Raw genomic sequence first — 72089 nt, 5'->3', positions numbered from 1 at the left:
TCACAAGATGTAACAAAATAGATCTAATTTCTAATAATTTATTACCAAACAGAAAACAATAAACTTGCGGAAAAGATGAAATACCGCAAACATGAGGTGCAAAAATTTGTACACCATATCCGGATTTCGACAATTAATGTCTCTTCAGTGATGTTAGGAATCGAAACGGTATTTGGAAGGCCATATAATTTACCTCAATTTAGGATAGACTCTTGAATTTTGGCAGAGTCCAAATAGGATGAACAGATCATATAAACCCGAAGGCAAATATAATACAAGCCCAAACGAAAAAAAATAAACAAGTCTAAATTGAAAACAACGTTCAAACCTATGATTGCGTTGGATAAAAACCGCAATTTTTATACGTGTGCATGCAAAACAAATTTCGTGGTAGAGGGGTCTAAATACAGCACAAACAACATTTTCCAAAAGACCAAATGAGTGTAAAAGTATATTTTAACAAAACGCATTTGACTAGCAGGTCGAACAACTGATGTTCTTAAACCCTGCTGACTGCCATTGGCGATTGCCAAATAAACGGATCACAAGATGTAACAAAATAGATCTTATTTTTAATAATTTATTACCAGACAGAAAACAATAAACTTGCTAAAAAGATGGTATACCACAAACATGAGGTGCAAAAATTTGTACACCATATCCGGATTTCGACAATTAATGTCTGATCAGTGATGTTAGGAATCGAAACGGTATTTGGAAGGCCATATAATTTACCTCAATTTAGGATAGACTCTTGAATTTTGAAAGAGTCAAAATAGGATGAACGGATCATATAAACCCGAAGGCAAATATAATACAAGCCCAAACGAAAAAATATAAACAAGTCTAAATTGAAAACAACGTTCAAACCTATGATTGCGTTGGATAAAAACCGCAATTTTTATACGTGTGCATGCAAAACAAATTTCTTGGTAGAGGGGTCTAAATACAGCACAAACAACATTTTCCAAAAGACCAAATGAGTGAAAAAGAATATTTTAACAAAAAGCATTTGACTAGCAGGTCGAACAACTGATGTTCTTAAACCCTGCTGACTGCCATTGGCGATTGCCAAATAAACGGCTTGCAAGATGTAACAAAATAGATCTTATTTTTAATTATTTATTACCAAACAGAAAACAATAAACTTGCAGAAAAGATGGTATACCGCAAACATGAGGTGCAAACATTTGTACACCATATCCGGATTCCGACAATTAATGTCTCTTCAGTGATGTTAGGAATCGAAACGGTATTTAGAAGGCCATATAATTTACCTCAATTTAGGATAGACTCTTGAAAGAGTCAAAATAGGATGAACGGATCATATAAACCCGAAGGCAAATATAATACGAGCCCAAACGAAAAAAATAAGGCGGAGGAAGCTGGCAATGCCATGGCAAAAAACAAAACAAAAAACAATCACAAGACAAGCAACAGGATACAAAACACAACACAGAAAACCAACAACAGAGCAACACGAATACACCAAAAAGGGGGGGGAGGAGGGTTGGAGGGATTTGCTGTGGTTTAGAAGGGTAAGGAGATCATTCACCACATGTGACACCCGTCGTATTGTTCATGTGAGTACAAATCCGGTGATAAAACTGTACTTTATTGTAGACAAAATGTCCGTACATCATTTTTTTTTTAAAATTAGTATGTTTAACCGATTTAAAAACATTTGTCTATTTTTTAATTTTTGTTTAGATGTTTTACTGGAGTTTCTTTTATGGTAAAGGGTTAGAATTGAAGGATTAAATGTTTATTTGAAAAGAACAAACAAAAGAAAAATATATTCCAACAAAGCTGTTCTAAAAACCTTGGGAAGAGATATTGATTTGAAAATAATCGAATTGTTTTCAAACAGTTGTAACGATGTTGAACAACAAACATATAAAGCTTCTGCTCCTTTGTGTCGTATAATCTTATTACAAAAAATAAATCCGGACTTAGACTATTCATTGTTGAGTTGAAAACAACCATAGAATTGACCATATAACCCTGTTGTCTTCTACTTAAAACAGTGTTGGTTTTATTGTTGAATACAGTGAAATGTGTGATATACATACATGAGACAGCAGCTAACGACAGACTATTCAAACGACATCTACATTGAATATGAGGCATATGAGGTTCTTTTTTCGTCAAATACCTCCTTACGTTGGTACGCAGTTATACATTCCTGGCTTTTAAATATTTTATTGAAGTTATTCCTGAACAGTTCTTTGGACGCAAGAAATGTATATGGTTCTGATATTATCAAGTACATGGAAACCAGTCTATAATCATCAACATTACGCAAGTTTATGTTCACTATGTCTAGCTCCAAATGGCTACGCTACAATATATTGCATTCGCATGTTTAGGTTATGGGTTAACTTTTTGTGTTATCTGTTTCTTTCGTGCATTGCTCTAATTCCTTTACGAGATTAGTCTTACAGTAGGTCTTTTTTTTAAATTATTTTATAAAATCTTAAACGTTTGTTAATGGATTCTCATATATTGTGGTGACGTCTACCATAACTGTAGAGACATTACTTGTCGAAATACGCATCTAGTTCAGTTATATTTCATACCGTTAATGTAAATATATCTTGGCTCTATTAAATAAGCAGTTATACAAACGATGCATTTACTTTAGGAGCTCTTTCATTTCTATATGATTGACAATCACAAACACAATGGCAAATATCCCCAATATGCGACTCTAATTAGCAACACTAATCTCATATATCCACAAATGAGTCATAATTTACGAACGTCATTAAATATTCTACTGAAGTTAAAAATAATTATAGAATTCAGCAACTTAACGTCAAAACTGTCGATAGGTTTCTACCAATTTAGAAATTTGAACTTTGATATCGAGTCTTATTTTCGACTTGTCCATTGAAAAATATTTCGACTTGTCCAGTGAAAAAGTAGAATAACAAAAATACTCCAAGTAAAAAATAAAAAACGGAAAATCCCTTATCAAATGGCAGAATCAAAAGCTCGAACACATCAAACAACTGTCATATTCCTGATTTGGTACAGGCATTTCCTTATATAGAAAATTGTGGATAAAACCTGGTTTTATAGCTAGCTAAACCTCTCACTTGTATGACAGTCATACATCATTCCATTATACTGACACCAATTGTGTGTGCAAAGCAAACAGACCTAATAGGTAAAAATGTCAAAAATTGGGCTACAACAGTCAACATTATGTTGTAATCTTTATCACTATAAAAACAAAGAACTATTTAAACAAAGAACAACAAAATGGCATATAGACACTCTATAGCCAAATTACATAAGCAAAAATGAAAGACAAGAATTAAAAAATGTATTTCATCTTTTACCTGTTGATTGAATAATCGAACAACAGACATATAGGATATAGCAAATGCATAATGTCAATAAATTCAGACAAAACCTTTGACCAAACTAAACGACGAAAAGACTAAAAGGCAAACATTACTAAAAAGCATCACACGAACCTCAATAGAATGAGTAACATGCACCAAACAAATACATAGTTATACCTTCTTGTAGGGTTAGCAAATATTGCCTGTCTTGTTTACATGTAATAAGTCGCATTTAGGAATGTCATAATCTAGTAAAAGAGGATTGGAATAAATATCTTAGTAGTATAAAAACATCATGGCTATGCATATAACTACATTGTAAAACACAAAATGTGAGCATTCCGATTGATTATTGTACGCAATACATGCCGGGTTGTACTGTTTTTAAATACTGATTTATAATAAAACTTTACATATATCAAACATGTATATACAGTAGATCATTATGTGTCTCAAACAAAACAGTTTAATTCCCTGTCATAGATATACATAGCTTGTAACGTTTCAGTATATTTACGCATCCCTGTATTTCAAATCTTAAGATTGAAGCGTCCATTAGGAGTTAAATTCCAGGAATTGTAAGCGCTACGGACACACAGCTTCATAAAGTATAAGGCAGAAATAAGACGCACGATTTTTTCTTGAAGTTGATATACCAAAATTTCTGTCATGATGTTTATTCGTACTTTAACTTTTTTAATTGATTAGGTTCAGTCGCATGCCTTTACGATGTTTATTTTATATTCTATATTTTTCTTCCTCTCAACTTGTTTTTATTTTAAACTTTTACAAAACAAAAACATGAAAAATGTATTGTTTCAATTGATATTTACTATAGTGTGAATTGATAACAGCTTTTTAAATTATCAACTGTGGACAAAAGAGCACATGTATTTGAATCAACATAAACAAGTAAACACCGTAAACGCAACCGATTTTTACTTCAAGTTTTGTTATCATGGTGATTACCTTAATTGTAATTTTTTAGCGAATGTAGAAGACTTGATTAAGTAAACTACTGTTGATAACATTTTACCAAAAACTGGATTAAAAGAGAGGCGAAAGATACCAAAGGGACATTCAAACTCGTAAGTCGAAAATAAACCGACAATGCCATGGCTAAAAAAGAAAAAGACAGACAAACAACAATACACAAAACAACATAGAAAAAACAAAGACTGAGAAACACGAATCCCAAACAAAACTGGAGGGTGATTTCAGGTGCTGCAGAAAGGTTAGCAGATCCTAATAGCGATATCTTAACAAGTTGCCGAGAGAGTACACAAAGAAGATGGTAAATTAATTATTTAGCATCGTCTAGACAAATAGAAAAACATTTTTTATTCAAACTTATCCAGCGAATATCGTTAATAAACACGAGAAATCCTAAAATTGATCGCATGATAAAATTATACAAATATTTTTAGTGATTCAAGGCTTACACTCATCTTTTATTTCATATTTTCCATCACAGATATCCACCCGGAGCACATGAGATCACCCGCGGTTTCTGGATGGGTTCGTATTGCTCAGTCTTTAGTATTCTATGTTGTGTTTTGTATACTGTTGTCTTTGGGTCTTTTGGTCTTTTTTCGTGTTTTTGACATTACGTTTTTAGTTAAAATTTCGACTTATGAGTGTGAATGTCCATTTGGTATTTTTCGTCTATCATTGGAACGAAACGTTTGTACAATGAGTCCATTTACTTTTATTAAGAATACTTACATGCAAAAAGTGTAAGTGTTTAGTATATTATTGAATAAATCACATATCGCCGTTACAATTGAAAAACTGTTCATCGTTTTGAAAGTCATCATTGACTTTACGCTGATCCAATACAAATGTTGCAAAATCGTTTCGTGATGCTGGATAAGCTAATTAACACAGTTTTCATATTACACTCTGTGCAGTGTGATACTAGCAACTTCTCTTCACTCGAGCAATAGATTACCGGCCACAATGATGAGAGAATGAGACTATTTCATTAACAAGTATGATGAATATTGAAATGAGCGTATTACGTGTTTATCACTACGATTTGATAGGTACAATACATAGTAAACAGTTTTCTCTTCTTGTAGGCAAACCCTAATAAAATTGAGAATGGAAATGGTGAATGTGTCAAAAAGACAACAACCCGACCAAAGAGCAGAAAACAGTCGAAGGCCACCAATGGGTCTTCAACACAGCGACAAAATTCCGCACTCGGAGGCGTGCTTCAGCGGGCTCCTAAACAAAAATATGTACTAGTTCAGTGATAATGGACGTTATACTAAACTCCAAAACATATAAATGAACTTAAATAAAATTCATACAAGACTACCATAGGCCAGCGGCTCCTGGCTTGGGAATGGCGCAAAAATGCGGCGGGGTTAAACATGTTTTGTGAGATCTCAACCCTTCCCGTATACCTCTATGTTAAGTTCTGATCCGTTTTAAAATGTATCAGTACGTGTAAATTTTTAAGATTAAAAACTGGCTTTGTTTAAGAACGGCAAACACGAAGGGTACGTTGATTGTAAAAAATAAACATGATAAATGAATATGGTGAACAGTTTCTAAAATGCATGGTCGACTTTATTTCAGAGTGCTCACATTCCTACTATCTGTATTTCTAAATAAATGTTGAGAGCCGGGATGTCCTTTTTTAATTCAAAATACTGAACCGTCACAAAAAATCAATAATTTCATATCTCAGGCTGGTTTGTATGCCAAAATTCTTCGACCCCATCAACCAAAACTGACCATATTTGCACTTTCTTAAAAATTAGATAGTCGTATCATAAATCAGTAAATGTGTTATAGATTGTGTAATACAATTGACAGCTATATTGGAACACAATGACTCCAGAACTGTGTCCGCATTAATCCAGAGTGTCAGCATGTTTTCCTTTTTTTCCCTCAAAATACCTAACCTTCACCACAAAATCAGTAGTTGTCCTCTCACGAGCTGGTTAGTGTAACAAAAATAATTGACTGCAAAATGACATCAAAATTGGTCCATAATGACGACGCAATTTTGAGCGCATTAATATAGAATGCCAGCATGTTCCCTTTTATCTAAAATACAGAATCGTCACCAATAATAAGTTATTTTAATATCCGAGGCCGCTTCATATAACGCAGATATTTATCGCGTCAACCAAAACTGGTACAGGTAAGTACTGCACACAACTGTATGGTAAAATATGTTATGCATGTATTTTAAGTCTTAGATAAATATTATATTTTCAAACACCTGATTCCAGTAACTGTTCCACAAGTTATCGTTCTATCCCTTTATGATGTTCAGTGTAAACTATAAATTTTTGTTTTATTTATCGCAATCTATGTATTATTATATTTAAATTTAACTGTGTACGTTACTTTTTTTTAACGCCATTTGGTCCTAGTTTAAAGTAATCTTTTTGACATTGAAACATTATTTTTATTGATATTGTGTCATAGATCAAACGTATTCGTTCAGTGTATATTTTCTAGTGTTTGAGTATTGTCTTTTTGATCGAGTTAAGCCATTTCAATTGATATTTTATTGTGTGTTTTCTTTATGTTGTAATTATATACCACTGTTTCAGGTTAGGGTGAAGGTTGGCGCCTGTTAAAACGTTTAAACCTGTTCTAAGTTAAGAGCCTGTTGTTCAGTGGTTGTCGTTTGTTGGTGTGGTTCATAAGTGTTTCTTTTTTCTCGTTTTTTAAATAGATAAGACTTTTGTTTTTTTCTGTATGAATTGTTTTTTACAAGTCTTTTTGGGGCCCAATATGGCTTGCTGTTCGGTGTGAGCCAAGGCTCCGTGTTGAAGGCCGTACTTTGGCCTATAATAGTTTACTTTTTATTACACGTTGTGACTTGGATGGATAGTTGTCTCAGTGGCACTCATACCACATATTCTTATTTATATGAGTTCATCAATGATATCTGGCTAATAATCAAGTGAGATGCACTATTTGTTGGAAAAAAACATTCCATACTTAATGGTAGCCATCCAACAATTAATAAAACAGGACAAAATAATAAAACAAAAATGTAAGATAAAACAAACATTTCAAAAAGTTAGGCCAAAACAGATTTAAGACATCTTATTCTGGCGATGGAAAAACCGAGTGTTTAAGTCTGAATTGTTTTCATTAAGTTTATTAGCTTTGATAGATGTTTGATGTTGCAATTTATATAAGTTTGGTATACAATGAATATGCTTGTTTAACCGAACCCTGTGTCTTGCCTACGATTGCTGTTGTCAGTGTAAAAGTGTAATATTGACTGTAAAAATTAAGTCCATTATCAGTAAAATACAAAATAAAAAAAAAAAATAAAACTATTTCTTGAGATGCTATTGGTTTTTTTTTAAGATTATCTTCTGTCCGAGTTTCATAACAAGCTATGAAGGTAAAGAAAAATTATTATGTTCAGAAAAAATTTAATCACAGACTGTCGGTTAATGTGAAATGAAAACGATTTTAGTCCATCTATCAGAAAAATACTGAAATGAAAAAAAAAATAAAACATTTTTCGAAAGTTTGCTTCAGACATTATCTCTAACCTCGTTTGAGGTGTAAGCAAAAAAATGTTCATTTCGGACCCCAAACAGTTTTGGTGCCCTAGGTCGATAATAGTTGGACAAATCATTTTGGACTCACATAACAAATGCAGATCTCAATAAGACACACTTCTCCATTACATTTTATCGGTCATCTTTTACGGTTATTGAGTAAATCCGATAACAAGCTAAGGTCAAAATCTAGGTCATGACCCTGACCTTTGACCTTGAGGCATTTTCATGGTCACATGAATTGATGATCATTGGTGAAGATCATAGGTAGCTACGACTTTTAGTGGCCAACCGACATCGGTTTATTTTCAAAGGGGCATAACCCTACCAATGAGTTGTTGAATCTTTTCGATCCAAATGTAACGAAGAACCATTGTCTGGTCTTGATCAAATTCCAACCTTCGTTTTTTTTTCAACCTATTATGGTTACGGTGATTGAATGATAACAAGGTTTTCGGTGTTAGGGGAGATAACCGCTATACAGGAAATGTTACGGCGTGGTGCCCTAATCATAAGATAGCTTTGGGTCAACCGATACTTGATACCTTATATTTTTTCAACATGTCGCATACTTTTTTTTGGAAATGTCGTTAAAGTTTGGCGGAAATAATAATAATAATAATACTAATAATAATAATTAAAATGTCAATAGTTCTTGAACAATTGAGAGGTCTTTCCTTTTCATAATGTAAAATATATGTTACAATAGGCGTAGAATCCATTGAAAAGCTCTTTAACACACTTAAAATCCTTAAAATATGACAAAAAACACATAATCAGCTATTTGGGACATGATTTTGACTTTGACTTTATGACCTTTGTCAAGGTCATTGGTCCAGAATGTCATTACAAAAGACCCAATGGGTCTAGGACCTTTGGTTCAAGAGTGAAAGCTAATTTTGTCTTTTCAAAAACAGTTAATTGGGGTTATGCCGCTTACAAATAGGTCAAATGTAAAAAAGTTGCGCCTTTATGACCCATACATTTTTCACTATTTACGATTTCTGTAAGATTAACCGTTTTTGAGATATCCAATAAAAAGTTGTAAGATCAAAGGTCAAGGTAAACCTTAAAAGGCTTTAAAACACACTAAAAATCCTTTAAATAAGGTCAAATACACATAAATCGCTATCTGGGACATGACCTTGACCTTTGACCTTGTGACCTTTGTCAAGGTCAATGGAACCCTATGTCATTGCTGAAGACCCCATGGATCTGGGACCTTTGGTTTTATAGTAAAAGCAGATTTTGTCTTTTCAGAAACCTAAAATAGGGGTTATGCCTCTTACAGAAAGGTCAAATCTCCTCGGTTAAAATGTAACAAAGTTGCGCCTTAATGACCTAAACATTTTCCACTATTCAAAACTACTGTAAGTATAATGGTTTCTGAGATTATCCCATAACAAGGTGTAAGGTCAAAGGTCAAGGTCAACATACAAATTTGACCTTGAGGCATTTTCAAAGTCACATGAATTGATGATGATTGGTGAAGATCCTAGGTGTTTACGACTTACGGTTTCTGAGTTTTGGTGGCCAACCGACACCGGTTAATTTTCAAAGGGGCATAACCCTACCAATGAGTCGCTGAATCTTTTCGATCCAAATGTAACGAAGAACCGGGGTCTGGTCCTGAAGAAATTTCACCCTTTGCTTTTTTTCTACCTATTATGGTTACGGTGTTTGAATGATAACAAGGTTTTTAGGTTTCGGAGGGATAACTCAAGGCCGACAAAATTTTACGACTCACAGGGTGAGTTCCGGATAGGTATTCATGACACCGATACAAAGTGTGAATCTGAAAGCGACATGGCTTACGGTTACGGAGGGAAATTTTGTCAAAGTTTGGCGGAACAAAAAGAATAATAATAATAATAATAATAATAATCAGAAGAAATACAGTAAGGTCTTTCCCTTTTGGAAAAGGAAAGACCTTAATAATAATAATAATAATAATAATAATAATCAGAAGAAATACAGGAAGGTCTTTCCCTTTTAGAAAAGGAAAGACCTTAATAATAATAATGATAATAATAATCAGAAGAAATACAGTAAGGTCTTTCCTTATAGTGAAAGGAAAGACATTAATAATCAGAAGAAATACAATAAGGTCTTTCCTTATAGTGAAAGGAAAGACCTTAATAAAGAAATTCAAAATGGTTATGTTTGAACTATTTTTTTATGAACCATTTCTTATTACGCTTTACCAGAGAATCGTGTTTTTTTTGTGTTTTTTGTTGTTTCCTCTAAATTTTTCAATAAATAGTGATTTCAATATTGATTGCAAGTAACGATGCACTTTAAAACTGTTCCATATATATCCATTTAATTATTAAATTTCGTTTTGTTTTCTAATATTCTTACTGTTGTGAAGGAAGACATACAATCTTAAATACTGTAGCCATTCGTACGTTGTTGCATTAAGCACAGTGTAAAAGTAAAGTCTACTTACTTTCTGTGTAACAGGAATACTTTTTTTGTAAACTTCCTTGTAAACTAATTAGTTTTTAATGTATTCTACATGAAGGAAGTGAAAGATTTTTGTACGTACGGGTAAGTGTTTACAACTAAATATAAAATATAATTTGTTAATCGAATTTGTATGTATATATTTTGACATCTTTCAAGTATCAATCGAGATTAGGAAATACATGTAGTGTTTGTTGAGCATAAATGTGAGAAATTTGTTATGCAAAAGTTATTCATTTTCAAATAGTTTAAAGAAAAGAAAACAAAATCACTGACCTAATTTTGTTTTAAAGAGGTTTAGAAAAAAACAATGTCTATATTGTACAATGGTTTAATTATTTATCATTTAAAATGAAACATTCCAAAACACTTCTAAGGAATTTGAGGAATACATAGTAGTAATGACTCTATCTTGCGTTATCTGTTTAATTTTATAAGATAATAAATGACAACAAATTCCTGTTTTCCATAGCAGTTTTTATTCCGTTTTTTGGCCATATATTGAAACTTCCATATTCCAATTTCTCTTAAGGGTCGCTTACCTGTCAATATGTAGATTTGAGTTTTAACTATTCCAACTCACCAAGTCCATATTAGTTATTCTCACCTTATCGATTGTCTACATGAATGCAGCAGCTGATGTTAGTTTTAGACTTTTAAAACAAATATTTGTTTTAAATGATCAAATGCATGAGCTTTGAAAAATTTGTATAAACATCTACTAAAACTATATAGTACCATTGTGTTTGGGACTTTTTAAGTCTTTTAACATTTACATTATTTACTAAAGTCAAAATTGGCTATAATGTGTCAAAAAATACTGCAAAAAATTATCAATACTCGCTAAAACAATTCCAATTCCTAATTTTATTACGTAATTTTAAAATAATAAAAACGAAGTAAATGAAACTATAATCATAAAATACATAATGTGTGATAACCTATTTTTAGGAAATGACCACTAGTTTATGCCTGTGTGTCGATAAAGCCATATTGTGAAAGAACAAATTGTCTTAGCTTCAATTTCTTACATACAAGGATGCATAAGTACTTGAATACGTCATGACCATTATCACCAAGAGCGACCTTAACAGAATAGTAAAAGTGATAGAAGAATTTAGAGCTTTGGTGTTTACAAATTATAAACTCATCAACATAGAAATAACAAGGGTTTACACATATTATGAACATTAAATTCCGATTCGGATTCATTGGCTACTCAGGTGATGATGTCCTCAAGGACGAGAAGTCAACCAGCAGCGAAGTTAACATCTTGTAATATGTATGCATCCGAAGTGCTTTGAATGTGAAACCGTATATATGTAATATTTGTCCTTTAAATGATGTACAGAGAACTTTTTGTCTACTTTAAGTACGGTTTGTGGGGCCTTGATGATGATTGGAAAATAACCATTCGAACTATATTTCCAATTTATAACTTAATTTCTGAAGCAGTTTTCTTTTTCATTAAATTTGTTTTTAGCATATTTTATTCAGCAATAATTTCAACAAGGTGCACTTAGTTTTTTTTGTAGTTCCAAACCATATTTCCCAATAACGTATTTATCTTTTAGCCACTGTAAAGTATTAACCTATTAATTAAAAAAGTGAAAATGTGAAAGATTGTTAATTAGAATTGGTTGACGCATTCAGTAAAGTTGACAGGTGATACATGTGATATTTGTAAAGGTATATTGTTTATATTAATCATAGTGTTAATATGTTCAAAGTGAAAAAAAATATGTATTACTTCTCAGTGTAATATTGTTCACACGTTCTTTTTGTTTAGTTTAGGTAGATACATATATTAAACCAGGTTTAATCAACAATTTTCTACATAAGAAAATGGGTGTACCAATTCAGCAGTATGACAGTTGTTTTCCATTCGTTTGATTTGTTTGAGCTTTTAATTCTGCCATTTGATAATCGACTTTCCATTCTAAATTCCTTGAAGTTCGTTTTTTTTTGTTATTTTACTTTTGAACAAATATACTTTCTCAACATTTCACTCATAGTTAAAATCGAGAATGAAAACGGGGAATGTGTCAAAGAGACAACAATGTTAACCCGACCAAAGAGCAGAAAACCAATTTCGCACATTAATATTTGAAAATAAAAATAAATACGGTATTAAATTGAGAATCGATAATTTATCAGTTTATTCACAGAATTAATACATGCTTATGGGTTGTATCAAATTTGACAGTCACTGTACAGGGGAAAATCTAGTGTCAAAATATTACCACCCCTTGATTTGTTCATGTTTGTGTCGTTTCAGCAAGGACGCTTTTACTTATAAATTTGCAAGAAAACGTCCTGATAAATAGTAAATTTCCATTTAATGTTATAATTTCCCGGCTAAAATAATAAAGTACGAGTAAAGCAGGCTATATGAGGTTTTTGTAAAATTTGTTTAAAATATTGATACTAGAATAAATTTCAGGAGAACCAACTTCAACACCCCAACCCACCCCAAGATAAATATCGAACACATAGTAAGTTACTTTCAAAAAATTGAACACAGTAACAAAATTCAATTTATCTTTCTGATAAATTTATTTTCAAATATGAATATAGTTTATGAACTATTACACATTTTTGTTTAGGGACCAGCTGAAGCCCACCTCCAGTTACGGGATTTTCTCGCTGTGTGGAGGACCCATTGGTCGCCTTGGGCTGTTTTCTGCTCTTTGGTCGGGTTGTTGTCTGTTGACACATTCCCCTTTTTTATTCTCAATTTTATTAAAGTTTATGTTAGGTCTTATTTTCACTAGTACCGCACTATATAGTCAAGCAGAACTTTCCCGAGCATCAAGTGAATAGGTGCCTATTGAAATTTCACAGGAGAGCTTCAAATCAGTCGACACATGGCCATTGAGTTAAGTACACGCTTGAAATTTGATAATAGCATTTAGGTATTATAATTGTCAATACAGGACATAGATAACCCAAGGCGTATTATTACAACAATCAGAAAAGACATTTATACCGAAAAGTATATAAATAGTATAGTGTGGTCTTGTTTTGTGTCGAGATGATATTTCTTACTCACTGTCTAGAATGTCCAAATAATTGCTATATTATACAAATGTATAGATAAAGTAAGTAATTTTTGGGTTCAATATTTATTTTGGAGGGATGTTTATGCCCTGTTCTGTTGTGCGTATGGTCGATGATAAATGATGTCAGAGATATAATGGCGTCGGTGATACTCGAATTATGAAATGTAAAGTCCTCAACAGAAATTGTGAAAAAATATTTATATGTGTTCATTTTATGTTGAAAAGATACTATTTCATTTAATTTTATAAAATTGAAATAAAACAGTCTTTAAATTGAATTTACAGATGGGTACAGTCGTAATCTGGACAGCAGGTTAACTTGATAACCAGTCGATTTGACTAGTCAACGTTAACCTGCGACAGGTTCAAGGACTTCTTCGAATTGTCATAGGACCAAAATCAAGCAACATTTAAAAGCAGACGTGTTTATAGGACTGTTTTTATTACTGAAGAAAAAGTTAACTTCAGACAGGTCCGTTACTGAAGTTAACATTCAACCCAGTCCTGCAATAAGTTTATTTCGATATTGACAACTCCAATTGAACCATAACTGATCTAAAGTATGAGATTTAAAATTATGTTTGGCTTGTATGCTCAACACTAATTTAACTTGTGATCAGAACCGCTTTACATCGATTGATAGAATATTTTGAAATGTCTTTGTTTCTTGATTTAAACAATACAAATAAAAAAAAATCATTTAAAAAGTGTTTGAAAGAAACATTTCTCTTTGATTTGCCTTTCAACACATCGAAAACGAATTTGGTTATTCAGTTAAAAACAAACGGCTAACGTACATATTTCAATAAAGATTAAATTCTTAAAGACATTTATATTTTGAAATTTAAAGTTCTGATTCGTTTTAAGATGTTGAGTTATGATCCGTTTTAAAATGTAGCAGTACATGTACATTTGTAAGAATAGAAACTTTTAGATCGCTTTGATCGACACGGGCAAAAACGAATGGTACGTAGATTGTATAAAATAAACATGGTAAGTGAATATTGGTGTATAGTTACTAAAATTGATGATACCCCGATGTATATACCTATATGGAGTTATATTCTTTCAGAACGATATGTAATTCTTTCGAAGAATCAACCCGGACGATACCAGGTTTCAATTAAATATGATTCAAGGCATAAAATATGCTTCAAGGCATACACTAATGACCTGTGTAATGTCATTATTTTCCCTGATTGCAAACTATAATTTACTTAAACATTTTATTCGTATGATAGTTATCGTGCGTTGTTGCCAATTGGAGTTTATCTTTTTAATGTTCCATCTTTAATAAACTTAAGGCAAAAACAATTATTTCCTCCCTTTATTAGACTGAAAAACCAAAAATCGTCGTTGACGTACATTTTAACTTTCGATAAAAATACTGTAAAGTTTTTTTAATGTATCTCTACATAAATGGACATTTTGTGAGATGAATTTGATAATGCACATCTTTTCATAGCACTTTTAAAACAATCCAGATTTAACACATTCGTGTATAAGATTTTGAAAATCTTATTGATCCACACTGTATTGAAAATCTTACTTTTTTGCGATAAAAATGTCATGAAAAAAAGAAGGGAAAAAAAAACCCAAAAAAAACCCCCAAAACATAGCATTCCCCCTTTAATAATCTAAGATGATACAACAAATTACTTACAAAGTGACTTGTATTTTTCAAACAACGTCATTCATGTGTGTCTTGCTTCATGCAGTTACAGTAATATTTTAAATGTGCCTGGATAATGATCTCTAAAGTTTATATATATATTAATTTGTGAGTGTTATTTTACATTACAGATGAGCCGTAGGGCGTATTAAAACTTGAACGCATCAGAAAAGAATATCCCACTTTAATGTGGTCGGTAAAATAGGATGCTAATCCTGCAAATCTTTAGTATATAGGTCAGATAATGCATATTGTAAGGGTTGTATTGTCGTATAACACACCTCGGGGTGTCAGGCTTGCCCAAAGAAAGATCTCCATAAGGTCGGTCTTTCATTTGATGAATTCTGACACCCCTCGGTTCGTTATACGACAAGAAACACCTTAAAACATGCATTATCTATCACATAATTTTCATAATAAAGTACAAATATAGTCAATATTAGTTGATGAGGACACAAATGTGTTATACAAACCATCCGGAGATAAAAAAAAAACTACTGATGTAAGTGTCGGTTCAATATGTTGAGTAACAAGACGAAATTTTGGCACTTTGATTTGTGATTCTGACATCTGATTTTGATTATAAAAAATACATATTTGAAATGTGTCGTTTTATGCTGGTAAACAAATGTGTTATGCAAACCATCTTTAGATATGTGTTTCAAAACTTCTAATTTATAGTGGCGTTTAAAGTTTGTTTATTTGTTTATTCACTAATTATTGCATTATACAATGACCATAAGCTGATTGTTTTTAACCGTGTTTTTTTTTAAATGCAAATGAGAGAGCTATTTTTATTATAGTCAAAGTTTAATGTGTACTGTATTTATTACAATTGTATTTTTTTTTATATCAAGACACGAAGACATTTTAAAAGACTTTATCAATCGATATGAAGGAGTTGAAGTCACAAATTAACTTAGTGTTGATCTGAGCAGACCAGAAAAAATTAACTATAGAAAAAGTTTGGTTCGATCGGAGATGCCAAGGGCAACGTTAATGAATGGCAGGATTGGTTTCGAAGATAACTTCGGTAGCGGACTTGTCTAAAGTTTACTCTTTCTACATTCATTAAAACAGTTCGGGGACTAAATCTATTTTTTAAGTTATTTTAATTTTGGTCCTATGACCGATTAGGCAGTCCTTAAATCAGTTGCAAGTTAACTTTGACCAGTGAAAATGACTAGTTATCAAGTTAAATTGCTGTACACATTAGTATTGCATACATCTATATGGTATAAGTGTGTCATATATGTTTTTAAGAATGACTAGAGAAATATAGTATTTACAGTAACTGTTCCACAAGTAATCGTACTGTCCTTTTAATATGTTCAATGACTACAATTAACATTTTTTTTATAGTTAAGTGAGCCAGACGCACTATTTGTTGGAAAAAAAACATTTTGTACTCAATAGTCACCCCGAAACAATTAAGGTGGTACATAACACTACAGGGAGATAACTCTGTAAAAATCAGCTAAACGTTTTAATCACGTTGTATTATAAAGGGAATATTAAGCTTTTCAATGATCAAAATCAGTGTTTGTCAAACTGCTATATATCCAATCAAATATTTCCGAGAAAATGTGTGGTTCAAAATTTTTGAAATTTTTATATTTTTGTCAAAGGGTCAAAGTAAGTATTTTGTAAAATTTTTATGAAAATTCAACGAGCCAAATGTATTTTAGTCAAGGTGTTAGGTACCACCTTAATAAGATAGGACAAATTCATTTTTTTTTAAACTGAGTTTTTAACAGGCCTGTTGTTTCTTTTTGGCATTTTGTTAGATACCAACATTCTTGGAAATGTATTTCCGTGGATATTTGATTTCTTTGTTTTACCAAACTTTGCATAATAATCTATAGGAATTCTGTAAATATGTATATTGTTGAATAAGTCAATTCTTGGTACACCTTTATCCAGAAAAACTACTAAAATTGATAATAATGAATCCCCAGACCTGCATTTCTAGAGATTTGAGATTTTTGAGATTTCTTTACTTTATTTAAGCTTTCAGAAATGAGATATGTACATACACTATTTATCAACAAATAAATATGAACAATAAAAATATTTACATTGATGGAATGTCACATAAATTATGATACACAGTGCTTTAATATAACATTCATTGAGTGCCACTTGTAAAGAAATTGTAGTCTGAAACAGTCATGTTGAACTTAACATTATTGAAATAGACAGATATTAAAGACGGTAATTCGTGTTATTAAATCATTACTGTATATATATTGTGTTTGCAGTAAATCCAGTACTGTTCAGTACCTTATCAGACAATTATGTTTGATGTTGTATTGTACAGGGAAATGCAGTTACCGAATATTATGAACATAAACTAAACAGATCTAGCGTAGCCGCAGTAATAGGTTTTGAAAATTAACGGAAAGACGGAACAAAACTTAAAAACGTATTGCTTGTCTTTTTATTGCTGTTAGAATCGAATGGCTAATTTTCTTCAAAATTGGTTAGCTAGTGTGAAATATACAAATCGTACACAGCAGTATCAATGGTATGTTCATGGTATTTGGAAAATAACACATTATTGATTCTGTGTGGTCGAAGTGCTTTTATGGAGATTTTAGACAGTATGAAAATAATAATATGTTGTATGATTACCAATAAGAAAACTCTGAACCAGAGATCAAAAGACATAAATATTTACAACTACAGGTCTCCGTTCGGCTTCAACAACGAGCAAAACCCATACTGTATAGTAAGCTATAAAAGGGTCCTAAATGAAACGAAATGTAAAACAATTCAAACGAGAAAACAAACGATTTATGTACAAAACAATAAGCAAAAAACAAATATGATATGCAGCATCACATGACAACCACTGACTTACAGGCTCCTGGCTTGGGACAGGTACATACAGAATGTGGCGGGGTTAAACATGTTTGCTGGCGCGAAACCTTCCTCTAGCCTTAGACAGCTGTTTAACAGTACGATTTAAGGACACAATATAACAATCAGTTGAAAAGGGCTTAACCCGTCAGATCGATACAAACCACATAAAAACCCTACCAAAACAAAAATGTCGCTAAGAACTTTGATTGAATCATGTCAGTACCGTACCACCAATTACTAAGTTAATCATACCCGCTTATTCTTACAGTCCAGCAGCAGTGGTGTCGACTAGTGCTAGGAAATAACACTTCATTAATTTCGTGAATGTTTTAAGTGTTTGGTAAAGGTTTCCAAAAACAACTTTACACACGTAAGCTAGCTAAATAAGAGTATTGCTTACACAGGCACACACTAATTTTTCATTAAACAAATAACTTTTTGATTTATATAAATATTTAAAGGGAGAACATTTGCCTTATCCTTTTGAGATAAGTAAATTTGAATTCATAGTGAAAAGTACCCAAAGTTCATTTTTTTTAGAAATTTACAATACCTTCTCATTCTATCAATTTTGTTAAGTGTTGTTTATATTCTAAAAAAACATTTGGAATTCCACAAATCTTCCAGCTTAATTCATACAAATTTAATTCAGAGTGTTTGTAGTTTCCTCTTTTTAACTGCACATTATTCGTTGCCAAAAGCCAACTGTTCTAGTATGTACAGGAATAATCAATGGAGTTCTACCTAAATCCTAGTAAATCATAATGTAGAATTATGTTTTTAACTTTTAAATTGTTTCTAAAAAGTCAAATAGAATGACTGAAAAATGTTACAAATTTCATAACCCAACACTTCTAAATTATATAATAAGATAGTTTCAACCGTTATGTCGCTTTCAATTTATTTTTCTAAAAACATTTTACAAGGCTTTTCTGACTTGCTTAATAATATGTGATTTAGCATCATTAACAGAAACTTTACTTGAAAACATTCATCGAATATAAGAGCTTATGATTTGTAACACCAGACGCGTTCTCGTCGTTAATAAAGACTCTGCAATGGCGCTCGAAACAAAACAGTTGGAAAGCAAAAGCATAATGCGAAGCTAAAAAAACAAAAGTTTTCATAAGTTGTGCCAAATACTACTAAGACAATATATTACTCAGGGTGAAAAAACATAATGTTTTGAAATAAATCTGCCAAGGTATTAGAAATTCATTACAATGTCTAGATTTTTGACATCATGCTTAAAATTGACACTGTTCGTGTCTAATCTTGATCAAGTAAATACATAGACTTTTGTTTTTTTTTTACATAAAATTGCAATTTCCAAGTTTCACAATATAAATGCAAGGCATGCAGTTAAGCCTGTAGATCTTGTGCTGGCTTAGCTAAAATAACATATAATTTCAAGCACAAATATATATATATATATATACAGTTACTTCATAAATGTCTAGTTAACAAATATCAGTATTCCTATCAACAAGACCATTACAAGCTCATGATACATATCATATAAATTTTTGCATTATTATACATAAATTTTATTATTTTTAACAGTTTACCATGTTTACGATCATCAGTACAGCTTAATATCTTTTTGTCATAAAAAAATTCTTCTGGAAGTGAAAGAAGCTTAACGACAAATAACAAAAGATTAATATACGGTGCAGTCCAGTGTATCCGCTCACCTAAAACTTTTAGTTTCACTTTGGAAATCTAATGAAACCAATAATCGGATAATATTATGTGAACAAATTCATGACATACTTTATTTTCACAAAATCTTCTTTTTATATGGTTTCACAGTTAAGATTTTATGTAATGAGTGTCCGAAATTAAACAGTTTTTCAAATGTCCGGTGATTTCGCGCATGCTTTCTAAAAAAAGCTATTTTTTAATACAGAAAAGATTTAATGCTACGATATATAGTTCAGTTTGAACCAAACAGACTGCCAAGGATTCAGAGCAAAACTTGTTCATTTTGATAAAAAATTGACCTAAAACATGTAAAATAAATTCAATTTAATCTGATGATGCAATTTTCGTTTATGGAAAATGGCTAAATATGGATTATCATTGGATTACAATTATAAATTTTTGCTTGAACTTTTATCTTTTTTTTGTCCCTATGGACGATTTAAACAATTACAAGAACTATTATGTTTGTGTTACATTGCGGATATGACAGAATCAGTAATGCGCAATATACTGGCCACGCAGATACAAGGGATTCCTCCATGCAGATATAAATCAATTTAACATTGAATATATAATCTGTCTTACTGTAAATATTTTCTAAACCCTGCTTAGTCTTCACATAATAAACCAGAATGTTTCAAATATTCATGGCATTTGCTATTTGAAATACAAGTAAAGCTAATACGAATGGTTATTTCACGGAAATTATCTACATCATTTTGATTACTTTTATATTTGTACAAAATTTCATAGGACAATTGAAAATAGTTCAATTTGGATTATCGCTCATTTTATAAAACAAACCCGTGAAGCAATTGAAATACACTATATTGGCGAGTAAAGTACAACTAATATGAAAAATCCGGACTCTATGAAGTTATTACTTTACTGCAAGTCTCGTTTTATAACGCAAATATCTAAAATGAATTGAGAATAAAAACGGGAAATGTTTTAAAGAGACAACAACCCAACAAAACAGCAGAAAACAGCCTAAGGCCACAAATGTATCGTGAAAGCAGCGAGAAAATCCCGCACCCGGATGTGGGCTTCTGCTGCACCCTGATTGATAAAAAGACGAACAAATATGTAACATGAAACTCAAAACGCTAAAAACTATAGATACACGAAAAGGTGTCCACTAACCAATTTCAAACTTTATATTTTTATTTGTAAATTAAACAGAATCGTTTTTAGTTAAATTTTTTTTCAGTCTTAATAATTTTCATAACAGTTTTCTTCACAATTATCATAAATGTCACATGAATCCAATTCCACCCCAGGTTTAGCAACATTCTTAGAATCGTAGTCTTTGATGTAGGCTGAATTATTGAAGGCTTGTGTTGGCTGGTCTGATTCTTGATATATGTACAACCCTTCCCTTAAAAAGAACACAAATATTATCAAAGAGTGTAACAGAAATTATGATAGCTACAGATGTTTTAGTATTATCATCCGAATGGAAACAAACATTGTAATTATTCGAAGTCATTCATTAAATCAAATCATAAACACTCAATTAAACGTGTTAGCGTTCAGTCTGTTTACAAGTACAGACATGTTGTTTGACATAAGTAAAGTTATAAATCAGAACTTATTTATAATGAAAACTCGAACCAAAAATATGTTTGCATTATCTTAGATACGTATTACATTTGGTTTCGGGGAGGGGAAGGGGGTCGATTTCAGTTTCCTAGCCATCAACTGCCATATTTAATTCAGAACCTTTATTAATGTGTTAATTATTCTTAAACTTATTACTAAATCATAATAGCAAAGAAACATAATATGTATATAAGAGTACCGAATAACTTGCTGACACTACATTTTGATTAATCAAGAGCGAATGTAAATGCAACTTACGTTTCTTCTTTAAAGCCCGTGTTGGCTTTTGTCGGCTGGTCTGATTCTTGGTATATGTACAACTCTTCCCTTAAACAAAAAACAATATTAAAGATTTGATAAATGCATCGGAAAGTATGCGAATACAGATGTTTCAGTATTATTATGAGAATTGAAATTAGTGACGACAAAAACAAAACATAATTATAACTATTTGAAGCTATTAAATCAATCATCTATACTGAAACAAGTGTTTACCTGTTCAGTTTGTTTACAATCACACATAAATGATTTGTTATCTGTCATTAATAAAGTCTGAAAAATGCCTTTAAAACAAACACAGCCAACTGCAAGTGTGTTTACTATACAAAATGGGAAGACCGCAATTGTAAATCGTGACCACTATTCCAAAAAAGTTAGCTTGGCTACAAATTACATTTGGAGGTGGTCGACTTTCGTTCCAAAGAAATCAACTAATGTATTGCACTCAGGACATTTACAAGATTTATCAATGTGTTAAATATTCGAAAACTATTCATTATAAAATATAGTAGATCATCACTGTAATAACTTTAATCTACCTATAACACTGTAGGACATTCCTGAATAATTTGCTGACACTACAGTATTAATGTAATATTATAGTGAATGTATCGCAATTCAGCTTGAAACTTTACAGATACGCGTAGGAAAAAGAAAATAAATCATTATTATTTGTAAAGTAAAAGTAACTTACTTTTCTTCTTTAAAGCGCGTATCTGCAACTTCTACAAAATTCACATAAAAATCGTATAAGATGTTGGTTTAAAAATCAATAACATTCAAATTCCATAGTCATCATCTGTTTGTACTCATATGTTAATCGTTTTTGTTTACGTATTTAAGTCGGAATAATTCTGTATATAGTATCATATTATCTCCGCATAAAACATGCCAAAGTACATTTTGAACCATAATCATGATGATAAGCAAAATAAGCAGGTTTATGAAAAGACTTAACCCCGCCACATTCTTTATGTGCCTGTCCCAAGTCAGGAGCCTGTAGTTCAGTGGATGTCGTTGGTTCATGTCTGTCGTATTTGTTTTTCGTAAATTGTTTTGTTATAAACATATGATAAATAAGGCCGTTAGTTTTCTCAATTGAATTGTTTCATATTTTTCATGTCGGTGCCTTTTATAGCCGACTATACGGTATGAGTTTTTTTTCATTGTTGAAGACCGTACCGTTGCCTATGATAGCTTAACTCCACTTTATTTGAACTTTTGTGAATAGTTGTCTCATTGGCAATCATACCACATCTCCTTATTTTCATATTAAAGCTCACGTGAAATTTATGTTATTTTAAGGCAATCAGAAGGTAAAGAACCCGTTTTCAATTTGGAAACAACTATGCTATTCCAGTTGTTCACTTGGTCTTGGCAAGAGTCACTTCATTTCTGTAATATTGACATTCGATACATGACGTAGTGTCAACCACACTTTTTTAAAGTAAAGAAAAACTAAATGACTTATTAGAGAACAGCGACTATGTTATCAGCTTGAATAAAGACTATTATGACAACACTAGTTTTATCTTTATGTTATAGATTGATATTTAGCGGGATAAAACATCTTAATAGTTCCATACACCTGTCAAATTTGTAATTAAAACCGGATAAACTTCATATCGTCATTATATACTCATATTTTGGTATTGCAAAATGTAATGCGATTTTCAAATTGTTAACAAAATTACGCTCCTCGGAGTTGCACTGATTCATACTTAAGTCTGCGAGAAAACGACGTATTTTTTAGTTGTTATTCGCCTTGAACTATCCTTCGGTATTATGGCTCTTGTCTATATATTAGATGTTTTAGCATGCTTCGTGTCGATCTGCTGAGTTCATCCTATTACAACTGAGTGTAGTAGTGCGTTCTTATATGGTGTTGTTACAACACTGTTCCAGAGTAGGGAAGAGTTGGGGACTCACAACCATGTTTAACCCGCCATATACTATATGTGCCTTCCAAAGTAAAAAGCCTGCAGTGGTTGTTGCTGGTTGCCGTCTGTCATATTTATTTTACGTTAATTGTTTTGTCATTAATCAGGTCGTTTTACTTTTTTGTTTGAATTGTGTCACATTTTTTCATACCGGGGCATTTTAAGCTGACTACACGATAAAGGTTTTGCTTACTATTTTCGGCAGTACCCTGACCTATAATTACACAAATCCACTTCAGTTGAACTTTGTTGAATGGTTGTATCATGGATAATCATACCACATCCCTTTATTTTATGAACAAAAAGCTATGTGTGTCCCTACATGTATTAGTAATGATATATTATTACATACTGCCTTGTAAGGAGGTACGAAAAATGAAAATGAACCTAATGAATGTATTATTTTTCAAATAAGCCGATAAATATAAGTGTACCTTTTTTCTGTATTTTCGTGCTTGCAAACACATGTTTACAGATCAAAACCAAAGCAACAGTAAGAACAATGCATCCCACAGCTTCTCCACCGACTATTAAAGCTAATATCATTTTCGTTTCTATACCTAATATAAACCAATAACATGCTAAAGGATTATACTTTGAGCTTTAGAATTGTGACAAACAAAGATTTTTAGTACATATACACGGTCACATCACACAAACTATTTATGTTTGTTATGATAGAGTACTAATCTCCAGCAGTTTTATTTAAAAATTATGTCGCTATGATATCATATTATCACATATACGTTTCAATTGTATAAAGAGATAATGCATTATATGGAACAAACTGTGAACAACCTACATACATTAGCCTATGCAGACATGTTAAACATGGTAAACCACGGAAGTAAAGTTATTTGGTGAAATAATGAATCGTGCATATAACATTGATTGAACATACATATCGAGATAAAGCCCCGGTCAAACCTTACCGGATAGCGTGAACGGACGCCGAACGGATAACTTTTTTTTTCAATCCATTCATGTCCGTTCTTATCCGTTAGACGTCCGTCCATATCCGTTTCATGTCCGTTCAGCGTCCGTTTTATCCGTCGATGTCCGTTCTGTCCGGAGGAAAATTTTGAGCATGTTCCAAAGTTTGAACGGACGTCCAACGGATGAAGTGTCCGTTGAACGTTTTGTATCCGTTACTTGTCCGTTATACATCCGTTGGAGGTCCGGTAGACTAATTCACCAATGGACTTCTACCGGACGTATAACGGATGTGAAACGGACATGAACGGTTGAGAAACGGACATGAACGGAAGGATTACGGATAAAACGGAAACGTTTCGAATATAAAACGAATAAATGCCAATTGAAAATTTCGCGTCAGAAATGCCAATTATTGGTATGTCAGATTTCTTGAGTGTCATGAATGTTTATTATTCATGATGGATCTTGGAGTAAGAGCACGTCTTCACTATCAAGCAGCTTTTATTCAGGCCAGACTGAACTTAAATGTTGCAAATATAAAACTACTAGCTGTCGAAAGGAGAAGAAGGAGAAGACAAAGGAGATGTGAATTACGTGTATCATTATGCCGCCTTTAATTTTCCGCTTATCTTGTTCATCCGTTTTATCCGGTACGCTTCCGTTAGGTGTCCGTTTTATGCAGTACTCGTCCGTTGGATGTACGTTCGACATCCGTTCTGTCCTGTACGTTTCCGTTTCTCGTACGTTGCATATCCTGTGTGTGTCCGTTAGGCATTCGTTACGCGTCCGTTTTATTTGGTCAGTACACAAACGGACTCCCAGCGGATAAAAAATTTGTCAGTGGAAAACTTTTTTGTCATCCGTTCGGCGTCCGTTCAAGCTATCCGGTAAGGTGTGACCACAGCTTAACGATCAGAAACAAATACCAAATAAACGCATAATTTACGTTAGAGTATAAAAGTAAACGTTTGCCTCCAGCGTGCCTAGTGAAGGTAATTGGAAAACATATTTTGTTTTCAGGAAAATCATACATAACTGTTAACACTTTTTTATATTTTAACCACATTACGTTTTAATTAAGCATTGTATTTGAATTTACCTGAACAAGAGAAGTTGTTGCACAGATTTGCTTCAACTGGAGTGCCATTGCAATACAGTCCACCATTAAATGGAGGCGGATCGTCACAATAACGTGATCTTTCCTTTAGCCCACCATTACAAAGTCTTGTGCAATCCGTCCAGTTTGTCCATGTTGACCAACAACCATCAATCACTGTAAGTCAATAATAAAAAATTAATTGAAAAATGATAACTTGTTTAATATTTGAATATGTTTTGAATGCAGTTCTTCGTGTTCTTTGTAACCTTTGTGTGTTTATTAAAACCTCCGGACTTTTGACATAAGTTAACTGTATTTCCGTATCAAGCATATCGCAAATACATAATGCCTTTGCTATGAGCGATGGGCAAATTATTAACATTTGATTATCTCCCGTTCAAAAGAAACGTCTCAACTAAAAATAATTCAATTTCCATTCTCAATCCATTATGTATTTGTCTGATGCACAAGTAAAGTATAACTAACAATGAAAGTCCCGAAGTCTTAAATACTAAACAAGGGACGTACTTAGATATCTTTTTGCGTCTTTGTCAGAAATATAATGTTTGTTAGATTTTTCATAAGTGTGTATACACAGTTTTTACTGTCGGAATCCATGTATCGTCACGATTACGATTACCAATTAGTCTATTTGGTTTATTCACCCAATTTGCCAAAGAACGGAACTACAAACAACTATCATACAAATGTAAGATTGAACTAGCTTATCAACCACGTTGAACCCACAATGTCTGCTGGAAAGGCCTTTACCAAGTCAAAAATTGACAGTTTTTTCCTATCTAAATCGATCTGTAGGTTGATATAGTTCAGTGTTAGATTTTAAATGAGTTTTCTCTAATTTAATTTGGATTTCGGTAATAAAATACGTTTTTACTTTAATAAAACAAGTAGCTGCAAATTAAGATACAAAAGGCAATAATTCATTTCATGATATTATCTTTATGATATTGCGAAAATCAAATCAATCTCGTGCCATGATATTTAAATTTAGTTTTAACTTGTGACAAAGAAAAACAATGATCAAACGTTAGAATACTAACAATCTACCCTATGACAGACTTTTTTGAAAATGAAATATATGCGGATTAAGGACGTCATTACACATATTACAAGCGCTTCAATAAGAAATATCTTGATTTTGGTCAGAAATGTCTTAATTTTCCCAATCAAAATCATATCAGTTTAAGTTCAGTTTCATGATTTTTCGAAAATTGTCAACCAATTTAGTCAGTTTAGTCTATTTTTCCTTTCATTCATTATTTGGCAAATGTAATTATCATTTCTATTAATCGAATATGATGTAACAAGGTCATTTGCAGAAACCACATCAAAATGCAACCCCCAGAGAGAAAAAAAATATATGACCAAAGCTACTAGGCTTATATTTTGTTACGCCAGATGCCCGTCTTTTCGACATCTGGTAATCATTGGCAATCGAACTTAAACAATGTGGAAGATTTAATCAAATACAAGGTTGATGAACACAACCAAAAACAAACATTTTGATAAGTTGTGCTAAATACGGATTATGCCATTTAACAGACGTAATGTTTCGAGTGATACAAAACTTCATCTACATGAAATCTTTAAAAATAAACGAACAAACGTACGACTGATAATTCAAATTAACAAACTATTCTTAACATCGTGTACATCTAAGTCTAAAAATAGAAAAATAAAGCCTATTTCTTGGTGTATAAAAAGGGAGAATAAAATATATACAAGGCAAACCCAGTTCCCCGTTAAAATTTAAATACCAAGATGTGTTCTAATAAATTCATAGACTTGTTTTGCTATCAAATGTTTTATACCTTTTTCACATTTTGCTGTATTGCATTGTTGAAATTCCGAGTTAGTTGTAGGGCAATTTAAACCTCCAAATGCTGGAACAGGCCTATCACACTTTCGTAATCTTAATTGCATTCCACCACCACAGGTTACATTACAAGATTTCCACATGGACCAATCACCCCAACTACCATCAACTTATTGATGAAATAAAAAACAGAGGAGCACATTCACTTACTTAGCATCTTACAGAATAATAATAAAAAAATAATGAAAAAAAACCCCATAAAAACTGTAATTTGTATACATCTTTTGCAGATTTGAATTCAACTGTAGTAGATTTCTGCTGCAAATAACAGCTACATATTGAAAATGCTATATTTGCTGTTCTTTTTATAAAATAATTTGTCTTCGGTCATTTCTAAATATTGATTATATAATCTCAACATGATTCTATAACGGCAGTTTTTTGCAGTTTCGTGCTTATACAAAGAGTATTTGAAACCTGGTTGGAAATAAAAGAAAAATCAAATTTAAACTTATCAAACGTATCAATGTCAAACTAACGCTTATGAACACCTGAGGGATATTATCTGGTTGATCTATAAATGTTTTTTATTTTCAAAATGAATGGTTATTTCAACGACCGTGTCATAACATATCCTATACAATCGCGGTATCTTTGATGAGTTTTTCCATCAACAATGCGACTAAGTGATGTTTTTCCCAGAGTAAATTACCAATCAAATCAGCAGTGTTCGTCTTAAGAGCTTGTCTCACAGAAAACCATGCAAAAGTGTCCAGGAGTGAATTTTGCGGAATCTCTTGAAATTTGGTACACACAACACTTAGGCCATGCCAATATCACTAGCAAAATATTTTGCTTAAATTTTATCGGATAGCAGAGTTTTACAGCGCCATCTATTTTCTCACTTTTTTTACGGGAAAATTTCCAAATTCAAGGTTTTTTTATGAATTTTAATCCAACAAATAAACAGTTCTAGCCATGATAAATATCTCTTTTGCCCAATGCATGTGATAAAGCATTATTAAGGAAATAAAATTATGTAAGTAATAAATATATATTTGATTTTTTTTAAGTAGGGCCTGTATATATTTATTAAACAGGTGTTTGAGGATTTGGCTATTTTACCAAATTTAGGACCTGAAGAAATGCTAATTCCCTACTGAAAATGTAAAGTGGGATTTCACTGAAAATACCAGTGGAGTTCCATCAGAGTTCCATTGGAATACCACTGTATTACCACTGGGAAATTTGGTCGGGATTTTCATTGGACATTCATTGTTTTCCATTGGGATATCAGTGGAATATCCAGTGGGATTCCGGTGAATACTCGAGTGGAATACAGTGGAAATTCCATTGGAATACCAGTGAAAACTTCGTTGGAATACCATTGTTTTCCCACTGGACATTTATTGTTTTCTACTGGGATACCAGTGGTAATTCCATTGGAAATTGTAACAATCAACCAAAGAAAACCAGTGATATTTCAATGGAAATTGACAATTCCACTGAAATGTTAGATATCATTTTGCATGCACTGCTTATTTTTGAATGAATTAATAAGAAAACTTGAAATAAGACAATAACCATTTTAATGCAAGTCAACTATTAAAGAAATTACAACAGTTTGACCTTTTAAACGAAAAGATCAACCTCTTTAAACATGTTAAAATATTAACCAGTGATCTGGAAGGATTTTTTCTCTATGGGCCCAGGGCCCCCAAAAATAAATTCAATGGGCCATTTTTAGAATTAATGGGCCATGTTGTCAAATGAGCGGGCCATTCGTTAACAATAAAAAAATAATAAAAAAGTGTATATTTCACTGTACTTACAAGTATGATTCTAATTAATATCATGGAAATTGTTCCTGTGATTTTGTTATTTCAATTTCAATGAATATACAATAACTTCTTCCAAACCGGGCAATATTTACGATAACCTTTATTTACAATGTTAAAACTGGTACTGTTCCCTTGTTCATGTTCATGTTTTTTTTACATTAAATTTGGGTCTTCGTCGATACCATACTTATTCCAGACGTTCCGTATTAGAGGACGTTACTGGCATTTCCCCTGCACTTGTATTATTATTACTTCATCACGATGACAAGAATAACAGTAGAGAGCAACGTTAATTGATAAGACACGACAACAATTCGCTGAAGGCATGTTTAATGTCAAAACGAGCCAAAGACCAAAAAAATTGACAAGGACAGTTAAGCCCCTTTTATGGAGACAAATACTATGCTATTCATAAAAAGGCTTTTGGATTTTTCAATCGAAATAATAGCAAGCTTACTTAAAAGATTATAATTAGAGAAGAATTCTTGACTGTACTAGCCAATTTTCACAAATTTAAAGTTGTTTATAAAAAAATGAATGATGGTTAATTACGTTTTTTGGGTAATCAGTCATACCGCATGTTGCTATTATTACCATAGGAAAACACCCGAGACGTCCCAAAAATATATAGGTGCTCCTATGATTGGAGTTGTGTACTCACACATGGCGGCACGAAATACGATCGGAAATCCATTTGACGATATCTCAACGTTTCAAAACGAAGTGAAAAATATCATGCGCCACACGGGCGCTTACATTTGTCACTCTATGCGCCATTTCTGGTCGATAAGTGCAATTGGCGCAAGGCGCACGTCCTTCCCGATCACTGATTAACGTTGATAAATTATCATTTTTTAGTCAAAGATGTATATACTTAATTGTACATGTAAATCATTTTTCTGGTTAAATCATTCATAAGTCCATGGTAACTTTTGGTCCTCTTGAAATCTTTCACAAATGGTTTTAATTTTCAATTTTACAAATTTGTTTATTGTGCATTAAACAAACAAAAATGTCCAGTTTACATGCATACGAAATACTTTGTCAGTTTGGTCAGTTTTCTTCATCATCCATTGATATTATTCATGAATTAAGTCCAAAGTTTCTGCATTCCAATCCTGTTCCATTAAGTCTTCATTGATTAATCTGAAAGAAAAAAAATACATCATAACATGCATAGAATTTTGAATTTCAAAATAACATTACAATACCATGCTCCAGTCTGCAATTATTCAAAAATATATGTTACTGGCATATTTTATTTGTGTTTGTGTGTAATTTATTCACAACATTTATACACTAAGAGCAATTTAGACACATGTATGTCTATTGTTGAAGACTATGTATTTTCTAGATATCTTTGGGCCTTTGGCTATAGTTGTTGGGTTGCTGTCTTTTAGACTTATAACACACATCTCTTTTTATCAAAATAGACTTTTATTGTTCATGGATCAGGTGTCTCTCAAAGCCAAATAAAATAGTATGTGTGGTTCCAGTTACATTTAAAAAAAAATTAGGGTAGGTAGGTAAGAATTTTTTTTATTTTATGTTTTTTTTTTACATTGAGTCTATCATGTCTATGGGAGCAACATTCTGACTTAAACAGTACTTACTGAAAAATGACAAAAAAATCTTTAGGGTAGGCTATTGTTAAGACTAAAAAAAAAAGGTAGGTAAGGTAATTGGAACCACGCATATATTTTTATTTAGCCTCATATTATCTTTCCCTTTGTGTTGTGTTTGTTGTTGGTTTACTATCTGGTTGAAGCATACCAGACACCTCATTTTGTTCACATAATAGCCATGATTAACCATTGTGCATGATGATCAGATCAATGTTTTTGAGATGTGTTTACAGCTTATAGATGTGAATGATTAACATGATTAATGTATTTTTATTTCAAGTGTGGGAAGGATGAAAAAATAATTCAATAAGTACCTTTCAATAATCTTATACTCAAATTTCTTTTCTGCTGCTGGTTCGTTTGTTTTCATCGTGTTTTCATATTATTGAGTGGATATTTCAAGATCGATGCACAGTCATCATTTTTGCAGCTTTGTACCTTCACCATGATCAATCCCTTTTAATATATGAACAACCTAAAAAAAAATGTAAAAACATTTTATTAATAATTTTTAATTCTGGTCATGACCTGTATGCATCATGTATTACTGATATTTATCATACAATGTACATATATAATTAAGAAGCTTCTTTCAGTTAAGTATAAAGACTCTAAAACACAATATTAACCTTTAGGGATTTTTTGTGTTGCATGTCCATCCAAATCAGAACATGACAAAATTAAGTTGAATGTGCCTGACATTGTGAAGGAAACTGTAAACATCTTTCCTTGATTGTGAAGGCACACAATGTAATTCAATATTGAACATGTTGAATAATAAAATTATTATTACATTCCCACCTCCCCCTTTTCAGAACACCAAATGGTCATCCTCAAAGTGTGAACTAACAGAGCCCATGAATGAAACTAAAGGGGGTGTATATCTTTTTTTTTAATTTTAATTAAAAATATTCATGATGTAAAAATCAAATGTAAAATCTCTTAAAAATTACATGTATCTGCTGTACATGAACGTCTGCCCTACATCAGCACATCGTCTCATCGTAAATTCTTGGTTCAACAGCTAATGTCATACCTAAATGTCCTGCCTTTAATGTCTATTTCTTTATTAATCGAAGGTTGTTGAGTATTAATTATTGTTAACATGATTAATGTAACCACAGCTGGACAATGCTGGACAGGATACATACTCGTACAATATTTTTAGTTTCAAATTTGAACACATTCCGTGTATTAATGATAACGACTATCTGATTGGCCGATCGGAAATCCCGGAAATAGAGTTATCCAATCAAATCAGCGGTTATATATATAGTCTGGTAGAAAAAATGGCAGCCTCCATGAATGTAAACTGTGTGTTGAAAAACAACATTATAGACTACAGTTTCACGAATTTTCTGCTCAAATTATGCCAAAACACTGACATTTAGCGTACAATTGATTGGAGCGGATTATATGTGAAATGTTACTATAGATTAACTTCTATGACCCGAGTTCCAGTGCCGAGTTCAGGACATGAAAATGATGAAAAATTCATCACACCGACAAAGTTAAGATACCGAAACAGTTTATAGAACAATGTGGAAAATGAAAGCCGTTCACTTTACTTTTCTCAAAAGAACAGTAGACCAGTAACAGTTAATGAACATGATGAAGTCAAAGGAGAAATAATTATATTATTGTATACATGTAGTGCAGGGCAGTTGCCAGTACGGTCACTTGAAGAAAAAAACGGAGTTATCCTAACAATTCGTACAGTCTGAAGATAATTTCTGCAACAGATCTGTTTAAAACGGCCCTTTTAAGAGCCATGCACATTTTTCAAAAAGAATCTTAATTGTTTTTGTTCGTTAAATCAAACAGAATCTTATTCTCAACCCAATTTGATATAAAATATTCATTTCTTTATTTATATTATCTGATTATTGCACATTTAATTTTATTTCTTAATAGTTAAAATGTATCCTTTCAATGTGTCATACTCATAGGCTATATGGTGATGCATTATATTCACCCTACATCTGAGGAGCTACCATTTTACTTATTTTATATATGGGGGGGGGGGGGGGGGGGTCTTTCAGACCAAATGATTTTTTTTATTTGTTACTAGGCAAGTGATTTCATATTACATTTAACCATGTAACATATGTTACAAATTAAATCCTTTATATAATAATCATGCACTTAATTATTTGAAAAATTTAAATTAGAAGTATATATATTCCTTTAAATTTCTAAGTCCAAAATTCCACTGGAATATTTGCATTAAATCAAAACTCCACTGAAATATAAACAATAATATTCCACTGGAAATTAATTGGAAAATCTTTGGAAGTTTCATTGGAAATTTCACTGATTTTCCATTGGAATTACAGTGTGAAAAATATTCCAGATGTTTTGGATGAAATTCTAATGGGATTCCATCGGAATATTTTTTTCCACTGAATACCAGTGTAATTTCACTGGAAATCCAGTGGAATCCCGTACTCATTTTCAGTAGGGTAAAATATAGAAAAGGTGAAGCTGTAATTAAAAGATGAATATATCAAAATGAACTACTATGATAGCTTAAAGAAATATAAAAAATCCACCCACGGCAAATATTTAGAAATATATTTATTATTTATCACTGTACGGCTATTTTTCATAGTATTTTTATAAAAAACTTCATGTAACAAAAACTTTTTCTTAACACAAAGTCACAAATTAGGGTGCAATTCTTATCAAAATGAGTGATTTTATACTTCGACTGCTGTTTCTTATTAATTCAAAGCAAAATCATAGTGAAAACGATAATCAAAGTACTAAAAGCTCTCATGGAAAGACGGTTAGATTCAAAATACATGCAATTAGCAATTTGAAACTGCTAATTGCATGTTTTGTCTTTAACCTGTTTCCTTGAGTATATCTGGCACCTGCTTTTATATGTACTTTAATAATCATAATGAAATATAAGGACAGAAATGTGCTGAATCCGCATATTTATTCAATTGTAATGTTGTTGGAAATTTTCCATGCTACTCATGAACATTAATTTGTGTGTAATTATGCCCGTTATTCAATATTTTGGTCCAATAGTACCTGATATGGAGGCTGTAAAATTAGAAAAACACAAATCCTAACATTAGTCAAAATGAAAAGAGCTTGGTTACATGTAGGTCAGGTTTGAAAAGGTGATGACAGAATATTTTTTTATCAATTTTTAACTAAAAAAAACAAATCAGAATCTTTTTTTTTCCAGTGTAAATTACACAAAATTTTAGCTTTTTTTGTTTGTTTTTATACAATAAGACACTGAATCCTTTACATTTCTTTTTAATAGCCCATAATGACATTCAAATGATTAATCATTATCATGATTATAGAATTTATAGTTCATAAAATCATTGATACCAGCTGACTTGGCAAAAACTGATCAACTTTCAATTTACAGCAAAAGTAGCAATATCTTTGTCTTTGTACTATTCTATGAATTGTCACTTCCATTCTGGCTTATAATTCTCATTGTATATTCACAAAAACAAGATCAACACATCTAATATCTACCATGATTAGCATAATTCTTATTTTGGGTAGGTTCTCTCTATCGTCACTTATTCACTTTCATTTTCAGAAACTAACTGTTTGGTGGTTGAGGTCTCTGATTTTTAGTATACAGAAAGTATGCATTGATTCTTTTAGTTTTTTAAGTTGTTAATCGGTTTCCTTTTTAACAAATTATCCAACTTGGGCAACTATTGCAGTTTATGTAATTTGGAGCTTCATTATAATCATTATTATCATGATTATGACGAAATACAATGATTACATAAAATATGGAATTTTTCCAGTTCTACACCAGCTTCACAGATACATGTATAAGTAGTTTTGGACTTGCAGTGTGAATCTTAATACTTTTCTCTTACTGCTATGTAGCCTTTCCAACTCCATTTTCTGAATATCTGCTGACATTTTATTCAGTATCCTACATAACTGCTAAGTTCAATATATCGACCATATCCACACATGAATATTTGCACTTTGAAGCCTGGAAATTCAGTCTTGTTCTATCCTATTAAACATGTACTATAATTTCTATCCTTTTGAAACATTTTGTACATGTTTTTTCAAGTATGAAATTTCTCCACAACTTCTATCATGATTTATGCAGATCAGGACATGCACAGAAAAAAATTAACATGTGCATCATGCTAAACGGTAAGTAGCTTTGACTGTTGAAATTTCATTCATAGGCGGCTTGTTTTCTTGTACATTGTACATATCAGTTATACTGCTCTAGCAATGAATAGCTTCGGAAGTATGTGCTCACTGAATAGCCTGGACGACCTGAAACATGAAAAAATTACATTGTTAGATATACAAATATAACCCTTTTGAACAGAAACCAAAATATGACAGAAAGAAACAACATCTTATATATATAATAAAAAACAATTTTAATACAATCGACAATAATGTTGGGTTGCTGTCCCATTGACATATAATCCACATCTCCTTTTACTCATGTGCATGATGTGGGCAAAAAACTGATGTAACTATACATGTACATGTATGTACATACTAATATGATAACTTTAAATTAGATTTTTAAATCCCAACCTTAAAAATACATGTATTCCAGCCCTGAGAACAATTTCGATTTCGCCTGCATGGTGAACATTGAAATGTAAACAGAATTGGTTAATTTAAATTTTAACTTACTTTTACTCATTTTTAAAATAACAAATTTCAATCATGACAATAATTATGAGAGTGAGAGAGTATAGTATCATGCATGGCAATACATAGTCCCCTACCGGTTAAAATTTCATTATACTGGAGCAAAATGCTATACTTAATCTATAACTTGGCATGGTGTATTGTAATAAATATCAAGTCAATATCTACAACCATGATAAAAAATGTGCGGAAACCTGAATATTTGAGTGAATTTATTAAGTCTATTGACCATAACTCTGGGCAAAATCATGGAACGGAACAAAATTTGAACTTGATCTGTAACTTGTTATGATGAAAATAGATATCAAATATCAAATCAATATTTTCAAGCACAAAGAAAAAAAGTGAGGTAAACTGATTTTCCGAACTGATGGAATGACAGACAGACAGATAGACGGAGTGCAAACCAAAAATTCAATGCGGAGGGGGCATTTAGTTTTACGCTTGTCCGTCCATACGTACGGACGTCCCAAAATTGGTTTCCGTTCTCTAACTTAAGTTTTCCTCAACCAAATGTTATCAAACTTATACACAATGCTAATTACCACAAAAAATAGATCAAGTTTGAATTTTGGTGGCGTCACTTGAACCGATCTAGAGTTATGCCCCTTTATAAATGGAAAAATTGCAAAATTTTTCATTTCCGTTCTCTAACTTAAGTTTGCCTCATCCAAATATTATGAAACTTATACACAATGCTTAGTAACACAATACACAGATCAAGTTTGAATTTTGGGGGCGTCACTTTTACTGTTCTCGGGTTATGCCCCTTTACAAATTTTTTTTCCAAAAATATCAATGTCATTATTCAAGTAATTTTTTTTTAAATTAGAGTTATCTTCCTTTGTCCATGATTATAGTTAAATCAACTACAATCAATGCTTTATACAATGTTTAATTTTGCCTTCCACTGATAAAACACAGATCAAGTTGAATTTGGGTAGTGTCACTTTAACCATTATTGAGTTATGCCCCTTTATAAATCGAAAAATTGCAAAATTTTCAGTTTCCATTCTGTAACTTAAGTTTGCCCCAACCAAACATTATGAAACCTATACACAATACTCATTACCACAAAACTAAGATCAAGTACAAATATTGTTTCCGTTCTCTTTTAGTTTGCCTCAACCAAATGTTATGAAACTTATACACAATGCTTATTACTGCATAATACAGATTAAGTACGAAATTCCGTGGCGTCACTTTTACCATTCTTGAGTTATGTCCGTTTATAAACATAAAAATTGCTGAATTTTTCGTTTCCATTCTCTAACTTTAGTTTGTCTCAACCAAATGTTATAAAACTTATACACAACTGTTCTAGAGTTATGCGTGTTTACAAATATAAAAATTGCTGAAATTTTCGTTTCTGTTCTCTACTTAAGTTAGCCTCAACCACATGTTATGAGACTTACACACAATGCTTATTACCACAAAACTCAGTTCAAATTTGGGTAGCGTCACTTTTACCGTTCTTCAGTTATGTCCCTTAGCTTTATAACTATATTATATGCAAGCGGGGGCATCATCTGTGTCCACATGTGGACACAATCCACATTTATGTTGTATAATGATCGAAAATTGTTTTAAACAAAAAGTGTAAATTTTGACAATTGAAAATGAGGGATTATTAGCAGATTGTTATAAAAATAATAAGGAGACGTGGTATGATTGCCAATGAGACAACTATCCACCAAAGTTCAAATGAAGTGCATGTATGTAAGCAATAAGAGGCAACCATTTGGCCTTCAACAATGAGAAAAACCCATACTCATACAGAATCACTGGTTATAAGTCCTGGACATGAAGAATGTCAACTGAGAAAACTAACAGCATATTTTCATATCAAAATAATATACGAAAAACCAATATTTATATATATGACAGACAAGAACCAACGACAACCACTGTTTCTGTTAAATTAATTCCCAGTTCATATGAAAGATAACGAAAAATTTAGAGCTTGACATAGATGATACATGTACTACACCTGTTATTGTAATCTGCATGTTGATAGATAATACATACGACATGTACGAAGGATATATATATCACCAATGATTTTAATTTGGGAAACTTTTGTCATTAGGTTGCTGACTTTATTAACCCTTTTATTTATTTTATGTATTTAATCATTTGTTATTGTAAACAACTTGAGCTCTTTTCACAAAAAATCTTGCAACATTATTGATCGAAAATTATACTGAAATGTAATGCCTAAAATTTGGTTTTGGTACATATGTCATGTATGTTTGCAATGTAAGAGACAAATGAACAGCTTTGCCATTAGCTCCTGTTGCTGTTACAAAAATAAAAGTTCAATAACTTCTCAATGCCATATCAGATGGACGGATGGACTTACAAAGTTATACCATAATAAGTCCCATAAACGGGCATATAAAAAAGTATTGCCTATTGGAAATATATGTAAATTTTTTGGGGCCCTTTATAGCTTGCTGTTCGGTGTGAGCCAATGCTCCGTGTTGAAGGCCGTACCTTGACCTATAATGGTTTACTTTTATAAATTGTAACTTGGATGGAGAGTTGTCTCATTGGCACTCATACCACATCTTCCTATATCTAGTAAATACATGTATTATTATATATCTTGCCAAAATTACATTCATGACATTAATATTTATGTACATGTATACATGATGGATATATGTATTTGTCACAAAAAAGTGACTGCAGGGACTTTCTATACTAACAAAGTATAGACTGTCCCTGGTGACTGTTACCCGGGAAATCCCCCCCCACCCCCACCCCCCCCGGAAAGATTTTCTTAATTGGGCTCGTCAGAGACTCTGGACTTGGAATCCTAAACTGTAAAAGGATTACAGCTGCGGTTAAATTTCCTTAGAACTATAGATATTGTATCACAGGCCCCATCCTGTAGCCAGGATTTTCCAAGGGGAGGTTACATTGACTCGCAATACAATCATAACAGAACATCGACTTACACAGTGCTTATTTGTTTTACGGGGGGGGGGGGGGGGGGGGGGGGGGGGGGCTTCATACTAACCCCTCGAATCCCCCCTGGCTATAATGGGTGTGTATTGGCAGACCCTTCTTTGGTGCTTAATATTATATATGCAGACAATGATTCATTTGTTATATTTACCTGCTGTAGTTTACATGCTGTATGTGTCTGTTCAGTTTTCTGTACGGAAGTCCTATACCTGCTTTTAACTTGACGTTCGTTGTGGTCATAATAGCAACAGCAAACTAAATTCCTTCTTCTCTTCACCTCAACATAATCTCTCTGTGTCAGCTCTACGTTTCTATTATATCTGACACTCAGTGACAGGACATTTTCGTGCAGAAGCTCTGAGCTGACAAAATGTGAGAATACTCAAGAATTTTCTCTTCATATTGCAATATTGACATCAATACAAAGTGTGATGTATCTTTATGCCACTCAAAGAGCTTAGGTAAGGTCCTACTAACACAAGAAGGCATAGTCAGTTAGTTGCTAGTGTCAGGGAGGTCTGCATATGAGCAGTTACCTTCTTTATAGTCTTATGGAGAACAATTTACAGGGAGATAACTCTTGATAACAATTATTTAGTGAAAGTTACAATATCTTATTTATTCAGATGTTATACATTTGCAAAGTATCTTATCTGAATAAAATCTTTGAAATGTTCAAAATTGAACATTTAAAATGATAATAACATCATATTTTGTTTGATATATACCCAAAATTAGTTTAGTAAAAAATGTGGGAAAAGGCTTGAGGTGGGTTTTTAGAGTTAAAAATAAGGCTATTTCTACTAATTTGCCATGGGTGGATTTTTTATATTTTTTTAATCCAATAAAAAGGTGTGTAAAGAAATTTATTTCATGTATTTATGTGCTCACCTTTTTGAAAACCAGTGACTTGAACTTGGCTAGTAAATGACATATACAAAATAAGGCATTAAAGAGAGCACCCTTAAGTGTGCCAAAAAATAGAAAATGCTTTATAAACGCATAATTTATGATCTTTCATATATATTTCCACAATATAAATGACTAGAAACCCAATAGAACTAATTTGATGACTTTTAAAGTACTTTCAACTAAACATATATTTGAAGGTTTTTTTTAGCTAATTTTATTCAATTATGCAAATTAGCTTGTTACTAAAAATAGACACAATTCAGAGAAGTCTAAAACATATTTTCTGGTTTCCATTGAACCTAAGATATCAAAAAACTTCATTAGCTGGAAAAGTTTTAACCACCCTCCTGGACGATTTTTCAAATTTTGCATGGTTTTCTGTGAGACAAGCTCTTAAATCGATCTGTTCAGAAAAGTTTTAAATCATTTGGTACACTATCGTTTGTTGAGACACTCGTATTGTTCAAATGTACCTGGACAAGAAATAACATTGCATTGTTTTGTCTGTGATGATTCTCCATTACAACATGTCCCTCCGTATTGAGGGGAAGGATTATTGCATCCACGTGATCTGGTCTGAAGTCCGCCGTTACAGCTGCTGCTACATGTCGTCCATTGTGCCCATCTGGACCATCCACCATTAACTTGTAATATTCAAACGATAAATGAAGATACGATTTAATAGAATTATTGTAAGTTGTGTGTGGAAATATTTTGGGAAATGTTTTATTAACCTCTATTGACCTTGATTGTTAAAGCGTTCAAAAGTTCTTTGTTCCTTCTAATGTACTAAATATAGAGATCGAAATAATGCTGCATGAATGTAGGCCTGCTTACTTCTACGTCATTTGGTGTTTGGTGGAAAGCTGTCTTATTGGCAATCATACCACATCTTCTTATATTCACATACTAGAAATATCGATATAAACATGACACAAGCAAGGGATTACCAAACCAATTTGGACAAAATGCAAGTATCAGCAGAACCGAAGACAATCATTAAGTGCACCCCACACTGGTAAAAATGTAACAAATATCATAAGAAATTGCATTTCAAATTCACAAAGGAACATTCCTATAACCTGACTCATTGGAGACCATTCTTTAATATTCGTCCTGAATACCACGTCACTAAGGAAGAAACAGCAAATTTCATTGTTTTGGGGTCTGGTTGGACCTTCTTGTACCCGTATATTATGAAGAGATTCACAGAACGCAAGTACCATATATAATAGATGATATACAGCATTGATAATAGTTTGAAACGAGTCAATTGATTATAAAATATCAAATGGAATATTGACGAGACGTCTTTCGTGATGTGATTGTCATTTAGCAACACTTTTATCACATATATAGCTGCTGGATCAGATGATAAACAGGTCAGTTAGCACGGACACATAATGACGATTATAAGAATGTTGCAATGTCAATTTACATTTCCACTTTATTTTTTCTTCTTATAAGAATAACATGTGTCTTGATCGAGAAGCAATACTAATAAGCACTATGGAACCCCTTAATGTAGCCGATCGTTCAATTCAGAACACGGAAATCGTGTTGAAGATTTAGAAAATTTCGTTTTAACTTCTGTAAGTGTATACGATAACAAGCTGCTGAGAATGAAGATTTTGTAACGAATAGAAATCATTGAACCATATGCACTGTACTAGAATTGAGACTAACTTCAAATTTAGTTTCTGACACTTGGCTACACCGTTTACAAACATAATGGGGATAGTTTCTTCTCACAAAATTAAATCGTGGTTTAGACATTATGCATATATACTCACATCTCAGCTTGATTTTCATTTTGTGGACAGTGACACTTATGTTAAGGTTACAATAAACTCAAAACAATAACTGGTACATGTACCTAGCAAACTACCTACTCAATCATTTTGATGAATTTTTATAGTCAGTTGTGTTTTTACAACGACATTACCTTCACCTAGCTCAGATTGTATCAAAATTATTGATAAACAGATTATGGCCGAGTGATCTAAGTAGTCCAACTACTGTATTACTAGCCAGTCAACACTAAGGTTGTGAATTCGAATCCCGCACGGGGCAGGTGCACTCGACTCCAATCTTAATTGACTATGATTGTCAATTTTCCTACCGAGTGTCGGTGGTTCTCTCAAGTCACTCCGGCTTCCCCCACCTATAAAATCGGACCACCACGAAATAGCACAAAAGTGTTGAAAGTGGCGTTAAACAACAATCAATCAATCAATGTTATTTATTACCAGGTTAATCAATTCACAAAGGTAGATTGGAACATGTTAATACATTCAGAGTAACAGAATGGCTCAGATTATAGGTTTTTCTGATGATCAAAGAGTGTTATATTCTCCTTTAATGTCCGGGGCAAATTGCTGATTTGTATTATCTAACGTCCAAGTCATTTTCTCGCGTTTTACCTTTAATGATATAATTCTTGTTTTTTTTTGCGGTTTAAAAGTATCAGAAAAAGGAGATGTAATCTTGCGAAAGAGATAACTATTAATCAAGAGCAAAGGAACAAGAATAAAGAAATATTAGATCAACATAGGGCCTTAAACAAGAACAAACTCATGTACGGTATGGTTAGGTAAAACATGCCACGTTATGACAAAAAGCAAAAGAGAAAACACACGCTCTTGTTCATATTATAACACCAAGGGAAAACAAATATGACAGACATCAACAAACGACTGCCTCTTAACTTCAGGTTCCTGGCTGGTCGCTCTTTTGCGTACCATTAGAAAGTGAGTTCATGAAACACTGTTTAGGTAGGAAGCAAATTATAAGGTTGTTAATTTCATAACCGTCTGGTATGTTGTCTAAGCTAACACAACATAAAATATCACTGATCCTTTTGGTGCTTTTGAAAGAAAATCAGAGGTCACTACATTTCAAATGACTTTATTCATCAATTTCTCTACCTGGACTATTATTGTTACTGCAAAGAATCCCAACATCTTCCCCATGATTACAGTTTTGTGTTCCCCAACCTGCATGTGAACAGTACTTTAATTTACTTTCACTTCCCGTGCACCCCATGTCGTCAAGCCATATCTTGCCGCTGCCGTCATCTACTGCATTTCCTAATGAAATTCCATTGCTATTAAATATATATAACATTGATGTAAAATGTAAACGGTATACATGTTATGATCTAGCTTAACTTTTTAGAAGAAGAAGAAGTACAAAAAGTCTTTCCAAGTCAAAGATGATACGAATCTTACCATATGATGTTTTTAAGTTTACCACGTCAGCAAAACTGTCAGTGCAAGTTTATGTTTCGTACTCTTTACTGTTCAATAGGATGTTAAATTAAAATGATTTAATAACATATATTGTCAGTTTTACGATTAGCGTCAAAAGCAAAAACGTCGTGCAATCAAAGTTGACCTTTTCAGGATATTTCCTATAACTTGTTAATTTTGTATGTTTATTCCGATGACATTAAAGCTTAAAATTTATTCAATATCATTTGTAGGACAATGTAGAAAATTGACGATGGCTTTTCCTAACAAAAGCGGAAAAAGGTAAATAAGAGAAACAGTATACAAATTTTTAAGAACACTTATACAGAATGGAATGAATGCATTCTTTTACCCTTTACACATCCTTCTTGCGTTCACATGTTCTAATAAAATCACCCTTTTTAAGGATAGATGAACATGATGGACACAGCCATATTCAATTTTGAATTTTTGTAAACTTGAACAATGAAGCCGACTACGTATCTTCTTCGAAATATTAAGTACATTTTCCCTTGACAATTTACGTGAATCGATATGAAATATGATTATCCTGTTTTAAACCAATATTCCTTTCGTTTTACACGAATGATATGTTTAATATAACCGTTGATCATGTGCTCAACTACTAGAATAAGTCGGAAGTAAGAACATTAACTAATATAGAATTTATTTGACATATGAAAACATTGGTGGATTTTTTAAAGTGCAGTATTTATATACCTAAATCCAAGTTGTCGACAGACTACTCTTGCATCGTTGTCATCAAACCCATCATCACAAACTGTACCCCATACACCATTATAGTAAATTTCAAGCCTTTTTGAATTGTCCAACCTTACATCACCTGAAGCACATATAACTGCAATCAATCGTCTTTGTTAATCGAATGCATCTAACTTCATGTCCGTTAAAACTTGCTGTAGGGGTCTCTTGTTTATTTTTGCATTTAAACCTCTTCAAAATCGAAGATGATTAGTCATATGATGCAGTAAGACTGGTTTTCCAGTCAAATTGGTATGCAGGTTAACATTTCACTATCAATTTTATGATAATTGAAAAAACAATGCTGGTTGTTATTTATAATTTTTTTTCTTTTAAACCTAGATGTCTTAACAAATGATATGTTAGCACCATTCAATGGATACTAATGTTTGAAGGCAGTGTCGGAAAACGCTTTGTATTGAACAATGCACACTAAACGAATAATCAATGAAGGATAACAACGATAAAATCGAAATCTTTGAAACCAAACAATATTCAAGTATGTGACTAACATTATGCCCCTTTTATATACGCGGATTTGTTGACTAGTCTTTACGGACCAAGAATTTATAGTCAATCACAAGCATCCGTATATTACTCGCTAAAATTCGCAAATAACTTGTCACAACTCGGAACACTCGTAATGATCCGTGAAAGGCGATTTTTTTCCTCAAATGTCTTAATTTTCTTGTCCCCGAATTGATTCATCCCCAAAAAAACTCGATCCAATCCGTAAGCATCGTAAGCTACTCGTAAACCGCTCGCAACATCACTTGTCACTCCGTAAACTGCTTGCATGTATCGGTTAATGACGCGTTAATCTTTTGTTACGATTTGTGACGGTTAGTGTATGATTTGTTAACGGATTATAATCGGATTATTACGAGTGCTTACATGTACGTGTTGATTTAAATTTCAATCGGGTCGTGTTACGTTGGCGTTACGGATTGTAACGAGTTATTACGGGAACTTTACGTGTTGCCTCAAGAACTCGTTAAGAACTCTGAATAGAATTCTTTACATATTTTTACGTATTGTTTACGATTTTGAGAAATATTTAAAAGCTGCAAAATTGTAAATATCCGTAACAAAGTCATAACAATTTGTAACAAAACTTTCCGTAGAATTATCGTAACAATCCATTAAAAACGCGTTAATTGCCCTAACATGTTTGTAGCTATTCATGCCAATTCTTTACAAAACGTGGCAATTTGCCGTACATACAGCGTTATAAATCGTTTAGAGATAAATTATTCAATAACTCGAAACAACTATTAAATCTGTATTAAAAGTAAAAGTGGCCAAATCGTAGGTATCGGTAAATTTGTGCGATGAGTAAGAACTCGTAAGAAAAAATCGTGTATTTGAAGACGGCGTCAGTGATATCAAACTACAAATCTTACCCGAACTCTGTGCTTGAATCAAATGTGCTAAAATAACGCTAGATATTATTAAATAAAATACCATTGTCCTGCAAAAGAAAAATGAAAAACAGAAGCATATCAAGAACATTCTTCTAATTATAATTTTAATTAAAAACACACATCGTTTGAGATTTAACATAATTTAAGAAGACAAAACAAATTCACTTTTTAAAATAATATAATCTTTGACTTAAATTTTAGTGAATTCGTATTTTTTTTTTAAATCATATAATTTGGATCGAAAAAAGAAGCAAGTTAGAGTTAAATCATCGATGGTCGCCAAATGATAATATACACAGTGTATTTACCTTAACAAGCAATGCTGCGTAGGCATATCAGGAAAGCATATAAGACACTAAAGTGTAACTCTAAAACAGACTGAAAGGTTTAGTCAACTGGCCTGAAAAAGTATGGCGTACGGAAAGGGTCAAAAGTAATTTATTTTGCCTATGCTACATTTAATACAGCATATGCTATATAAACTACAGCTTAAGCTATAATGTATGTACCCTATGCTGTTATTAATGTCGCTTAGGCTATAATATATAGCATATGCTATAATTTATACAGCATATGCTATAATTAATACAGTCTATGCTATATTAAATGCAGTCTATGCTGTAATAAATAGCATATGCAGCTTAAGCGCCCAGTTGACGTACCATAAGGGTCAAAAGAAAATACAGATTACGCTATAATTGTTGAAACATGTACATTATTTACATTTAAGTTATAACAGTCCCGAAAGGGTCAAAAGTAAATGTAGCATACGCTGTATTGTGCCATATGATTATAAGGTGGGGTTACTGTCAATCACAAATGATTCTATTATACATTTACTGTCAATCACTCTTCAACTTTGAAGGCTATTCACAAATTAGGATAACGCCCATCAGAACCACATTTTGTTTAGGATGGGTGAAAATTAAAGAGCATTATGATTTAAATAATGGATAGTCGAGTTCAGAGAGTTAATGAAATATATTTACATGAAATTATATCATGCTTATCTTAGAATTTTATTTAAGGTAGCACAATACAAAAGCAACTAAATCTTATCAAAATTTAATTCTCATCTGATTTTGTTACTTCTTTTAACAATTAATGTTGCTGATGGTTATACTAGAATTTCTTGAGGATAATGTAATAAATATGAATTCTTATTAAAAGAAATAAATATTTCATTTTCAAACTGCAAAAATAAAAAATAATGTACTTGGAGTAAAACACCATATTGTCATTGTATACAATATATATTTCTAGAAATCCCCCATAAAGATCATCTAAACTGACCAACTGATCATTTTATGTAAACATGCATAACTTACTTTTTGTAACAAAAATGAATGCAAAAAAACAAAATATATTATTTTTTTTTTGTACTAAGAGGAATAAAATCAATATTGAAAATGCAATGTGTAATTAAACTTCTTATATTATTTATTGTAACTGTTTATCATAACAAGCGGAGTTTTGACCATATCAGTAGCAACCGTGACTTACAGCAAGGTCAGTGATGATATAACATCTCCCGCCAGATGTATATTGATGCGTAGGTGTGTGCATTTTCTTTGTATATTTAGAATTGCTGAAATGAAATGCTTTCTTACTGGTCAAAAGCTAACTGATTTATGATAAAAGGCCAATCCTGAAGTATCCAAATGGTACATGTGTGAATTATATTGAAGTAAATGGGGTACAAGTAGGAAAATTCTTATTTATTCAATTTTGACACATTCATTTTTGACATTAAAATGTAGTTTTAAATGAAATTAGCTACAGTACTGGAAGTGTGCCCCTATATGCCTGATTTTCACACATGTTGTTCCTTGAACAATTATCTTCAACATATAGTCTCAGATCCAAAAAGCATCAATAGAACAAATGTTATACCCAATTAAATTTAGTGATCTCTTATAAACTGAGGTTGACATCTTCATTGAAGGTTTATGAGAGAATGAAATGCAATAGGGAAAATCCGAGACATGGTTTCGGAGTTCAAACTGTGTTGTACAAGAATCTTTAAAATATTTTGGGATGGAATGAAAAACAAAGAAGCTTATTTCATTCAAGTGTGGACATCACAATATAGCAACTAATTATGTAATAATTATGTCATAATGAAATTCTTATCATTTTAAATACACAGAATTTTGAAATCGGGTTATTTGCAATCGATTCCTAAATTTATTTGAAAGAAGTAAAACCATAAAAAAATAGTTCGACATATAGACTGATATGGCACTTTAATCTTTCTTCTTTCTTTTGGTACCCTATAAAATTTAAAGCTGGATGAAAGAGATTACATCCGTTTAAAGTTGTCTGATTAGGGGTAAAATAATCTTCGTATTGTGCTACCGAGAGAAAGAATAGTGTAGACAATGATACCGAATCCCTCAACATTTCAGGCAAACAACCAAGATAAAGGTACGGGTACGAAAAACAATGCCTTTAAACGTCTTAAAGTCGCTGTGAGACTTGACAAAATTAGTAAAAATCACACCATACAGCAAGCACTAGTTATAAATTGTCTATTGTATGATGAAAAATACAAGAATGAGGTTGATGTACTATTCATTTTATGCTGAATTCAATCATCAGAATTTATATGTTTACATGTCTGTTTTATAGCATAGATTAGCGAAATGTGTGTTCGTTATAAGTTTTACTATAGTACGCACGTAGTCTATTCGACTACATGTATATAAGAATTTTCAAGAAACGATGAAATATTAAACTGTTCGAAGTCATGTATTAATTACTAAATATAAATTAAAATAATTGAAACAAAAAAGAAAAACAAGTTTTATGAACACATCCACTTTGTATCCTTACAATCTAAATACAAATAATAGAAGGAACACGTAGCAATTTCCGTAAAGTGACATACGTGTTTTCTTATTTCGCTAAAATGGGATGTATACTGTCCATTTTTTTCGCAGGTTACCGATTTGCTAATATGTCCCAAAAAGTTTAGCCAGTCTTTATTTCACAGTCAATATATATACAGCCCCTGCCGGGGAGGAAGTAAATAATCAAATCTAACTCTAACATTGGTTGATATTCTAGGCACTTTTTAAATTTTTCTAAAGCCTGGATTTCTTACTCATAAGAAATCCGATAGACAAGGTGTTATTTACAGTTCTCACTTTATGGGCAGACAACAAGTTTGCATATTATAGTTTTGACACTTCAATATTATGCAAATACCCAGCTAGATTGAATGTCAAGTTGTATCGAAAAATATGGCATTACAAATGAACAATACGTTTTATAAAAATATATACAAATTTGGTATTTTTAATAGTATGTAACGTAAAGGAGACATATATTTTTGTAATTGCCAAAGAATTCGTGTTCGATATTCAAAGTTTGTATTTGTCAGCATTTTCGAAGGAATTATGGTGACCAGATTCACCTGTAAAGAATAAACATTATCTTCCGATGTTCAGACAGTTTTAAATCGATACAAATTGACCATGATAATTGGTAAACTGATTTTCAACATTCCTCAGTTCTCTCTTGACTGTTGTAAAGCAGGAAAGAAATGTGAAATAGAACAACAAGATGGTAGCACAGTGGTAACATCGATTCATCAAACTGGATGTAGCTGTATATTGTCACTGCCATAAAAATGTTATGCCATAGTAAGACATGCTTACGGTGACCTATAGTTAGTTGTTAATTTCTGTGTCATTTTGGTCTCTTTTGGAGAGTTGTCTCATTGGCAATCATACCACATCTTCTTTTTTTTATAATTATAATGTCAAATTGATTATCAACAGAAAATGAATACATGCATCAGGGCCAAGCAGGCAGAAAAGATGCAGATTACCGACATCGGACTACTCTATTAAATGTATGTCCCTACTTTTCCGTTTGTCTATTATACCTGTTTTTCCCTTTATTTTTTTCTCATGACCCTGTAACTAAGGCAACTGGTAATCTTAAGAAGTGGTATGAGTGCCAATGAGATAACTCTCCATCCAAGTCACAATTTGTAAATTTAAACCATTATATGTCAAAGTACGGCCTTCAACACGTAGCCTTGGCTCACACCAAACATCAAGCTATAAAGGGTCCTAAAAAGGACTAGCGTAAACTCATTCAAACAGGAAAACCAACGGTCTAATCCTTATAAAAAAGAAACTAGAAACACTTATGAACCTCATCAACAAGCGACAACCACTGAACATTAGGTTCCTGACTGTGCCATTATTTTTGGTGTAATTCAAACACTAGTTGGTTACAATATTGACATCTTCAAAAAACTTTGAATAAAAAATCAGACAATGAAAGAAAGTTGGAAGTTGTAAGCATTTTGAAACTTAAGGCGATTATGACCATTTTGATTCATGATGAAATTGTGTACATTATTCTCAACGATATTCCTAAACACTTAGAAGTAACTCTTTCTTCTGATGCAAAAAGGAACGAACATGTTGAAAATATATACAAATATATATCGAAACACTTGGCCAGATTTATTGTGAAAGTTAAAGTTTGAAATGAATATACAAAATCTTGAAATATTAACTGATAATCTTGCTTATGTGACTCAAGGAAGTACCGCTGGACCTTAGTTATGAAGAAAACTGCAACATTTAAAAAAATGTCTATAATTATATTTATCAGAGGGTCTAAAAGATACCTTATTGTCTAACTTTGAACATTACTATACTATGCTGTATACATCATCATACTCCGTGACGGTATCCATATACTTCACTCACGTTTTTTCGTCTGTTTTTGTAGCTTTTTCTTCATCCTGTGTGCTTCTTTTTCTAGTTATGCTTTAAATCTATCTCCTCGAAATTATCTTTTGTACAACATTAGTGCATATATATTTTATATGTAAACTAAATTGTAGTATTGTTTCCAGGAGAAGACTTCCGAAGTTCGAAAAACGTGCGTCTTAACCGTTTTGACTCTTTGAGCAAATAAAAAAATTATAAACTATAAATTCCAACAAAATGTACATGGAAGATACTTGATTTCATAATTGACAGCATATTGTTGATTTTGGGTTCTGTGTTTGAACAAACATTGGTACAATTTGTACACCGCTTTTAGTCGATTTGTTCTTGTATTCGTGTGAAGCACACTTCAGCCAAGCCCGGAAGGGTTTGGTTATTCCAATAGTGAAAAAATTCGGGGACTATTACAGAAAATGATAAGAAAATTTTATAGTTTCAGCTTTCGTTACATAGATATTGTATTGTACATGTGAACTTTCAACATACCAAAGATGTCAATTTACAAAAAAGTATACTGACATTTCTACAAATATAGCACAGAGCTATATTTTGACACTTCATGTGCTTGCATCATCAACCGGGGAACACACATCACCGTTTTTTTTCACATAAAAGTTTGAAGTTCATGCATTTTAATTTGGTTCTGTCCGTCCTTTTATACCGTCTAATCGCTATACTGACGTCATCAATTTTGTCAGCTATGAAGTTTCAAATCTGAATGTCTCATATTATACTAGTATTTTATAATACTGAAGGAATTTTACAACTTTTTTGTTTTTTTGTGAAAATACATAAAGACCATTTTCCCTGGTATTCAGAATATAAATTAATTTAAATGACAATTTCAAAAGTCGCTTAAATGACAGATTCCTCAACATGAAGAATTTTTACAACCACGAAGAAGTATTATTGTTTAAATCTTAAAGTTCCTGAAAAAAGTATGTCATTTATGATTAATCCAAGTATCAGCATTTTGGTTTTATCTTTTATTTAAAAAGCACTGTTTAATAATAAAAAAAAAAGAAAAAAAACCTCATTACATGTTTGATTGATTTGAGATTGTCTATCTCAATTATCGATCTACACCAGTGCGTATATGAACAAATAGCGGGAAAATTGGCCCAAGTCCTTTTCTTTGAAGGTTCAAATAGTTTTAAACATTTAATGGCAGAAGTTCAAAAAAAATGTACACTTTATGTTTGGTTTTGCACATTGACACGTGCGTATTGTTACAATATGTTACGTTAAATCATACTCGGGGTAAACTGAGAAGAGAAATTGCTTAGACAAGTTAAGAAGGGTTGAAAGGCCTGAACAAACACTCTAAGTGTGATAGCGGGACAAAAATAAGAATATTTAAGCCCATGACTTGTATAATTATGTGTCACCCTGTCGGATTATCGAACTGTCGGACTATCGAACTGTCGGAATATTTAACTGTCGGACTATCGAACCGTCGGACTATTGAACAGTCGGACTAAAGAGGCGTCGGACTGTCGGGCGTACCCCCTCACACACATGTTGAATTTCGCCAAATTCTTTATGTGCCGGTGTCCTGTTGCTATTCTTCCCCCATACTTTTTTCCGGGCGGTAGAACTGGATCAATCTAGTTCCCCCCGGAAAAATTGGCATGATCCTACTTTTCCCCCTCAGCGTGATGGGAAAGGGGGAACAAACCAGGATCAGGCCAATTTTCCCCCCTAATAGCACGAGAAGCTAATTGTTCCCCCTTGTAAATTATTAACATCGGCGATGTCAGTTAGAAATCCAAAAAAATAATAGTAACTTCTTTTGATTAGTTAAGCGGTACCGAACCTTTGGCGTATTAATATACATTTGATATCAGAATACTTATATATATATATATATATATATATATATATATATACATGAAGCACATTCTTATGTGGTGATCACATCCATTTTCATTCGTGAACCCTTAGTATCATATGACTAGACGAATACAATTAGTTAAACCACTTCAGGTCAGTAAGAAGACATTCCCCTGGACAGACATGTTTATGATGTCTCGTAATACTAGTATGGTAAAATGACTTCATATGAATCATGCAAAGAACCTACTCTATCTCTACCCAATTATGTCATATCGGTACACGTACTAGATGTACAAGGAAGTACAACTGCCGACTGGTCTTTAACCAGGAGGAATGGACAGTACACTCTACCAGTTAGATTGCCGCCATTAGGAAAGATAACAACTAAAAGAGAGATGACAAAGAAAAAGAACACATCGAAAGCTGGACAGAGAAAAATACTAGCCGCCTGAAAGCTTTCTTTCAGAAGAAGTCCGATACGGACGAAACATCATCAAACCCAGTGGTTATCGGTATACCCGCTCCAACCAGCATGGGAGACGTGGAGGTACAGGAATTACCAGAAACTGCATCAATCGAATGCAGATATCTACCCCATCAGTTGTAGCTGTACAAGATCTACAAAAAGATCCCGCATGCCCTAAACGTGCACAGGGTCGACTCTATCCAGCATAAATTAGACAAATATCCAACGTATTAAACTGACGTGGCAATAAGTAACTAGAGGCCATCGTACGGCTTTCAACAATGAGAAAAGCCCATACCATATAGTCGGCTATAAAATGCCCCGGCAATAAAAATGTGAAACAATTCAAACGAGAAAACTAATGGCCTAATTATTAAAACAAAATAGTTTACGAAAACAAAACGAACCAACAACAACCACTGTACTACAAGCACCTAACATGGGAATGGCGAATACAGAATGTGGCGGGATTAAACATATTCGTGGGCGCTCGACACCCAATCCCCCCAAAAAAATTACAAAAAAGCTCCAACCTAGGACAGCACACAATAGGAAAAAACTGTAAAATATCAATTACAATTTGCTTCACTAAAACTGTAGAGGTACGGGTTACAATATTGTTCATTTTCAATGCGTTACTGTATTATATGTATATCATGTGTAATGTTTGTAAGCCATAGGTCCGTATTATGGGAGTATAAGTGCTTTTTTAATAAACAATTAACTTACAAAAAAAGCACCGAAATAGGAGCACACTCATTTACCGAAAGCTATGTTAAAGCCAATTTCAACTAATATGACTATATTCTTCCAGACGGGTTGTTCTTTAATAACAAAATAACTACTAACGAGATATATATCTATCAAACAATGCTACATTTCATATAAAAAAGGACACCAATCATGCAGAGACAGACATTAACTGAGAAAACATGTATATTTATTATGGTTGTGAAACGACAATTTGTCAACCGGATATAAGTAGGCTTTTTAATTTTGATGCTTTAATTGCATCATTGAAATACAGGTTTACTAGTTATACTAGCCTGTTGTCAGAAAAAATTAAAATTGCAACGTGAATTGTTTTGGCGATACATATTAAAATTTTCCTTGGCTTACAATGAACCCCAACGAAAACTGTTTGGCATTTGAACGCAAACAAGAATTGCCAGTAAGGAATAGTTAAATAAAAAATAAAAAAAAAAAACAACGATGAGAAACCCGTGCAGAGACAGAAAACCTACGTAATTAGAAGTTGGGATATTGTTTTTTGTTTGTATTTATATAAAGTTATGCCTTTTTCCATCTTGAAAACAAAAAAATTGAGAACGGAAATGGGGAATGTGTCAAAGAGACAACCATCCAACAAAGAGCAGAAAACAGCACAAGGTTACCAATTAGTCTTCAACACAAGGAGAACATCCCGCACCCGGAGGCGGGCTGTAGCTGGCCCCTAAAAAAATGTTTGCAATTTTCAGACCTGTGTTGCACAATACAAAGTTAAAGATCGGATGCACAAACATAAATGAGCACGAAGATTGACTTTGTCATTTACGGACACCTACGATGTGAAAAAATTATATCAAGACGATAAAAAATTGAGATCAAATAAGTTGTGCATCTTGCATTACCTGAAAAAAATACTCACCAAGAAAAGCTTTGCATACATTTCATTGTGAAAAATCATGTTAATTAAATGAAAGTAAAAGACGCCTTTTCCCTGGGGTTTGGAGTTCGGTGTGAACAAAGGGTGGTGTGGTGAAGGTATTGGTGTGGAGAATACACCCAGTGAATTTTCAGGTCAAAAGAATGCATGTAGCTGTTAGCAAATTGATGATTTGGACGATCAGACGAAACAACACAACAAAATGCAATTACAAACGGTTAAACATGTAGACAGACTTGTGAACATGTTACAGACTGATGGACATGTAGACACAGCTTGGTAGACATAATGACCGACTGGTAGACATGTTGACAGACTGCTGTGTTACATATTTGTTTTTCGATCGTTTTTGTACATTAATTAGGCCGTTAGTTTTCTCGTTTGAATTGTTTTACATTTGTGACTTTGTGACCTTTTATAGCTGATTATGCGGTATGGGATTTGCTCATTGTTGAAGGACGTACGGTGACCTATGGCTATTAATTTCTGTGTCGATCATTTGATCTCTTCTGGAGAGTTTCTCATTAGCAGTCATACCAAATCTTCTTTTCTATACATACACCGACTGGTGGACATGTAGCAGACTGATGCACATGTAGACACAGCTTGGTAGACATATAGACCGACTGATAGCCATGTCGACAGACTGTTGGACATGTAGACCTAGCTTGGTAGACATATAGACCGATTGATGGCCATGTTGACAGACTGTATGACATGTAGACAAAGCTTGGTAGACATATAGACCGACTGATAGCCATGTCGACAGACTGTTGGACATGTAGACACAGCTTGGTAGGCATATAGACCGACTGATAGTCATGTCGACAGACTGTTGGACATGTAGACATAGCTTGGTAGACATATAGACCGATTGATGGCCATGTTAACAGACTGTATGACATGTAGACACAGCTTGGTAGACATATAGACCGACTGATAGCCATGTCGACAGACTGTTGGACATGTAGACACAGCTTGGTAGGCATATAGACCGACTGATAGCCGTGTCGACAGACTGTTGGACATGTACACACAGATTGTTAGACATAAAGACCGACTGATAGCCATGTCGACAGACTGTTGGACATGTAGACACAGCTTGGTAGGCATATAGACCGATTGATATCCATGTCGACAGACTGTTGGACATGTAGACACAGCTTGGTAGACATATAGACCGACTGATAGCCATGTCGACAGACTGTTGGACATGTAGACACAGCTTGGTAGACATATAGACCGATTGATATCCATGTCGACAGACTGTTGGACATGTAGACACAGCTTGGTAGACATATAGACCGATTGATATCCATGTCGACAGACTGTTGGACATGAAGGCAGACTGGTGGACACATACACAGAATGTTAAACATGTTAATAGACTATAGTGAACACAGAGACAGACTGTTGGACATGTAGACAGAACAGGAGACACAAAGAAGGACTGGTTAATATGTAGTCACACTTTTGAACATGTAGACACAGACTAGTCGAGTGGACACATAGACAGAATGGTGAAAATGTAGACGGACTACTGGACATAGTCAGACTTGTTAACATGTAGATAGACAGGTGAAGATGAAGACAGACTTGTTGACACATAGACGGACCGATGAGAATGTAGACAGACTTGTGTAAATGTAAATGGGCAAAAAATTTGTCAACATAAAAATCTATGTCTAACACTGATTTTAATTTTTAGACATACAGTCAAACCTGCTTAAGAGACCACCTGTATTAAGCAAAAAGCTGTGTTAAAAGACCACCGATTTTAGATCCCTCTGTATAGTACATTTCATAAATATCAAACCTTTATTAAGAGACCACTTTTTTGCTATCCCATAAGTGGTCTCTTAAAACAGGTTTGACTGTATATAGTGAAATCTATACTGTGGGGGAAAGATTTGCATGGGGGAGAAGTGACTATATGTATACGTATTGCCAATTTTTCGCTGGGGGAAGAATGACAATGATACAACATTTCCCCGGGGGTAAAATTGGATCATGATAGTTTTCCCCCGGGGGGGGGGGGGGGGGGGGGAGGACTGGCATGGGGGAAGAATGTCTATATAACACCGGTAGTTCAGTGGTTGTCGTTGGTTTATGCCTGTCATATTTGTTTTTCTGAATTGTTTTGTTATAAATAAGACAGTTTGTTTGCTAGTTTGAATTGTTTACATTTTACATGTCGTTGCCTTTCATAGCCGACTTTACGGAATGAGTTTTTCTTATTGTTGAAGGCCGTACGGTTGTCTATAATTGCTTACATCCACTTCATTTGTACTCTATTGCATAATTGTCCCATTGGCAATCATACCAAATCTCCTTAGTTTTATATAATCTGTTAAATTTAAAATTGATATCACAACCTGTATAAACATCGGTCATTTGATAAAGTTATGACGTCATTGCACAAATCAATAATGCGTACGTCGATTAGAGAAGCTAAAAAGTGGACGTCGATTTGAGAACAACAAAAAAGACGTCGATTAGTGGGGTATAAAATTGTCCGTCGATTTGGCATGTTATTTTAATGTCGTCGGATTTGGACGTCGATTTGAGGAACGGCCGTCGATTAGAGACCGATGAGTCTTACATATATATGCAAATAGTTTATATGACAATACCATTTGGGTTTTTTTTAAGGTTTTTTTTTTTGCTATTATCAAAAGAGTTATTTTGTGTGATGCTACGTTTCGATATTTGGTGTCATGATATATAGTGCGACTGCAGTTTTTCTTATATTTGTTAAGCATCTTACGCCGAATACATTGTAACGTACATAAACATATAATCCCATTGGTACTTTATATGTATAAAATAACTTGTTTTGGGATTTTGATTGATCGACCGTAAACGTATTATACGAGCGAACTACATTTGCGCGAAATTCAAAATGACAAGCATTTCGTTTGCGCGAAGAAATTGTATTAATACGCTTGCGCGAATCTACCTATAATTCACCTGAGTTTTCACCTGAGTTTTTATTGTGAGAATAACCTGAATTTTATGGATTTTTATAATTTGTTTTTTTTTAGGAAAATGAGATAGCATGTTGGTGGTTGTCTATCATATTTGTTAAGAACATAGTTTGCATACCACATTTTCAATTCTTATATTTAAGAAATAATTTGTGGCAGCCGTATAGATTTGTTTTCATTTTACAATGGGTTGGGCATTTATATTGGATTATTCCGAGCGATAGCGATGGGTATAATACATGTGGTAATAGCTGTAAAAAGACTGGACCATTGTTGGTACGATTTGTTACTTCATTAGACACAGTCGTCCACACTGTAATTTCAACTCACTAGTTATGTAAATTTCTTTTATGTAGTCGGCAAATTTATTTCATTTTTTATTATCAGGAACATCTGACATTATATCGTCAGCAAAACCGTCCTCAACTTCCTCCGCTGGAAGAAATGGCAATCAGAAAATCTGCGTTAACCATTTTTCTATTTCATTTGACCTATCTTTGTCCTCATTAGCTAAACCTAAATTTTGTATTTTGTCAAAGATGAAAACGACAACCTTTGACTGTAGTATTTGGATGAATCTTAAAAAAAAGTTCAAATTAATTCTTTTTTTTGTGAACTATAAGTAAACTTTGTTAACTTCAGAATTTCTTTAACTCGACCATTCATGACTCATTAATGTCTCCATCAAGACTCACACCCGACCACTAATTGAAAACATATTCGAATTCCGACCAATTCACAATCTCTAGACGTTCTTTACTCAACTAGCTAGACCAAATCAACTATACTCGATCACAGCCCGATCTTGACCAGACCAGGTCGACCTGGTCGTATAGGGGTCGTAGGGATAGTCGAGAATTTGTCGGGTATGTACAATTTCAGTATAAAAAATGTCTGAATTTGTTAAGCCCCGCCGCAGCGTAGGGGGCATTAAGTGTTAACCTTGTCCGTCCGTACACGTGTACGTCCAATCAGTTAGTTTCCCTTCTCTCTAAATTTTGCCCCAACCAAATGTTATGACACGTATACACAATGCTTATTACCATAATACACAGATCATGTGCTAATTTGGATGGCGTCACTTTTATCGATTTTGAGTAATGACCCTTTATAATGCTATATATGCAAGTGGCCATTATTTGTGTCCCATGGACACATTCTCTATTTAATTCATTTGGTTAGATTCAGTAGTTTACAGAAGGTCTGAGTAAAATCAGACATTTAAGATATCTACGTCGAAATAAAACAGTTGGATTTGTAGGCAATGTGGTTAGTCCTCCAGAATGTCAGGTTAATAGCTGTGAAGTACCTTGAAAAGGGCGTAGAAGACGAACAAAAAGTCGTAGACAACAACGTGCGCCAAAGAATCTAGGTGAGACAGAGGTTAACACGACGACAGCTGTATGGGCAAAATGAAAGACTTGCAGGAGTTCAACAAAGAAGATCCCAAATGTTTATAAAATAGTCCTCAAAGTAGAGTTGGAAGCTGATATGTTATGGTAGCTTTCGTTGCTCTTTTCTTGAAAATGACATCATGAAATGAGATTTGTCCTCAGATTGGTACTTATTTTAGATAACAATATACATACATTTTACCAGCCCCTTTTCTTTCCTTTCTTACAAATTAAGCCTACTGTTTGTGTCATATTTGTGTATATGTATGTAATCAGTATTTTGTATAGATTTGATATCCAGAAGTTGAACGGTTAAAGCTAGAATGTATTTTTGACGTATAAGCCTACATGTTTTTGCTAAAAGTGGTGTAAAGGTGTCACACATTCCCTCAAAATTTGGTCAAAAGTTGAAATTTCAATCCCTTGGAGTGATACCTTTTCTCAAACTGTTGACATATATCCATCAAGAGATCAAATAAAAATCATTTGACTTTCGTCTCATTTTTTTTGTAAAGTTGCGTCAAAAAGATCGTGTGAAAAAAAATTTTGTAAACATTTGGCCCCGCTGCATGTTTGTGCCTCTCCCAAGTCAGGGGCCTCTTCAATGAATTAGTACACATTTTCTTTTAGGGGCCAGATGTAGCCCGCCACCGAGTGCGAAATTTTCTCCCTGTGTTGAAACATATACATTTTGTACTACAAAAATTTCTGGATCTAAGGAAAATACGGACTGTCAAAAAGAAAATAACCCATAAAACGAGTGAAAAATAATCTTGATGTTCATATAAACAAACTTTGAAGGCTTTCTAAAAAAGATTGTTTTTGCACAATTACTTTCATATTTGAAAAAAATCCTCCGTGGCCAAAATGCAGGATCTAATTTGCTTCCGGTGCATCTGAGATCATCCCAGTTTTTAAATGGGTTTCGTGTTGCTAAGTTTTTTGTTTTCTATGCTGTGATATGTTGGCTGCTGTTTGTCTTCTCGTCGGTTTTCGTTTTTCGCCATGGCTGTGTCAGTTTGTTTTCGACCTTTGAATTTGATTGTTCCTTTGGTATCGTTTGCCTCTCTTTTTAAATATTAACCCCCTTGTAGAAGTACAGACAAGTACTGTACTTGGAGTAATTTTTGCGTAGTTAATCATTTGTTTAGTTAAAATTAATGAACAATGACAAAATATTTTTGAAGTAGCAAAGTTATGAAAGTTAATCAGATCTGCATATCTAGATTAAATTATAGATTCGTTTCGTCTAGCAAATAATTATAACCCCTTATTAAAGTTGACATATGAAATCTCAAACGATAAAATGTCGTTCTTAGATGTTGATGTAATCAAAGGTCAAAGATTTACAACACATGGCATGCTTGACCTTGACTACATTTTAAAGAAACCAATTCTTATCTGTTTCTGCACAGATATAGCTGTCACTCACAGCATGTATTCAGAGGATTTATTAAAGGTGAAGCAATACGGCAAATTAGAAACAGAAGTGACCATAACAAATTAATAAACAATCTAACTAATTTCAAAGTGAAATTATTAGATAGGGGTTATGATAACGCGGAAATAGATGATAGTATTACTGATGCTTTATCAATTGACAGTACTGAATTACTACAACAAAACAAATCAAAAGAAAAACAAAATATTCCATTAGTTTTAATAACTAAATATAATCCATATATACGTAAAATAAAGAAACGTATTATGAAACACGGGCATTTTTTACAGTTAGACGAAGATTGTATACAAATATTCAATACAGCACCAATTGTTGCGTATAACAAACACAAGAGTGTTGGAGATATGCTTAGTAGATCAAAGTTAAAGACTTTAACATAAAATTGACAGTTGGACCCCTGATGATGGCAGATCTGTCATAATAACTAGATCTATTGAAGAAGAATTAAAATATCAATATATCAATATATACATGAATAACTTTCATATTTGATTATATTCAAATAATGCATCTTAAAATGACCATCCCAAGCTTAACTGCCGAAACACAAAATAAAAGTAGTGTCGGGTCCTATCATGCAATATGGGATGCGTGCTTGCATGGGTGTTTTATTATAACAAAACATACACAAACTTTTTCACTTGTGAGATATATTAATTTTTCCCCATGTTTCTGGATTCTGTCCGGCTAAAAACTTCAAAATTGTGTAATATAGAATTATGACCTCTTGCTCTCGCTCTAAAGCTGAAATTCCGTTTTATTGCTTGTACCGATTTTCAAGGAAATAGTTAATTCATTCTGTTCTGGTTTTTTTTGTGTTCTTTATTTGTCTATGGATGTTACAGAGAGCTCTGAATATTTCCAAAAACTATAGAATTATGTATGATAAAACGTAGATTTTGGTATCATTTCAAAATAGAAAGTAAATTTCCTGGATGCAATTTTCTAGAATTAATTTAAGGAATAGCCCGTTAAGACTCTTTTCTATATTTCTTGTTCAAATTAAGAACTTGGCGTCGGCAGCTGAAGAGTAGTCCCCAAAATGTTCCTGTAAATGTCTTATTAAGAGCAGTACTATAGCCAGTGAATATTTTTAAAAACTTTAAAAAAATGTTTTATTAAATTATGAACTTAGTCCCACTTTAAAGCTGAAATCAAATTCTCCTGCTGCATGTACGTACTTTTTTGTCACTGGCATATCTGTTCGTGTTTCGGCCTTAGCCAAAAGTTCAAGGATTATTTGGACAATGTCTTCAACAGTCTTGATAATTTTATTATCAGGTTTTGAAAATTTTATTTCAGAATTGAATTCTTCTTTGTGTAAATTCAAAGGGTTGACCGAATTACATTTTGTATGAAGCGCGGTCAACGCTAATACATGTACAACCCTATGAAATTACTAAAAGAAGCATTCAATACTATACTTAGACCTATTGATCTGAACATTTACTAAATGATACTGCAGGTACTTAAGGGCATACGTTACAGTTACAGGGGAGGTAATGACGTTGCTAACGTAAAATGTTATTTTCGCGACGTCAAACTGTGACATATCGGGAAAAGATGCACTTTTCGACTGATTGTTATCATTCAAACTGATTTAACTTTTAAACGAGTTCATGGACCCCTCTTTTTTAAAATGACATTCGGTTTGATTACGTATTAAGATTATTTGTACCAAATTTCATGAAAAAGTCAATGATGCAATTTTTTTAAATTTGATAAATATCAGCACAAAATGACGTTTTTTTCTACATTCATGAACCTTTGGTATATGTACAAAATGGCCCGTTTCTGTTATTCATTATTTTTGTTGTTTTAATACTATTGCAGTTTGAAAATTTCGCAATTCACATGGCTTCAGAAGGGGTCATAAACCTTAATAAGTCCACTGTTTAAATACATATAGATAAAAAAAAAATACTAGTTTTTTCCAAGTTTGAAATATTAAATACTTATAATCACATTTGTCTATTGTAGTTAATTTGAGAATATTAAATATTCATCTTTTAAAACAACATGCACATTTACGTACACATTCACGCTGGGTTAGTTATTTTCTCACCTAGCGTTAAACTCGTGAGACAAACGTCGCCTCGGTTGTCTTGTGGAGGCGTCTTTACCTCGAGTGTCAGATGTCGTGGGTTCTGACCCCTGCTGGAGTCAAACCAAAGACTTTAAAATTGGTATTTGCTGATTTTCCGTATCACGTGACATTAAGGGGCAAGATCAAAGACTAGTTGGGTCGGAGTCCGAATATATAGTGTCCAGTTAGGGTGATATGTCAGCACATTAAAAATAGTGACACAAACAACCCATGCATTAACACGATGTCCAGTAGTCAGCACTTCTGTGTAAACATGAATTATCATTGATATGGTCAAATTAATAAATAAACTGTTGAGTAAAACTTTGAATTGTTTGACAAACTACGAATTTTATATTCAGGAATAGATAACATGATCTGTATTTGGCAAAACGTTCCGGAATCTTGGGCCTTTTATGATTTAATGACTTTTTTAATCGACCTTTTGTACACGAAACACACATACAAAATTACAAGCATGATATCTTTGACTATCTTTTTTCCTTTGATATTCAATATTCGTTTTTTTCTTTTCTTTGACGTATGAATATCAGATTAAAAAAATAACCAATTTTATTTATTTAAGTATGTTTAAAGTCATTATAGTACTGCAAATTAAGAGGAGATTATATGATTGATTGAATGTTGTTTTCTGACCGTCCAGTGACAAATACTTCATGAATGTTTATGACGGAAAGTAATGTAGAGAACAATTTTCAGACAAGAAATACGAAGTTGCACGCGTTGTCGTTGAAAAAGAGCAGCGGGAAGGCGGGGGACAATTACAAATCATAAGTCCAATAAATACAAACAAATCCACTCTGTGTTTTTGTTAGATGTATTTCTATTTGTATCCATCTGATGAGTTAAGCCTTTTTAAACTGATTTTTATAGTTCGTTCTTATGTTGTACTGATACACCACTGTCCCAGGTTAGGGGGAGTGTTGGGATCCCGCTAACATGTTCAACACCGCCACATTCTGTATGTATGTGCCTGTCCCAAGTCAGGCGCCTGTTATTCAGTGGTTGTCGTTTGTTACTGTGTTACATATTTGTTTTTCGTTCATTTTTTGTACATCAACTATGCCGTTAGTTTTCTCGTTTGAATTGTTTTACATTTGTCATTTTGGGGACTTTTATAGCTGACTATGCGGTATGGGCTTTACTCATAGTTGAAGGCCGTACGGTGACTTATAGTTGTTAATTTATTTATGTGTCATTTGGTCACTTGTCAAGAGTTGTCTCATTAGCAATCATACCACATCTTCTTTTTAATAAACATCATGGTAAAAAAATTACACAATATGAATTCGCAATAGTGTTGGATAGTTTTGTTTGATCTTTATTACTGTTACAGTTTCACAATTAAATAATTAAAATTATCACATGGTGTCGTCTTATGTTGTATGATACAATGTATGTTATTATTTACTGTTCTGTAGTTCTGTAATATATTTTCGCCATCCGTAATGATTGCCTAAATTGTTAACTTGGCATGCCATACATGAAAGAAATGCGGACGTGAAAGAAAGGACTTTTCACAAAAGCGTCAACGGAGATTAATAGATTCCAGGGCCACGATTTCGTCATTCATAAAACAAAATACGTGTTTCTGACGGGTAAAGTTGTACTAACATTTAATGTTGACACCATTCATTGCCATTATCAATCTGTTGAGTATAGAATTTATAGTCAAAAGTTGTTTTTGTTTAGAATACACCATTCCATGGATAACATGTTTAACAAATCTGTGCAGTTTTTACGCTACAAAGACATATGTATGCTTCGACATGCCAATCAACGTCTGTGTCACAGTGTTCCAAATATTGAAATTTAGTCAAAAAGGAACTGTTTGAGCATGAACCAGTTATTAAATAACTTTGGTTTCAGTTAGTGATGATTTACATTCCCAAAATTTCTCTGCAGTTTGTCACAGTTCCTTCTGATTTGTGTCAAACCCCGACAATCTGCTATAATCTCACTTTAAATTCATACAATAATAAATACAGGAATATTCTGTGTTCCTTTCTCGTAGATGTAAAATTTGTCATAAAAACTAGCCATTTTAGCACGAAGAAAAGTCTTTTTGTCGAATCCAGTGAATACCGGAAATCATCTCCGGTCCGCAGTTCGTTTAAATATGGCACTGGCTACGGTTACATGGAAATGTAACAATAATATAAAATTATTGTTACATTGGAGACTAATTGCCGGAATGCAGGGTTGGGTAAGGAACCGATTAATTACGAATGTAACAATAATATTTGGGGCTACGGTTACATTGTCTTATTGTTATAGAAATAAATATGTATTAAAATAAATATTGAAAACTTTTATTTGATATTTACAATATTGCATACAATATTTTGATTTTTTATTTACAATGACAGTTTCTACAAATCCAGTATGTTGTTTTTGGAGCATGTTTTTGTCCGACGCATTTTCGGTGAAACCACTCTAAGCAGCCATCACAAACCAGTGATACGGCAATGTGCACGCTCTATATTGCATACCGTACAATTCCATTCTGCATTTTCCCTTTATGAAGTTTAAGAAACTTTCAATGTCTGAATGCCATGCTTCAGGTGAAAAATATTTTGTTACTCTTGCGATGTTTACATTTTCGTCCAATATTTTTTTTGGAAGCATGTTAGGTTGTTTAAATACAAGTCAATTGTGAAAGCAATTAATGTTGACATTTGCCGACAGATTGAAATTGGTGGAAACAGTGTTTTCATTTTCAGAGTCCAGATATTTTGTGATCTTATCAGTCGTGACAGTACATGCTCTATTGAACAGTTCATTAAGTATTCATCAATAGTGATATTGAACTAAACTGTGGTAGTCATAATTTTTAACAACACCAAAACAATCAATACTTATTCGCTGAATAATATTATTATTATTAATATTATCTTGTACATATCGAAGAATTAAGCAACATAACTATAGAAGGTTTAAGTTTAATAAATCTATCATACATTGCAGTCTTTACTGTAACAATAACGCAATGTAACCGTAGACCCAAATATTATTGTTACATTCGTAATTAATCGGTTCCTTACCCAACCCTGCATTCCGGCAATTAGTCTCCAATGTAACAATAATTTTTATATTATTGTTACATTTCCATGTAACCGTAGCCAGTGCTTCAATGAAAACTGACGATTTTTTTTCACCTTTTTTTAATTTTTAACTATGAGCGTACCTACGGCCCACTAAGATATTTGAACTGCATCAACATTTATATTCAAGGAATGTTAGGTTTAAATATTATCGTGGGCCGTAGGTACGTTCATAGTTTAAAATGCAGAAAAAGATTTAGAAACTGCCATTTATCTGCCGTTTTCGCGAATCTTGAGGTGTTTACAGCAACAAAGCATGAATAATATCAGCTGAAAGTTGACAAATCTATTGATGTTTACAAAAATATAGGTTTTAAACTTTAAAAATATAGTACTATAATTTATGGCATATCACTTTTAATTTGAATCGAAATCGGGGGCCGTTCTCTGATGCTTATCGTACCTTGTCCTTTTAGTTATTTCTAAACAAAATATTTCATAAATTTATAGGATAGCAAATGAAGGTATATTTTTTATTACATATTTGATTTAAGCAGGTAAAAAATAGCCTATATACCTTAAAGGGAAAAATTCTCACCGTCAGAATTAAACTTGGATATGCCCTTAATTGCCACGGCAGGGACGTACATGTGAATATTTGTTAGCGAAAAGGCTCTGCTGGGTACATAATTAATACATCACCCGAGACAGAGATGATATAAGAAATTATTGTTCATGTATGCCGCGTTTCCATTCCACTTGTTTTAAAATTACCCGATGCCAGTGTGATAAAATCCACTAATATACCCGGCAAAACATAGGAATATATAAAATGTAATAATATTAAAAAATTATTTGTTTTTCAATAAACTCGGACTTGATCATTAAAAAAGTTTTTTTTGTTTTCAAATGATCGCATTATACATTTCATTTCTATAAGTACTGATAAAAAAGGGCGGAGACTTTAGTGATGATAATTGACTAGATTCGTTAAACACGCCTTCCAACAGTAAGATATACAGTCTAATCAAAATAAATTATACAGCCTATGCTACTTTCGAGTTTTGACCCTTTAATGATGTGTTTGAAATAGTACAGCATATGCTACAATTTAAAAATAAAGCATAGTCAATGTTTGTGATATAGCATATGCGATAAAAATGCAGCATAACCAGACAAATATATATTGACCCTTTTGGGACGTCAAATATAGCTTATGCTACAAAGCAGCATAAGCTATATTTTATAGCTTATGCACCTCTTTTTACTTTTGACCCTTTCCGTACGCCATAAAAAAATTTATGACTGGCAATACTACATCATAGATAATTACATCACCATATACAATGACAGGAACACAAGAACTCCCATGCAATGTCTTAATATGTGTGAATGTCTACAAATATTCTCGTGCAGTTTACTTGTTATTAAACGCAAAATAAGTATCAAAGATACTTTGGGCGATCCTATTTCATAAAGGATATCATATGTTTACTTTTGTACCACAAACTCATTGACCCGGTTCGGGTTTTATGTAATTGTTCGACTTACTAAAAAGTGATTTGGTATGACTAATTACCACCCTTAAAATCATAGGATTCAAAATAGGACAAAAAAATACGACAATCAGAATACAATTATTTACAATTTAATTTTTTTCAAGTGGATTGAATTGATTATTTCAGTTAAAAATCAAACGATAAAAGTAGATAAATACAACTAGACTGAAACCTTCAAATGTTGGGATTTATATACAAAAAGATAAGAAAGATACAAAAGGGATAATCAAACTCAATTTCAGTACATAGATATAATTTATTTATAGACGGTCGCCTTTGCCTATTAATACATTTTCGGTCTGTTGTAGGGTATTCGTTCACTCAGAAGAGAAATGGGGTTGGAGTTATTTGAATAACCTATTTTTTCATTGGTCAATGTTCAACGTTATTCATGTAAAAGAGAAGCGAAATAAAGCAAAGGGACATTTAAATTCTTTGGACAGAAACACATTGACAACGCAATGGCAAATACGGCAAACAACGTAAAGACAAACAATAGTTTACAAAACACAGCAAAACAAAATAAAGACTGAGCATTAAAAATTCCAACAAAAGTAGGGGGTTGTCTCTGGTGCACTAAAAGGATAAGACGATCCATCGTGTTGCGCATGTAGTACAATCCCGGTGATAATACTTATTATGTAGGTCACATTCGTCATACAAGTGAGAAGTTTGGCTAGCAATAAAACCAGGTTTAACCGACTATTGTCTACATAAGGAAATACCTGTACCAAGTAAGGACCATGACAGTTGTGTTTTACATGTTTCTATCGTTTGATGTGTTTGGGCTTTTTATTTTGCCATTTGTTTTGAATTTTCCTAGCAGTTTGGTAATTTTTTTATTGCACTATTTTCAACAAAAAGGAGATCGGAATTGAATGGAAGTCACGATAATTAGAACATAGTCGTCATCAACTGAGAAACAGCTATTTCATAACGGCCAATAAACGTGTGAAGCAATGATCTCACCTTCACAACGTAGTTCTTTTAGTTTAATAGCTTCCAAAGAAGTGACAAACCTCTATGGAGGAAATGCAAGATGTTGCATATCGTATCAACCATAAGATATATTTTCATACACAGCATTTTGCGACAAAAAAAAGATTGGCTTAGCATCAGGTGTTTAAATCCACGTAATGGGACTATTATTATTAAATCATATAGCAGGAGGGCTTTAGTAATGCTCAATTTTACGTTTCATTCTGCAAGTTTATACACCATCTCTGTCTTAATCGTTTGTCTTTCCCTTGATTTTTTTTTCATATATCGTAGTCTACTATCTGAACTATAACCCAGTAAGCTAAATACATGAGTTAACAATCTAAAACATTGTTTTACAATACACCGTTACAGTCTCTCTGAAATTAATATTCAACAGTTTACGCAAACAAAATATTCATATGGACACTTGTCTATCACCGACGTCTGTTTATTGAACTTACCAATTGTTAATAGCTACGTACTGCTATGTCATTTACCGTAACCTCCATTCAAAAAACAATGCGAACAGGGGTAAAATTGTATTCTATCCAGCAAAACTTAGACAAGTGAAGTAAGTTCAAAACAACATCGGCATTGAGTGGCGATAGCTCCTATATAGAAGCGAATTACTATTTGTTCGAAGTATTTTCTTATTTTCAGATCCTGTCTAGGTGATTATATTTGCCGCTTTAAATTTCCTTTTATCTGTTTTAGTTTTCTTCAGGTCAATTGTGGATGCCTCGCCTTTAAAGGCAATGCTTTCTTTAAGACATCATCTGATCATTTGGTCCTTTTGTTTTGTAGATATTGTCTTCCTGACGGTTTTTCTATTGAAAGTATTACTCTACCAACCATCGTCATATGTAAAAAAAAAAAAAAAAAAAAAACGCCGACAAATCAGCCAAATCGTTGAGTAACTTTTCCAGCAATGTATTGGCTTATATGCAGATCTTTTCTTGTGTATCATCTTTGCGGTTTACAGTTTTTGTCTGTCTTCTATATTTAAAAAAATGAAGGACGATATATTGGCATGAACTCCAATACAAAACATGTTTTGCCCTGAAACAAGACACACACGAACTGAGATGTAGAAGGTTATTTTACTGTGACACGTGAACAACGTGACACTTGTTGTACGATATGCCGTTGGTAATGTCCCTCTTTCGACTAACTGTGGCAGTGTATACTAAATCCCATTTAACCAACCGGTGGTTCCACTTAAGTAAGGGTTATACGATTAAAGTTCTTGGTTGACAATGTTTATAAGTCATAGTCAACCTTATAATGTATGCTGACAGAAACCAAACCTGCATGTGTGGTTCAACAATAAATAAAGGCAACAGTAGTATACCGCTGTTCGAAACTCATAAATCGATACAGATAAAAAAAAAATTCCGGGTTACAAACTAAAACTGAGGGAAACGCATCAAATATAAGAGGAGAACAACGACACAACAAAAACACAACATTAAAATGTAACACACACAGAAACGAACTATAATATAACAATGACCATTTTTCTGACTTGGTACAGGACATTTTAAGAAAAAAATGGTGGGTTGAACCTGGTTTTGTGGCATGCCAAACCTCCCTTTGGTTAAAAAAAATGGTATACAATTCGATGTTATAAAAATCAGTACAGGAAGAGCACTTCGATATATAGTAAACGGTAAAAAAAGCATGTCATACAAACTTTCAGAAGTACAAACAAAACAACAATAAGTTATATAATAAGTTGATAGATTTCACGAAGTCACAAAAATGAATTCAAAGTTTCTTACCCAATAACATCATTAGACATACGTATCAATATTAATGGTCGACATCAGAGTAGATGTTCAATATCAACTTCATCATTTATGTTATCTACACAGTAAGAGAAAGACAAAGTCAAGTTCATTTCCTAGAACACTCGTTACAATGTTATGTTTCCATTTATAGAGCACGGTAATTTTAGATAATGTATTGAATTTTTAACGTTATTTCAAAACAGTATATGGTTGAATACTACTATTTATTAAATGTTTTTGACTTAGTCAGTATAATCTATCATTTAAGGGTGTGTGTATAGTTTAAACGCATAAAGTGAACGACTGATGACTTAAAAAAAATAGGTGTCAGGATGAATTTCAGAAAAGTGAACAAACTGATTTAGTATCTCATTTGTACTTGTTTTGAGTCAATCACACGGAATCTGAGGATACAACATTAAGGGTGATGAAAAAGGGTTTAACTAATCAACGTTTACAGGCATTGATTTACTTTTGATGAACAGAAACAAAAAAAAAACTATTTGACGGATCAATTGGACAGGACAGTCATATTTACTAATTGTTGGAAGATACCGTCTGTTTTCTTATAGTACGGATAGTAATAATTTATTTTTCTGATCACTGACACAAACAACAACAAAAACAGCCAATATGTACTTAAGGATCAAATATATGGTGGGTTCCAAATATATGGCACGATTTAAATTTTTTGGAAAGGTGATATCACAATGGCCATACAAATCACAAACCTATGGCTCTTTTTTGTTCTCCAAATTGCGTAATTTTTGCGGTGAAAGGGATAAATCATACCGTCATATCACGTCGTCTCATACATGTTATTTAATACATGTTTTTTCTATTATTTTTCGAATGTAAATCATACACATTTACGTAAGCCGAAACTCAAATAGTTTTACAAAGAAATGCACAGGAAAATACTTTCCGCTTTACCTCTAGAGCAATTTGCTGATGACTTAAATGCACAGAGAAGGATACGCCCATTCTCCCGAGGCACACCATATCATTCCTAAGTCTGTGCAATTGTATATTATATTTCATTAGCGCGACCATAATTTCTGTAACCGTTATTGCATGTCAATTTCCATAATTGTTATGGATATGTTCCTTGAGTCGTACTAATAAACCTTTGTTCTTAGACTGACTTCTACTTACTACTGACTACCTTATACTTATCAATAAGGCAATACGTATCCCCATTTTACAAAATACTGCTACAATTGTATTGTTTAAACCAGTGTATGAGTTTGCTATATTCTACAGAATTATATTATCTTTAAATTATAAAATTGAAAATGGAAATTGGGAATGTGTCAAAGAGAAAATAACCCGACCAAAGAACAAAAAACATCCGAAGACGACCAATCGATCTTCAACGCAGCGGGCAAATCCCGCATCCGGAGACGTGCTTCAGCTGATCCCTACACAAACATGTGTACTAGTATAGTGATAATAGACGTCATACTAAACACTGAAATATATGAATGAACTAAAAAAAAAAATAATAAAATCAGACTAACACAGGCCAGAGGCTCCTGACTTGAAACAGACACAAAAAAGCAGCGGAGTTAAACATGTTTTGTGAGATCCCAACCCTCCCCATCTACCTCTACCAAATGTAGAAAAAAATAAACACACAGCAATACGTACAGTAAATCAGAGTTTCAAAGAAGTCCGAGTCCGGTGTCAGAAAAGGTAACAAAAAAAATCAAATTAGCATGCAAGGATGACAAGACCATCATTTGTTCTTTGAATAACTAGTTTTTAATTTCATATTTTTTGGTTTATTCTAATAATTCTTTTTATTAATATTTAACCTAGATAACATACATGTCCTATATAAAATCATTATTGGCCATACCTATTTAGAGTACCCGTTACAAACTACATAGTCTTTAGGTAGCCTTAATCAGATGCGTAGTTAAAATTTCAAATGCTTTGTAGGGCACGCACATTCTTAGACTCTTTCATTTTTCCATTATATATAAAAAAAAACATTTAAATTTTCAACACTTTACAAACGTATTTTAATTTTTTTGTTAAAACTTGAAGGTATTTATTTTCTGCGTGTTCAAGAGGAAAAGCATAATAAAAATTAGTTGTAAAGCATTATTTATTGTCCATCAAAAGTGGCTGCACTTACGACAGGTGTTTTGTAACGTTAACGTATTGGTTTGTTTTACTAATTATGATACATGTTAAAATAATAAGGCAAACTTACCTACTATTTCGTTGATAACCTTCGTCGTTAACTTCCTTGTCAAAGATGTCAATAAGCATGTATTAAACATAAAGAAGAAGATGTATAGGATTGTCATTAATTTTCATATTCCAAATATACACTGTTTATAGGCACTTCAACATCTTTCAAGTGTCAATTTAGAAAAGGAAATGTAATGGTGGTAATTACTTGAGTTATTTGGATAAACTTAAAACACATTTAATCTTTCCCCAAATCATTCTCTGTTCGCTTGTTCTCAAGTGGAGAATAATTTAGTTCATTGCAGTAAATTTAGCAGGTTCACTTTATGTTTTAAATCTATAAAAGGAAGACACAACCAACCCTATTATGATGTATTAGACGATAGTATTTATTTTTTTTAAATGTTGTGCTACGGTGTTATGTAAGGGTGTTTTAATATCAAACATGTGTAATGCTCAAATACAGACGTATTGGGCCGAGAACATAATACAGGTTTAAAATATATCCTACATAAATATATGTTTTGTTGTTTTGAGGAACGAAGCATTTGTAACGTTTTAATGTAAAATATATCTTGCTTTCGAAATTTATCAGTCATCAATTTATCATAAAACAATATAAACAAAGTCTGGATACATTCCTGTCTAGTATAAATATCTCATTGTCCACTTCCTTGTCAACTGATTTTTGTGTGAACTGTTTTGTTTATGAAGGAAGAAAGTGATCATTTCCGTTGTGATAAGTGAAACTACTAAGCACCATCATTTGTATATTTATAGATATTCAATAACTGTAAATTCAGAAATAAATGAGAGGTTTTTTTTCTGAAATCGGAATACTAATCAGGTAGAAACGAATTTCCAGAAGTTGGTATTTAAAAAAAAATTGCAATAAAAATATACTATATACATTAAAGAAAGAGTTTCTACATTGTAACGTTAAATTCAGATAATAACTGTCCCTAAATGTCGTTAGATAGGTCTATTTTGAACAATTCTAACTTGAAA

The 72089-nt window shown here is 32.8% G+C and overlaps 1 protein-coding gene and 1 long non-coding RNA gene across 3 annotated transcripts; both read right to left on the bottom strand.

Annotated features, from left to right (window-relative positions):
* Window positions 1–17880: 17880 nt before the first annotated feature.
* LOC127723198 (scavenger receptor cysteine-rich type 1 protein M130-like) lies at window positions 17881–71245 on the bottom strand. Of its 2 annotated transcripts, XM_052229724.1 has the most exons (12): window positions 71101–71120; window positions 68871–68955; window positions 44810–44877; window positions 43365–43488; window positions 42321–42499; window positions 39867–40037; window positions 27358–27531; window positions 25526–25699; window positions 23925–24050; window positions 22245–22275; window positions 21530–21598; window positions 17881–21047 (listed from the first exon to the last, which is right to left on the bottom strand). In XM_052229724.1, exons 2-12 carry the CDS (start codon window positions 68888–68890, stop codon window positions 20882–20884), a joined length of 1302 nt encoding a protein of 433 aa, XP_052085684.1. In that variant the 5' UTR covers window positions 68891–68955; window positions 71101–71120; the 3' UTR covers window positions 17881–20881. The 2 variants fall into 2 exon arrangements, with proteins under 2 accessions (XP_052085684.1, XP_052085683.1); XM_052229723.1 differs by lacking the exon at window positions 68871–68955 and having other exon boundaries at window positions 71101–71245.
* Window positions 35004–38685, bottom strand: LOC127723206 (uncharacterized). Its single transcript, XR_007991940.1, has 2 exons — window positions 38633–38685; window positions 35004–35115 (listed from the first exon to the last, which is right to left on the bottom strand). It is a non-coding gene; the product is annotated as an uncharacterized LOC127723206 (long non-coding RNA).
* Window positions 71246–72089: the final 844 nt, after the last annotated feature.

Source organism: Mytilus californianus, unplaced genomic scaffold (assembly GCF_021869535.1).
Source record: "Mytilus californianus isolate M0D057914Y unplaced genomic scaffold, xbMytCali1.0.p SCAF_13, whole genome shotgun sequence".
Classification (NCBI taxonomy): Eukaryota; Metazoa; Mollusca; class Bivalvia; order Mytilida; family Mytilidae; genus Mytilus; species Mytilus californianus.
Note: the sequence above shows the minus strand (reverse complement) of the source record. Positions and strands in the feature narration are given on the sequence as shown.

Coding starts and splice junctions, on each gene's coding strand:
- LOC127723198 (XM_052229723.1), bottom strand. CDS start 71,159: ATGCTTATTGACATCTTTGACAAGGAAGTTAACGACGAAGGTTATCAA. Junction 40,038..42,320: donor CAGTAACAATAATAGTCCAG/GTAGAGAAATTG, acceptor GAATATTACAAG/TTAATGGTGGATGGTCCAGA. Junction 21,048..21,529: donor ACGGGCTTTAAAGAAGAAAC/GTAAGTTGCATT, acceptor GTTCTTTTTAAG/GGAAGGGTTGTACATATATC.